Here is a 72,089-nt window from a genome sequence, read left to right on the forward strand (position 1 = left end):
AAAAAGTTATGCCACCATGGTAGAATATGACAACATGGCAGAGTTTTACTGTGTACAGAATATCATCTTTTGGTTTAAGGGTTAAGTTACGTTAAGTTAGCAGTACTGACGTGACATTTACGACATGTCATATCTTTGCGTTAAAGTTCGAATTCTCTAAGCCAAAGAAGTAAATACTGGCAAGCGTCGGAGAGCCTTAGGTATTTGGTTATACAATACTTAATTGTTTTGAAGGTTTCGATGCCCACGAGGGGTGTGCTTTACGAAGCCAGGATGCACTGGCTCGCTCCGTTTCTGCGATCGCAGCGGTTAGCCAGACTACCCCCTTCCCAAAGGAATAGAAGATGGCCGTCCGCCGATCACTCCGATACTGGCTGTTCAGAGCTGCCGGGGAGCATTAATGAATTTATTTGCGTATAATAAACACTTTTGCGTCACAGTATAGCGTTTTCGAGCCCTTTCGGCAGCACATACACATCACTCGGCCAACTCATCGCCGAGAATCCGTTTTAGCGGCATTTTTTAAAACCTTCTGTTGCCCGCCGCCGCCATTTTCGACCGCCCACTGCAACATATAAGCAACGGGAAGAGGACCAATCGCGGACTCCGACACCACCCTCCTCATCCGGTTGTCTATTTTCACTTTGTTATCTCGGGCCCGCGAAAACCCTTTCCCCTTCTGAGTGCTCCTCGCCTCATGTCAGCCAATTAGATAAGAAAAAAAAACGTGTTAATGTAGTCAATGCTTTTTGAAAGCAAACGAATTGTTTTGCGGCGGCAGCGCTAGATGGCGCCGAGAGTTCTTAGGGAATCCTAGGGAAGCGCGACAGACGAGCCCCGCTGCAGTACACGTAACTCGTTTCGACGGTGACAATACGTTGCGTCGCTACATTGATTCAAGGCTGGATGCATTACCGCTGACAGTCATCATGAAATGGGTTCTGCCAATTTTTTTAAAAGTTGCTTAAAGTTTTAACCATTAATAGCCGTCAGTTTTGTCGATACCGATTCGATAATACATACTACCCATTTATAACCAAGTTCGCCAAATTGAAATTTCGTTTAAGTTATTGGCCTTTAAATGACCGGTTCCAGCACTGTTTAACCCGGCTTAAAGTGTCATTAACATGGACATGGTGTCAATCCTCAAGGTTTTAGCCTGCGGGGCCAACTTCGACTTCCTTATCCAAATGCATGCGAAACCCGTAGCTGTTCATTAGCCGGAAGCGATTTGAATGAAATTTGTTCTATTTAACATAGCTGAATTTTACTGGCTATATATGCTGCGGGTATGGATTTCGGATGTCATAGCACTCTACGAAAATTACTGAAAAGCAGTAAGTCTAAAAAACTGTATCGCAAGGCTTCGGTTACAAATTCCTGAAGCTGCACCAGAAACGGATATCACAGTTATGTAACAGGAAGCTTTCGCTCGGGCCCAACTCGGCGTTGCTGTCTATATATTCAAATACATGTAAAGCGCAAAAACATTTTTCACAGATAACCCCTGGACCTATTTTAATGAAATTTGTTGCATCTGAGAGAGGTTGTTAAATTATCGTGACTGTTGCAAGCGGAACTTCGATTTACGGCCTGAATTTTGTTAAAAACGTTTTCAGAAATTCAAAAGTTTGAAAATATAGAAGCACGAAGTTTGCAAATAATAGCTCTGAATTAAGAAAAGATATTGCGGTTTTGTAAACGGCATAAGCTAGATCATTGAAAGCGGACAAATTTGGTATGTAATTTTATATCTTATGTGAATTTGTTACGTTAATTGTGTACAAGTTTTCAGCAAAAGCTGTATTTCCATACTAAAATTTTTTTGAGATATCATGTGTAGCATATCAAATTTTTCCGCTTCAGATGTACTATCATATGCAATTCACATAATTGTTATATCATTTTGCATTGCGGGGTTACCGAGTTGTAAAACTTTGATAGTTTTGTTTTCTGAATATTTTCGATTTTTGCCACTTTTTAATAAAACGTTGACGACGTACATCAAAAATTCGAAACCATTAGTCACTAGATTTTATGTATTTCTTTTAAATGCAATAAATCTCGCCAAATTTGGTGCAATGGTTGCTGAGGAATACGAATTCTACTTTTACATGTATTAGGCAGGAGCACCCGCACTAAAGCTTACTCTTAATGCATCTCTTAGAGCATCTGAAGCGAATTAATTTGGTATATCAGTTTACAGCTTATATAAAATTCTTACAGTACTTACGAAGGGATTGCAAAAGTCTCACTCGCAGATAATTGCTTACTGCGAAACCGCACATAATACACCACGCGTCCGTTTTATACGTTTTCAGAGGTGCGGTCTACAGAAATATATATCTACAGTGTTAATGAAGTCGGGTAAATTTTACGCCTCCTTTTTTTATTTTGCTAGTGTTGTCAAACAAATTATGGCCTTCTAAATTTAAGATAAGTCTGCGGCACACAGTCAGTCGGTAGGGAGCATATATAGTTTTACTGTAGTATTTTCTTTTAAATATAACAAACCTCGCCAAATTCAGTACAGTGAATGCCGAGCTAAACAATTTCTACGTTCCCATGTATTTAGACAGAAGACATCGAGATAATGAGTAGCGTCGGAAGTGAAAGAACGAACGCAGAAACCGAAATTCGAGTTGCCATACTTCAACACAGTCTCTAAAAAAAAAAACGTTTCTTTTTTACGTCATGAACTATGCAGCAGCATAGGGCAGTTTCCGTGGCATGCGCAGTACATGTGGGTTTCATTATCAAGAGAACACATGCGACGACAAATCCTCACGTACTAAACATTTCACACTTCATTTCAGTTGACGCCGTGGAGCGTTCGACCAATGGTAAGTACGCTTGATCGTCTTAGTGGCGATCTCTCCATAGACCTCTCAGCGTGTTATTCTTTTTTGTGAGTTGTCATATAATCGCAGCGATCCACCACGGTAGACTCGTGCCACAGCCTTCGACGCCAGGGCCCAGCTTGTTCAAGCATACATTCACAGCACTTGTACGTCAGAGCGTTTCCCCACTGGCTGGCATACGCTCACTTGTATGCCAATTGCGTCCGATTATGGCTGGCATTCAGGTCAGGTCAGGTCAGGTCAGGTCAGGTCAGGTCAGGTCAGGTCAGGTCGGTCGGTCGGTCGGTCGGTCCAGTCAGTTCAGTCAGTTCAGTCAGTCAGTTCAGTCAGTTCAGTCAGTTCAGTTCAGTTCAGTTCAGTTCAGTCAGTTCAGTCAGTCAGTTCAGTCAGTCAGTTCAGTCAGTCAGTTCAGTCAGTCAGTTCAGTCAGTCAGTTCAGTTCAGTTAGTCAGTTAGTCAGTCAGTTCAGTCAGTTCAGTCAGTTCAGTCAGTCAGTCAGTTCAGTCAGTCAGTTCAGTCAGTCAGGTCAGCAAGCCAGTCACAGTGTGAGTCAAATCAGTCAGTCAATCAGTCAAGTCAGTCGGGCCGCCAGTCAGCAGTCTGTGGAGTCAATCAGTCATTCCGTCAAGTCAGTCAAGCCAGTCGACCAGTCAGTCAAATCAGACAGTCAGTCAATTAAGTCAAGTCACTCAGCCAAGCGAGCCAGTCAGCCCAAGTCAGTAAGTCATTCGGTCAAGCCAGTAAATTCAGTCAGTCAAGTGAGCCGAATGTATAAAGCAATTCACTCAGTCAGACAGAGAGTCAAAGGGTCCCTTTCTCTGTCATCTGCAACACAGCGTATGGAATAGTTGTAGTTTCACCTGTTCGTATAAAATTTCGAAAGCCCACCTGTCACCTATGATGGTGTGACATTAGGGGTTTGAGGATTATTTTGCGTATGGCACTTACCAAGTCCGTGAGCCAGCCAGCTAGCCTATTATTAAGACCCCCCCCCCCCAACCTCCAATTGACCAGTAGACCAATCAATTATCCTGTCAGTCCAATAATGTCAAAGCGCTAAACCACACTTATGACGATATAATATTATCGGTTCAAGAGGTCTTTTCTGAAGTGCGAGTTTTTTACGTCCGTATTATATACTAGGCACAGACGGCTGACAATCGTTCTGCTTCTTCTCTCATTTACCCCTCCCTGCCCTCACAATATGGAAAAGAACCCACTGCTTGTAAGTACTCTTAAAACATTCTGTATCAAAATTTATGTTATATTTCATTTATGTTGCGCATATTCCTCAGACCTTCAGGTGACACTATTAAACTGCGTGTTTCTAAGCGGTTTAGTCGAGAAATGTGGGTTTCGGGATATCTTTGCTGCCCAATTAAGCTTCATAGGAGTGGCGAGCATCATAATTTTACGCGCTAATCGACAATATAATTATTAATTAAACATTAGATTAGACAGTATACTAGAGCTCTTATGCTTTAATTCCTCTTATAATTACGAAGTTTTGAAATTTTTAGGGGCAGCGGATTTGTCGAACAAACTGTGATAATCATTTGGCTGCTCTACAGCTCGCTATAACATATCACCTTGTGGTTGGCGCATCATAGCCGCAGTTGCTTTTGCGCCATAAAACCGTACAAGACTAACTAACTAACTAACTAACTAACTAACTAACTAACTAACTAACTAACTAACTAACTAACTAACTAACTAACTAACTAACTAACTAACTAACTAACTAACTAACTAACTAACTAACCAATTAACTAACTTACTAACTAACTAACTAACTAATTAACTAACTAACTTTAATTCCAGTGTTTACTGTAAAAGGACCCAGTGCTTGAAGCGAAACATTTGCAGTGTCCACAAGCACCCAGTAAAAAAAAATGCAGTACGCAATACATTCAACTGGAACAGCTGGCAGCTCCTTTCGATGCACGTTTTGAGTTCGTATTTCTAGAAACTTGTGTTAAGTACAAAGCTTTCTAGCAAGCGGTTGCGCTCTCTGTAATTTCATTTTTAACCGTAGTATCCGATAGAAAGGGTACCGAATCCGACCTGCACTTGTCCTAGCTGTTTGTGCAAATATCGTCAAAGACGAGCCGCGTAACACCTTTTACAGGGGTGTAGTGGTGTGATTTGTAGACTGATTTGCACCGTTTGGGGTGTAAATCAGTTTGAAGTGTGCGCGCGCCCAGGTGATGGCCTGTTCAGCTTTCAGTACCGAAGACCAGCGGCATTCGTCAAACCAGTTCGCATGGTGCCACTTCCGTTTCGCACTTGGAGATATTCTTCAATGCTTCCGATTCCTTTCGTTATGATCTGTTCAGATAATTACTCCAACGTCTCACGCATGCCAAGGGAACTTTCCCCTTTTCAAGGCAGATGTCCTTCACTGCTGTTTCAGGGGAATATAACAGATAAAGCGCACAATCGATACGTTCGAACGCCGATATTGTGCGCGCTTTCTAGCTGAAATAAAAAAAAATTGTAAGTTTTGTTCACTTTTTAGACAAGAAGCGTAGGAGTTTGAATTATTTCCATAATTAAAAATCGGTCACTGCTCGAAGCGTAACACTATTTATTACGTGTAACGGGACTGTGAAAAATTGTAGTACGGAACACTTTTTAACTGAAACATCTACGGCGTTGCGCAGACCATTCTGAGACTATGGTTTCTCCAAACTTGGATTAAGCGCAAAGTTTCTAGCAAGCGGTTGGACCTCGAGTATTGGCAGACTTCAATGCTGCTATTACAGGCGTCTCTTAAAATAAATGTTTGTCGGTTTCTTGGATATGAACTGTTATTCTGTTTCGGCAAATGTTATTTATTCTCAAATCCCCCTATATTTATTAATAAGAGTCGATGTGTAAGCTCAGTCCGTTCGTGTATGTATGCACGCTTTGAAGCTAAAGACCAACGGAACTGCAACAAAATTTTCTGTTGCATAAAAACTTTACTTTCGTTTAATACAGAGCAGCCTCTGCGCAGAACTATGCTTTCGAAATACGATTGGATTCATCGCGGCAACCTCCCAAAACTGGATGTTTCCATACCAAAACAGAAAAGAACGCCGCCATATCGTCATTACACAGCAGAACGTAGGCAACCAGCGTGGCTCTCTCTCTCTCTCTCTCTCTCTCGGCATGCCCTCCAAATTTGGGCGTAGGGTTATCAACATTTGGCGAGCAGAACTGGCATAGAAAGGGAGAGAGAAGCGACGTTTCTCTCTAAAAATATTGCATGCAGAGATACAAACGAAATGAAAATAGCGTAGCGAGACGCTGAGCCATGCTAGCTGACGCAGCAAGCGCCAACAGTGGGGTTCGCCGAGAGAGCGGATAATCGTGTTTGCGCTCGGGAGAAAGCTCGGGAGAAGAAGAAAAAAAAAAGCGAGTCTCACAGCTTCGGATAATACGACGGTGAAGTTTGAGGAACCGGGAACAAATGCGCTTGTGGCAATTTAAGTTGCCAGCTATGTACGAACGCTTTGACAGAACGTTTGCGATGCAGGTTATAATATGAGGGGAAATGGGGTTAAAGGAGGGGCCCGATTTTTATTGATCATGTAATAAGAAGCCAACAAACATTGACACCAAGGACAACATAGGGGAAATTGCTTGTACTTACTAAATGAATCAAATAAATTATAAATTAATGGAAACGAAAGTGATGAAAAAAATTGGCAGGGGCTTAGCTCGGCTACGCCAGGATATACGTAGCGCAAGCTAAGGCATAGCATGGTTAGCCTTGGTTAATCTTGATTGCAATTCCAGGTTAGTCTGGTTGTCTAGCTATGTTGCGGCGCTTAGCCAGTCGTTGGGCGCGCTGTTCGTCTGTTTCCTGGGCGATTCGTTTCCTCTTCATCTAGTACCGATGTCGATTCCAGGCCTCCTGCTTATCAGATTTGTCGCCGTCCATAGTGCCGCCTCAACTGTGGTTGCGGCGCACGCGAGCTCTCTTTTTCAATCCTCCGACATGTCATCAGGCATGCGACGCAGCTGGCGAGCGAGCGGAGGCGAGCGCAACGACGAGGAACGCGGTGTGACGCGGAAAGGCGCGGCGCTGCGCAGCGGCGGAACACCTGTGGCTCGGTGCTACTAGTGGCGCATGCGCAGTAGTGACTAGGGCACGAGAGTGAGAGAGAGAAAGATCCCCGGGGAGGCGCGCGTTGTGACGTCATGTGCCTCCTCGGAGCACCGCCACGGTGAAATCGAAAGTTCGCGGCCAGTAAAGCTTTCGCTTTGAAACAAATTGCCGCAGGTGGGGAACGATACCACGTCTTCGCATTACACGTGGGATGCTCTACCAATTGAGCTACCGCGGCGCCGTTTCTCCATCCACTTTCTTGGGTATTTATGTTTCCTACTAGAATCCTGGGAGTGTTAGCCAGCGCCACCACTCACAAACCTTGGCGGCGGACCTCGGCCGCCGATGCTCAGTCGGTTAAATCATCTAACGCGTAATGCGAACACGTGGGATCGTTCCACAACTGCGGCAAGTTGTTTTTTCATCCACTTTCATTTCCATTAATTTATACTTTCTTTAATTCATTCAGTAAGTGCAAATAATTTTCCCTATGTTGTCCTTGGTGTCAATGTTTGTTGGCTTCTTATGATAAGGTTATAATATGCTAATTTAGGGAGAGATGCCAGACCGGTAGATGGCGGTGCCGGCGCGGGGGTCGAATCGGAAGCGGGCACAGTGAGGGAAAAAAACCGTCTGTGATGATGAAAAACCGGCAGCAGGCGGCAAGCCTATTGACCCTTTTCTCGGCGATCTCGTGGGCGCCGCCATGTTTGATCACGTGGTTACGCGTCCATTGCTTGCCTCAGCTGGCTCCGTGTTTAAAAATGGATGCCCATGACGCCCGGTGCGGCTCAGCGAACCTTTGTTTCGGCTGATACATCGTAGACGGTGGCTAGTTGGACGACACGGAACTTTGGTCATAGCTTCAGAGGACATGTCGTCATCTGCCTTGATGCGTTTCCTTTCTTGAAAACGCCGCGCCCGCTACTTTCCTGTCGGGAATGCTATCATGCTGATAACGCGCCTGCCGTTCGTTACTGGAAAGTACCGGGCTCGCAGCATTAAATAAAGGAAGCGCGTTAAGGCAGATGACGATTATCGTTGTGTGGCAGAAGTGTCACTCCAAAGGGTGTAAACTTTTCTTAGAGTGCATTCTAAAAACAGTTGCACCCTTTGGGGTGTACGTTTACCGCGCAGCGATAATGGTCATCTGTCTTGCTTGCGTTTCCTTTCTTGAAAACGCTGCGCTCGTTACTTATCCGTCGAGAACGTTCTGTCATGCTGGTAACGCGCATGCCGTTCGTGACTTGAAAATACCGGGCTCGCAGCGTTTAATAAAGGAAATGCGGACAAGACAGATGACGATTATTCTTGTGCGGCAAACGTGCACCCCACATGGTGCAACATGGTGCAACTGTTTTTGCAGTGATGGGCGCGCGACTATTTATGGGTGCAGGTGAGCCCAGCTTGCGGGTGTATATCTCGGGAAGATTACTCCCTGTCCTGTTAATCGCGCGTTCAGTCGATCGAACGCAGTATTATTCTAAAGGGCAGACGGGGCAGATAAATGTTTCTCGGCTGCGATTATGGCTGCCGAGTAGTCAGTGCTGTCTCTAGCTATAGTTCGTGATGTTCCGCCAAGGCGTTTGCGGCTGCGTGACCCTTGGCGACCTTATTCTTGTTTTCCTTCAGACGTCGTTTAAAATTTACTTCCGCTCCCGTCGCGCTGCGGCGCGTTCTGCAAAGCGCGGGTCGGTTATCTCCGATTGTGCTGGATGAGGGTTTCTTTTTTTTTTTTTTGCTGTAACAGTGTTAGAACAGTCAGTGTCAAAGACGTCGCGCCGTGCTTCCATGTTTCTGAAAAAGATATGAGACCCGCCGTGGTTGCTCAGTGGCTATGGTGTTAGGCTGCTGAGCACGAGTTCGCGGGATCGTATCCCGGCCACGGCGGCCGCATTTCGATGGGGGCGAAATGCGAAAAACACCTGTGTACTTATATTTAGGTGCACGTTAAAGAACCCCAGGTGGTCGAAATTTCCGGAGTCCCCCACTACGGCGTGCCTCATAATCAGAAAGTGGTTTTGGCACGTAAAACCCCATAAAAAAAAAAAGATATGAGCTTTGTAGAGGTCGCAGGAAGAGTCCTTTAATTCTGTAGGCACAGCGTCTTCTACATGGTGCTTTTCCGACCGTCAAAACAAATCGAAATAAATCTTCCAAATTAGCGGCAATTGATGTTCTCTAGTGGTCTCCTTCCTTAATCAGGCACAACCAATGCAACCTTATGTAACCGCGCTCTGCGGTAAGAGGCCATTTTGGATTTGTTCGAAGGTGCTTTCTACGCCTTTTTTTTTTTCATCTCACTCTCCAGCGACGTCAGACATGAAGGCGTAAGTAAACGCATAGCTAGCGCAACCTCCCTTTCTGTCCTCCCCCCAGATATTTATTTATTTATTTATTTACAGATTTTTTTACAGTTGCAGTATTATCGGGAGTGTATGATAGCTGTGTCTTACCAGTACTGACGTTCGGGGCAGAAGCCTGGATGCTTACGAAAAGGGTTCTGCTTAAATTGAGGACGACGCAACGAGCTATGGAAAGAAGAATGATAGGTGTAACGTTAAGGGATAAGAAAAGAGCAGATTGGGTGAGGGAACAAACGCGAGTCATTGATATCTTAGTTGAAATCAAGAAAAAGAAATGGGGGGCATGGGCAGGACATGTAATGAGGAGGGAAGATAACCGATGGTCATTAAGGGTTACGGACTGGATTCCAAGGGAAGGGAAGTGTAGCAGGGGGCGGCAGAAAGTTAGGTGGGCGGATGAGATTAAGAAGTTTGCAGGGACGACATGGCCACAATTAGTACATGACCGGGGTAGTTCGAGAAGTATGGGAGAGGCCTTTGCCCTGCAGTGGGCGTAACCAGGCTGATTATTATTATTATTATTATTATTATTATTATTATTATTATTATTATTATTATTATTATTATTATTATTATTATTATTATTATTATTATTATTATTATTATTATTATCGGGAGGTCACCTTCTGTGCGCGCTGATTGGTCAATCCAGTGGGAGTGAACAAACAAAAAAACAAATGTCAAACATTGGGCCAGCGTTATTTCTTATATCACGTTGTTCCCTGGTGCACTAACCAGGTGAACTTATTTATTGTTCGCTTTACGGTACATTTTGCAAACGCGAAGCCGAAGCGTATCAGTATAGTTATGCAGTGTTCGCTAAGCAGAAATCGTAAGACTATAGTTATATAGGGCGACCCGCCGTGGTTGCTCAGTGGCTGTAGTGTTGGGCTACTGAGCACGAGGTCGCGGGATCGAATCCCGGTCACGGCGGCCGCGTTTCGATGGGGGCGAAATGCGAACGCCCCTATACACTTCGATTTAGGTGCACGTTGAAGAACCCAGGCGGTCGAAATTCCCGAATCCTCCACTACGGCATGCCTCATAATTAGAAAGTTGTTGTGGCACGTAAAACCCCATAATTTATTTTATTTTTTTGTTAGGGCGCCACTTTTCCAAATATTCGACCGTAATGTCTGCTGCGAAATTTTTCGTTACAGTTTACCAAAAGCGCGTGTCAAGCAGTTCGGAATGATCTTAACTGGAACATCAGTCCAACCTTTTAGCAGATTTCATGGACGCGCATGTCTCGAAAGTGCCCGCTGTAGAATGGATTTCTGCCATGCATGTCGACACAGCTTCAATACTCTGCTTCATTTTCACAGCAGGACACGTGCTATAGGGTGAAATATAATAGTTAATTAGCGAATAATGTCACGTTGTAGTGACTGCGAAGAACACGGTATCACAAACTGCATATTGCGAAGCTATCTATATATCAGGCGAAGTTGTGTCCAGGAAAGTTACACTCAAAGCACAACGATCGCGACAAACGCAGTCAGCGATCGTCGGAATCTGATCTGCGGGTCGAGCGAGTCGGCTTTTATGCATGACTCGTCGAACGTTCCAGCGTTAGTCTCGATATCTGGCGCCCGCGTGCCTTCCACAAGTACTACACACAATTCGTGTCACGCATACAGTCTGATTCGACAAAGTTCGGCGCGAACATACACAACAGATAGAATCAACGATAACACTCCGAGCAAGTTCCAAGTCATGCAGGCGCGTGTTGCGCTGAGCGATAACTTTCAGTTAGCGGGTGAAATACGGTCGCAGGGAAAAAAAAGGATAAATACCGTATTTAAAGGTAAATACCGTACCGTATTTTGTTTATTTATGAGCGGTGTAGCTTTCGGCGCTACGCCTGACCCTGTGACAGGCCTCCTGCTGCCCACTTGCTTAGCCAATCAGCGCCCGCTGGAAGTGATTGTACCCCGAATGTGATAGTTGACCTTAGCACATTGTTAATACTTTCGACTGAAAACGGTAACAAAACCAAGCTAGAGCATAAACGTAGTCATCGCGGTATTTTGCAATTGATGCCCTGCATCATCAAAAAAATCTGCCGTCATCATCATCATCATCATCATCATCATCATCATCATCATCACATATTCAGGATTCTGGTTGCTTTGTTTACCTTTCAGGGACATTGAATAGGAATTTTAACGTTAAACTGCGTGAACAAATAAATAACACTTCCACGATAGCAAAACGACCGCCCTTTAATTGTGAGGGGCGGCTTCGTAAGCCATGAGAGGAGGGGGCGATGACAAACGAGACTGGTTGCGAACTCGCTGTGAAGTTAGCTCGACAGCTCGCAATGACCTCGGGCATTTCGACGGCGTCCGCTCTTGTCTATGTAGTTATTTACCGATAAAGAAAAGAAAAATACGGCTAAAAAGCCTCGCATGCCCAGTACAAAAACCGCATTTTATACTGTTTATCTTATTTTACGTACTGCCGACCTACAAGAGCTATAGCAGGAGTGAGTACAATAGATGATTCACAGAGAACGAACATCGACGCGAACGTTAACGGAATATGACTGTAGAATAAACTGCAGAAATAAAATACTTAAAGAGCCCCTAAGCAACCCTGAACTCGAAAGTTACTTACACAGTGACTGTACAAGTCTACTTTGAACGTATAAGCCACAAGACCATTCTGAAGGGGCACAGTGATAACAAAATTACAGGCGTTTGATTTCTCGCTCGCCTTCGCTGCCCTCCCCATCTAATCGCTCTCTCCCTTTTGCCCCATACACTCACCAGCTCTGCGTAGTTTCCGTTTCAGTTTGTTATTCGTTGACGTGCAGTGAACGGGTTGCAGATGCCGTACAGACGAGGGGTGTCCCAAAGTCGGACTGCATGCGGGACCCTCATTTAATAGTAAAAATGTACAGACGTACGAGAAGATCAGCAAGCTAGGTAAAACAATGTAAGAATGTCTACGAAAAAAAGGAAATTTCAAACAATCGAAACAGTGCAGCGAAATCTATACAGCTTGCGTCCGCACGCCGGAAGAAAGTCTCCCCCATCCCTAAATCTTACATCCCTAAATCCCCAATAGCTAAATCATCCCTAAATAGCTCCCCGTGCGAAGCTGACTGAAGGGAAGCTTCACAAAAAGGAGGTTCGGCGGGATACAATGAGCGAGTGTTCCTCCAGTATCATCACACAGAGATAGGCACTTGTCATGTTGCCACTGCCGTTCCTCGACCACCGACCAATCGACAGCGTTTCACCCTGCTGACGTCATCAGTTGCAACCTTCTGACGTCGCGACGCGCGAAGGAGGCACGGGAAAGGAGGAGTACGACGTAATTCTTAAAATTTATTTTGCATTCCCGCTGCCGCATTCGTCAGAGAGGATGGTCACGACATTCTGCACGCGATGGCGCGCGCCTTTGTTTGCGATGTGCAAAAAAAAAAAAATGTCAGAAGTTGTTAGGGGTCCTTTAAGGGGAGGAGGACGCACATTACTAGGTAACAAATTTCAAAGTTATAGCGTTCTGGTATAAAATCTGTATTTAAATGTGTATTTTATTTATATAATAAACCGGCATGGTGATATTCGTTTAACATCGAAGTCTGTGACATCATACTAACGCCTGCTCGGTATTCTGAAAAAAAAAATTATCCACAAACGACGATTGCATTGCGTTCGAAAATAACCAAGTACTCGGCGTAGCGAGTTTTGGAGTGTCTTTTAACGGCGCAAGCATTCAACATAAGGCGTATATAGCGGTTGTCCGCGAGTGGCACACGTCAAAAACCCTTCCCCCATCCCACCTCGCCATCGTGGAAAGGAGGGTGAGCGCGCACGAGCATGTCACAATACCGGCGCTGAATTTGCAGCGCAAAAATTCGCGAAAGGGCAGTTTAGGCTTAAGTTTTCTCCGTTAAAAAAATAAACACATTCTCGTCGGCAAGTAATAAACAATGTGGTTTTAAAAGGTGTCCCGAGACACTGTTTGAGCATAGTGAGAAAACATTGCCGATTCTGTGTAGTAAAGGCTGCCGCGAACATGCGAGCCGAATATTGATGCATTGCATGCATGCAGCAGGGGAATTGACAATCCCGTGTCGGAAACGGCGAAAAATCGTTCGCTCTCGCTTCCGCAAAGCCGTGATGCAGCGTCATCGAAAGCATGCTGGCCCACCAACGCCATTGGCTCATTTCGTGATCACGAGAGTATTTTTAGTAATACATAGTTGCCAATTTTGATTATATATATATATATATATATATATATATATATATATATATATATATATATATATATATATATATCGGCTTATAGTAGCAGGATGCGAGAAAAAATTCCGGCATGAGATTCGTGAGACACGCTCTTTAATAGTGAGGCAATTCTACCATTAGTTATACCAGTTTGAAGAGGTAGCTTAGAGCAAATAAAACCACGGACACAAGGAAGACAGACAAGGACAAGCGCTTATACCAGTGTTTCAGGCGTCCTTAATATAGTACGTTTTGCCATTACAAATTGTCTAGATTTGTTCTTTGGTGTCCCTCTGACGCGTGGCTGATGCAATTGCTTGCCCTTCTTGCAGGCAAGAAGACATCAACAGTCGCAAGGTGCTTATTCTGATCTGTTCCTTCGTGTTCGTCATGTTGGCCCTGGCGGTGGCGTTTCTCACCTACTCCAAATGTAAGGATTTTGTTAGGCACGCTCTTCGCACGGGCGAAATGGTTCGTGATCTTAAAATGGGCTATAAATGTGCGACGACAGACGGCGATGCGAAACGAAACGTTGCTCCTTTGCCCGCCTTCGATTTCCTCCTGTATTCGCGGTACATTCTTAGGAGGCTGTTTTCTTAGATATCAAAGGGGCCTACGACAACATCCTTCATGAAGCCATCCTCGATGCCCTAGATGACTTGGGTATTGGCGGCCGGCTCTACCTGTGGATTGTGAGCTACCTCAGCGGCCGTTTCGTTTACATGACCACGCCTGACGGAGAGACTAACCGTCATCAGGTATGCCGTGGAGTTCCTCAGGGAGGAGTTCTCAGCCCAACATTATTTAATGTGGCACTGATTGGCCTGGTGAGCGAACTTCCACCTCACATCCACATCAGTGCATATGCAGATGACATCTGCATCTGGGCTTCTGGTACAACACGCCCACAACTACGTGCGAAATTACAAAGGGCTGTGTCATCTACTTCAAGATACATACGGCGCCAGGGTTTGCGCTTAGCTGCCGAAAAATGTGCTGTGGTTGCATTCACGCGCAAATCCGTCTGCCGGTACCCGATCTCCATTAACGGTGTCATAATACCTTATGTCTCCCACCACAGATTCTCGGGCATTATCATCGACCGCGGTTTGTCATGGACGAGGCATGTAAATATGTTGAAGCAAAAACTTAATCTGTTTTGCCATGTTCTTCGCTTCGCAACAGGCATGAAATGGGGCCCCACGGAAGGTTCATTACTAAGACTTTATCAGTCTCTTTTCATATGCTACATTCGATACAGCCTTCCGATCCTCTCAAACTTGAACATTTCCTGCTTACGGACATTAGAGAGCGTCCAAGCGCAGGCACTCAAAATATGCCTCGGGTTGCCACGGCGTGCATACAACAAAGGCACAATTGAGGAAGCCCATGTATGCCCATTATCGATATACCTGTCCCACGAACCACTTAATGTGTATTTACGCTTTCTGACACGACACCATTACCATCCATTGACGTCGGCTCTACATGAGCGGCCGGACAGCAGTTTCACAAGTGCACTCCGCTGCCATCTACCCCACATAACATCAGGTTGTGCCCTTCCATATCTCCCCGTCAAACCACCATGGGTGATGGTTCAACCTTCCGTATGCGTACATGTCCCCGGCATACTAAAGAAATCATTGGTCACCAAAGGCATCAACAGCAGCTGTGATGATACCAGCCCAACAGATGACTCGAGGTTTCATACTAGACCATAATTCTACATCAACTGCTGCAGAGCTTGTGGCTATTCGGGAAGCGATTCGCCACATCTGCGGGGAAAGACCTCAAGAGTGGTGCATTTTCACGGACTCAAAACCCGCGCTGCAAATTTTGGGATGCTTCCTGCGCCACACCGCATATCAGGTTCTGGCACTGCAGATCACCGAGCTACTTTCATGCGCTCAAGAAAAACACCACCGCATAGTGTTCCAATGGATCCCGGGACACTGTGGGCTCAACGGTAATGAGATGGCCGCTGCTGCAGCAAGGCGCGCCCTCAGCAATGGCCTGCGAACTGTAGTGCCATTCTCCAGACCGGCCGTCACATACCTCCTGTCGGAATTAACGAGGAGTGCGACGAGAAGATACTGGGCCCAGCCAGACGCTCGTCACGTCCGCTTTAAAAGGCTGGATCCCGATATGAAATTTCCTATTCTGCGTGGAATTCCACGCCCTCATAAATGCTTGATACACAGACTGCGATTAGGCATCGCCTTCACGCGCAAATATTTGCACATTATTGGACGGACAGACTCCCCGGACTGTTCAGTGTGGGGCGCTGTAGAGACTATAGAACATGTGCTCGTGGCGTGCCCTGGGTATGCGCGCGAAATACTGACAATGGCAGATACATTGAGACATGTACACAATGGACCACTGTCGGAGGCCCTCTTGCTGGTCGCATGGCCAGAGTTGGCAGACGACAGAGACAATGCGTGTACTTTCACGTTTCCTAGGTGACACGGGCCTGGACTCACGCCTGTGATACCAGTTGTGTAATGTGTCCTTCACCTCGTTCCTCCCATTATCATCCCCCATTGGGACTCTTTTTATTCCCCTCTTCCCCTTCCCTTACGTAGAGTAGCAGGCCAGATGCTCCATTATCCGGCCGACCTGTCTACATTTTCCAATCATTAAAATACTTCTTAGGAGGCTTTGTCCTTTGCCAACTTATTTGGCGAAGGACAAACTTATTTGGCGCCAACTTCGCCTTGTCCTTCGCCAAGTTATTTGCAGACGACTACGCCGTCTGCAAAGCATCGTACATATACCATCGGGTGAACACAACGTTGGATAAGTAAGTGATGTAAATAAAAGATACTTTGGGCGCCATAACGAACCCTTGCGGTACACCAGAAAAAAGAACTCGCGTTTCTTTTAGAAGCAGTTTCACATTGCAGCCACGCATCGTTGCCTATTTGCAAGATAACATGAAATACAGGACACCACATTTTTATAGATACCGCGCAATGCGAATTTTAAGGACTTATTCACCATAATTTACCCAAAAAACGAAAACGTTTTTTTTTATTTTTCTTTCATTTGCTCAGCACGTCGTCTGCATCGCGGAAGGGACGCCGCTAGAAGGCGCTCAATTGCGGCGTGGTTCAGAAATGGCGGCGCCCATGCGGTGGCACTGTTGCTGTGGCTAGCCCTATTGTAGTGCTGTAAAGCGCACGTACACTATGCCGGAATACTGGATATACGGCAGCATTCGTGATCATGATGTTTATTGCCATCTCCGTGGAAACGGAGGGGAGCCAAATTGTCATCTATAGCCTGCTTGATTTACTCAAGCTTTACTGCATTTATCGCCATCTAGCATTTTGCCTATCTGACCTGTATCACTATATCTTACCGTTACCTACGCTTGCAGTGAATTCAGTTCTATAAATCTCTTCCCTGCTTTCTTTCCCCCCACCAATACTCTAATCGTCTCTTATCTAGACTGCAGACCAGTCAATATTTCCACCTTCTTTGAATTCCCAACGCTTCTGGAAGGTGGACACCCTGCTCTCGCTGGGCGAATACCTTGACGCTATCTTTGCACAACCTCGGCACTAGCATGGACGGATGGATGCATGTTATGAGCGTCCCCTTAGGAACGGAGCGGTGGGTTGCGCCACCAAGCTCTCGCTATTCTAGTGCCTAATGTCCTACCTAGGTTAAACAATAAAAAAAACTCTATAAACTCAACCAAATTTTCTGATTCCCTATTGCAAACTGTGCTTTTGTACGTCTCCGTTTTTTGTCATTTGCCTACTTTTATTCCACCAATCCTCCAACCGCCTCTTACTAATCCATATTGCGGACATGTTTACTTTTCCACTGCTCTCGTTGAACCCAAGGGCTTCAAGGAGGCCAGTGGTGCCTAAATCGACCGCTGGGAAGACGTCTTCACATTCTAATAAAACATGCTCCATAGTTTCCCTAGCTTTACCGCAGCAAGCACATGCTTCTTCTTCCTTCTTATATCTCGCTTTATAGATGCATGTTCTGAGGCATCCCGATCTAGCATCTCTGCGCCGATATAACGCCATCTTATGTCGCTTTCTTCAACCGCAGCGCTTGCGAAACCCTTTCCTGGCAGGCAGTATACTACGTTCCTATTTATTGCAGCGACGTTCTCTGTAAATTTTAGTGTCGCATTTAAACGTGTTCGAGAATTCTTTGGCTTCTCGAAAGGAACTTGACTTTACCGCCCCGGCTACTCTGTCGCAGCGGTCGAGGTACCAGCACAGACCGAGGAACATACCCCCGTCTACATCGACCGAGCTAAGGGGAGTCCGTCGTTCTCTGAACCACACGTCGAGGAACCCCCACTACCGGCACCCACCACCGTAATGGACGCGACGACGAAGTCGACACCGACGACGACGACTAGTAAGTCCAGCTGCCGAGCCTTCCCGCCTCACTCAATGGCTCTTTGGTCGCGATCACGGAGGTGGCCAAACGCTCACCTGCTAGGTGCTAGTTCGCCGGTTCGATTAGCGGCCGCCTAGAGCCGCACGAGCAGCGAACTTCACTGTGCAGCGACGAACCGACGGAGCCCACGCCAACGGGTTTTTAGGGTGGCGCCCGTTCCTGCCTTGAGCGTCGGCGTCATCCCGCGGCGGCGTAACCGAGCGAACGAGCACATCGAAAGATGAAAGCGAGCGCGGAGTGCTGTGGGAAAGAAGAGCGCGCGAGGAGGGAAGTGGAGGAGGACGCTACAGTGAAGCCTGCGCATGCGCTGAGTTGCCGGCGGCCACACGATACGTTCACTTCAGGGATCGCAAGCCGTCTGTGCGCAGGCGCGAGTAAGAGCGGGTGTGAGAGAGAAAATCTGGGGGCTTTCGCTCCTTGAATATATGACTCTGCCCAGGCACCACGGAGGAGGTTTCTTAGCGCGTGTTGTATGCGTTTGTCCCCTAGACATCCCGGCATTGCGGAGTGCGGTCGAGTTTGTTTAGGCTTTCGTCGCGACAATAGATTGCGTTTTTTACAAGCACTGCGCCAGGAGGGCACATGTAACCGGCAAACGGAGGTCTCAGGAGAGCACCTGAGGTTATAATAAAGAAGGCGGCGCAGGATCTCCAGGGCACCCAAGGGGTAGCGGGGGGATCAAACCTGGAAGCAGGGCTGCCCGTGGGTTGGGGCCGCGGAGGCCGAAGCGTGCTGGCTGGAAAAGCTGCATTTCCGTTCGTCTGCTGCCACTTTCCCTCACTGCGGGCTTGTGTGGCTTAGTACTCTCTAATTACTGTATATACCGGGTGTTACTTAAAGATCGCCATATTGAAATAAAAGGACGATTCCTTCGGAGACAGGCCTTCAGTGATGGCGACGACGGAATGATGAGCGATTCGAGGTAAGTCTTCACCAATTAACAAAAGTTAATTGAATTTAAAATTTTGTTTCAGCTGGCTCATCATAATTGGGAAACTGAAGCGAACTCTCCGCACAAGCCACATAAACTTTTTGGATTTGGAAAAAATGCGATTACCCGTGGAACTGTCAGCGCGCTGGTTGGCCGCTGCTTGGTGACGTAAGCAGAACGTCGCCTCGAGGGGCGTGGCTTCGATCTCGCTGCAGCCTACCAGTTTCCGTTTCGTGCACTCTGATAGCCGAAATTCGTCGTGACGCAGTTGAGGCTATTGATGACATGAACATCTCACCATTTCACTAACCAGCGCTTATTCTCGAACAGCAGTTGCGCCCCACGTTTTACCGCGTTTCGCAGTTCAACCCCCCTATAGCATGGTTTACACTATCTTCCTGCATAGGAATTTGATGCTCACCTTCAATTCGAAAATTCAATGTTGTTAATTTTGGTTAACATGATGAGACTATTTCTGTTCAATGCATCTCTAGTATAAACATGAAGCCAATCTCAAAGCATCCCTTGGTCATTGTGTAAAAATAAAAGATATTCTATTGATTGAAATTTAAAAAAAAAGCATCACAGGAAAACATGTTTTTAAGGCGGCTGAGTGTATACTACTTTTCATTGAGATTGTGTTCGTCCCCTTCCCTATTGTCGCCTGCTTAGCGCTTCACTTAATTTGTCAAGCATTAACATGCTCAACGTTCTCAAGTTTGTTGTCTTTTAGTTTCAAAATACCAATGACTAAAAAAGTTATGCAGATCCAACAGACACGTTGAGATCTATGGGATGCGAAACTTTAGTGAAGCGATTATTTTAATGATTTGGAACTAATGGCAATGTGTACATGTTGTTTACTTTCATGCTATGCAACGTGTGATCTGATGGAATGTTTACGTTTATCCACCGAAATTGTCACATCTTTATCGTCGCGCAATTTTTATCCTAATGCTTTGTATGCATCGCTCACAAGCTTTGACGAAGACTTATAGTGAAGCGGGTAGTGCTGTAGAAATTGGGATGTGTTCAGTGAGTGTTGCGTATGTGTGTGTCTCTTTTTTCATTATATGCGACGTTTAATGTCATCCAACGTTTATGCCCCTCACAAGTAATAACTTTAATTTCATGTACTGCTTACGTTAACTTGTGCATGACGCCGGGAACTAGGCCAGCGCTGCCGCACATGGCTAACTTTGTTCTGCCTGCTATTTTCGTCCTCCCTACTGTAGCAGACGTTCTAGATATTTTGTATCCACCAAAACTTGTCAATCAGTGGCCGTCCGTTCTACATCGCTCCACTTATAGCGTCAAGGGGTCTGACTGGGAAGACATCACAGAACAAAACTAAAGCAGCTGCTGTGCGTGTAGCTGTATATTCTGTCGAGCGAGTAGTTTACTGCTCAAAACTCCAAACGCCTCTTGTTTATCTCGGCTGCTGACAGCGACATCTTGTGCTGCTTTATCGTACCACAACGCTATAGAAACGTTTTCTTTTTCTTCCTATCTTCTGCTACATAAGTGATCTCGTCGAGGAAAGATAACGAAAGTAATGTACGTTAACCATTGCGTCGGCGCTTTACACAATCAGCTAACTGGAATGTGGCTGGTAACTACAAAAATAACCGTGTGCACTTTCGGGTTAAACTGTGTGCCGACCAGGTGACGATACCAATGTTACTACTACAATTTCGCAAGAATGTAAAGATAGAAATTAGAAAGGAAAATCTGTGCGATAACGCATAGGGTAGTGTGCCTCAATCGCCAGTCGAAAGCTCGAGCTGGTTTCCTACAAGGACAAAAGCACACGAGCAAAGACTCGCAACAAGATGAGGCATGTGTATGCTGCAGCAAACACGCAGAGACCATTCAGCACATCCTAATGGAATACGAAAAGATTCACCCTAGTGGGACTTGGCCGTATATAGCGTACACCTTCCAGAAGGGCTTGGATTTAAATTGGGCGGAAGCATCAACCAGTCAGTAGTTGAGATAAGCAAGAGACGTTTAGAGCATTGGTGGAAAAGAAAATCAGGGAAGAAATTAACACGACAAGATCCGGCTCGGGCATAGGCAGCGGTACAAGGCAGATAGGGAAGTTTTGAAGAAAAGAAAGATTGAGTAGCTAGACATATACAGAAACGCTTGAATAAAAAAAAAATCATGTGCGATTCTACTCAGTGAAGTTGCATGACCATCGAAGCTGTGTAGGCACACCACAAAGAGGTGACACAGAATTTTGAACAAATTTGGTACGAACACATTTATTGTTCTTGATCGGTGCTCATCGTGACGAAAGGTGCGGGCACACATTAATTTTCGTACATTCGCCTTCGTTCGTACTATACATTCGTTATATATACATTCGTGTTTTCGTTTCGCGGTATACATGAGGCAAAGTATTTGAGCCCGAAATCACCTGGCAGTGGCAGTGGCACCAATGCCGTCAGTGCCTTCGCAGAGGGAGGGGCAGAACGGTAACGCTGGCATGTTGAGTGGCAACGGAGCCTGAAGAATACGACAACGACGAACGCTAGAGCAGTGGCACGAACCATTACTGATGATGACAGGTTTTGCTCACACAGATTTATCGACGGACACGAAAAGTGCCCGGTATACCCTAGTCATAAACAGCTTCGCTGTGAAAAGCATGCATATCATGTCTCATTAATTTGTACCCCCCCCCCCCCCGTGTCAAAGGGTATGTCAATAAATCATTATCATCTACTAGAATCCTTCGGACTCTGCTACTCCGGTTCTATAAGCTACTAAACCTCTCCCTCTCTTTTTTTTTCGACTCCACTATTCCTTAAACGGTGATTCCGAAACGATCGGCATGCAGAGACTATCTGACGGCACCTTTGCTGCTATCTCGTATGCAGAGAAGGTGCTAGAGTACGCGCCTTTCCTCTGCACCGTGTCGGACGATGCGGACTTTACGGTGTTTGTGTTCCCGCCGGACGGCATGTGCGAGGTCATCTACTTCGACGTGATCTACCTCTACTACAAGAACATGGTGGGGAAACCGATGACGAAGAACCTGATCGACTTCCTCGACCACTCCAAGAAGCACACCAACCGGACTCAGTTCGGCATCGGCATTTCCTTCTAGTACGTGTCGGGCGCCTCCCCGGCCCAACTCCCCTCACTGTGGCCTCCGAGATCTCATTCATTGCGATCTCGGGGGCCACGGTCACATTCTTGAGCAATTCGGTGCTCTCGCACGCGCGGTGCGCTCTGACCGCTGGCGGAGCCCCCGTATAGAGTTATACTGTGTATGCTACCGAGCCATGTTGACCCGTGTACTTGTATATCTCTATCGGGCCACCACGTTTCACCGCCTAACAATAAAGTGTTATCGCACAGCGCAGGACGCGCCTGTATGTATCGGAAGTTCCTCGACAGTCATTGATGGTTCTATCCGCTGTATGTTTTTACCGAACCTTGTGTTATCTGATTTCATCGCGTGACGCGAATGGTGTAGAACTTTGTGGAAGGCACGCGGGTCCGGACTATATTCGACGTCTGATTTATAAAAGCCGAGGCGCTTGACGCGCTGATCAGATTTTCGACGAACGCCGACTGTGCTCGCCGCTTTCGTTGAGTTTTAAGTGTAGCCTGTTTTTGTAGGCACAGGTTCGCCCAATAAAGTTAGTTTCGCCGTTCACAGTTTTGTTGCTGTGTCCCGTCACTGCCACGTGACAATTTACAGTAACTGTAGTTTTCGTGATTTGTTGCGAAGTATGAGGAATATAAATGCTCGTCTAATGAGAAAAGCCGGAGAGCCCGGCGTCAGGTAATGAGAAAGGCATGTTCTCATTTCGGTCGAAACGAGGCACGATCTTCCCATCAGCGGCGATCCGCATTTCGATTCGTGATCTGAACGGTTTTCTGTCTCCTTTAAGATACTTGCAGGGTCCTATACTCACAAACTATAGCGGTACAGTGGAATCAATTGAGGACGTATTTCTTAAGCGTTCTACTTTTTTTTCTCTCCGCAGCAATTACACGCTTATGTACGACCTGCAGGTAGCTGGAAGCGTGGAGCTTGACAAGTATCTTGACTATATCGAAGAACACAAAGCCAACAACTACGCCATGCTCGACTGCCAAGATAGGTTCCATAATGCTATAATTGTCGCCTTCTACATGATAGAGGTAAGCCAGGCGCTTTCACGTGTCAATGGCGTGTTCAGGGGACGTTACTTGTATTCACTGTTTACGCCTATAATGATAACGCTTCTTATTCGCACCATGTCAGCCGCGCTGTACTGCAATGTTGTTGTTGTTGTCGTCGTCGTCGTCGTCGTCGTCGTCGTCGTTGTTGTTGTTGTTGTTGTTGTTGTTGTTGTTGTTGTTGTTGTTGTTGTTGTTGTTGTTGTTGTGTGAGCGTGTGCGCGCGCTGAGTGTCCTTTCGAAGAAAGAGAAATATTAAACCACCGCCATTGTAGCCGAAGAACAAGCCCTTTTCAACTATAGGTTGTTGTCTCCGTTCTCATTGTTTTTAGTCGTTGTTGCTGATGCATCAGCCGAGTAATAACGGGGGGGGGGGGGAAGGCGAGAAGAAAATGAAGGAGGTAGTAACCTATGCTTGAGAGGAGTCAATGCGTAGCTTTCTGTTAAAGAATATAGTATACGCACGGCATGGCGTGCGCCAGCGTTAATCTTGGAATCTCTGCGAAACGAAGCTTTCGGTAAGCAATTAATCAATCGCCACCAGTTTGCCCGTTTTCATTCCCTCATTCATGTCCCCTTTCTTTCCCGTAATACATCGATCGTCCTCACTCGTATTTGACCATTTTACACTTCGTACTTCGCCTAATGGCCATACCTATTCGCACCCGCCGTTGCTCGTGGCAGTCATACCATTGCACCCTTCCCGTACAAAACTGTCAACAGGGACTTTTAGCTTGTCCGCTATTACGGCAAACGGGTGTGGTTTGGGCGGATTGCCGGAAGGGCGGGGGCGTAAACGTGAGCGGCCGGGCGGTGCAGCCGCTTGGTGGCGTAGAGTTCAACCAGACAAACACAGCGCTAAAATTGCAGTAACCTACTTTATTCTGCTTCGCTGCTGGTACAAATCGACAATAATTTTCCCGTAATACATCGATCATCCTCACTCGTATTTGACCATCTTACACTTCGTACTTCGCCTAATGGCCATACCTGTACGCACCCGCCTTTGCTCGTGGCAGTCATACCATTGCACCCTTCCCGTACAAAACTGTCAACAGGGACTTTTAGCTTGTCCGCTATTACGGCAAACGGGTGTGGTTTGGGCGGATTGCCGGAAGCGCGGGGGCGTAAACATGAGAGGCCGGGCGGTGCAGCCGCTTGGTGGCGTAGAGTTCAACCAGACAAACACAGCGCTAAAATTGCAGTAACCTACTTTATTCTGCTTCGCTGCTGGTGCAAATTGACAATAATTCAAAATTTTCAGAAAACGAAACTATCCAGTCTACAACTCTAACTCAGTAATGAAAGTGACATCACAGTTCTGTGAATCGCATCTAATAGTACATCTCAAGCTGACAAAATTGATATCCACACATGAATCTCAAATTTCAGTAATATGAAAACACAGCTTTTGCAGAACCCTAGAGCGTAACGTAACAAATTCCTGTAATATATAAAATGACATGTTGAATTTGTCCGCTTTCATTGGTCTAATGGATGCCGTTTACAGAACTGCGATATCTGTTTTTGATGCAGAGTTATGAATTCGTAAACTTCGTTCTCCTATTTTTTTCGAGCTTTCGCATTATTGAATATTCTTTTAACAAAATTCAGGACCTAAATCGAAATTCCGCTTCCAACAGTCACTAGAATTTAACTTGCTCTCTCGAATGCAACAAATTTCATTAAATTGGGGGTTATCTCAGAAAACGTTTTTGTGTTTTACATCTATTTGAATAGGCCGCGTCGGAGTTGGGCCCGAGCTAAAGCTTCCTCTTAAGAGTGGAATGCGATAGCGTTTAAAGATCCACTGTCGCATTCATGTAAACGCGGCCAGGAGCCGCGTTTACATGAATGCGACAGTGTCGCATCGCATCGCATTTCTAGGGCATCACATTCATGTAAACAGCAGTAATGCGCTAGGAAGGCGCATCGCATTAATGCGCCAGGCGAGGGTAGATTTACGGGCGCGAGTCGACTCTCGCGGAGCATGTAAACGCAGGATCGTCGCATTAGTAATTATGGGAAGGAATTAGCCACCAACATGGCGGCGGTCCCGGCTGCCCCCTTCGAATTGAATTTGGCGTTGCTTTTGTAAAATGCACTTCGTTCGTAGCAAATGATTGTGTAAACGGCTTCCGCTTAGTCTCGGGCCGCTTCGACGACATAGTATTATGGGAAACCTTGTGGTGTTTTCGAGATCGCTTCTCGTTTCGAATTATAGTCGAAGCCTAACGAAAGAAATGGATGGATGGATGGATGGATGGATGGATGTTATAAGCGTCCCCTTTGGAACGGGGCGGTGGGTTGCGCCACCAAGCTCTTGCTATTATACTGCTTAATGTCCTATCTAGGTTAAACAATGAAAAAGGAAAAAAAAACACTATGAACTACCACGCCCAAATTTTCTGATCCCCTATTGCGATCTGTGCATTTGTACGTCTCCGTCTTTTGTCGCTTCCCTACTTTTCTTCCTCCAATCCTACAATCGCCTCTTACTAATGCATATTACAGACATGTTTGCTTTACCACTACTCCGGCTGAACCCAAGGGCTTCAAGGAGGCCACTTAAGGCCACTTAGAGTTACTGTATGTGCTACCGCAGGTAGCAGAGTTGCGCGTCTGTTTTATCACGCCGCTAGCGCCTCTATTGGCAGAGCGTCATCACGTGGTAGCCAAGCAACCGTGCATTGCGGAGAAGCAGATGTTCGGGCCAATTTTTGTATTTCCCGACGCCGCCGCTGCAGCGAACTAGATTGACACAAGTTATCGCCAGTCAAATTCAAATCCAATCCGGCCGATGTTGCCGTTCGCTCTCCACGTGCGTGCTAGCTGCGTAGCAACAACGCGACGTGCGCAGCGCATCTCACGTTTGTTTCGTCGGCCTGCCTCGTGACACCTTACTGCAGTAATTGTTTTTCTTCTTTTGTAAAACTAGTGAAGGGTGTTCAGGTAAAGACACCTGAACAAACAAATTTTCAGCCAACTGCCTATTGCGTCAAGTATGTATGAGATGAAATTGCTTGACTAACAGCTACGTGCTTTTTGGGCTGTGCTAAAAGAATTCACAGCTGGAATATTAAAAGCTACTGCAAGTCTGGATTTTTTTAAATAATGGAAGCACGTAGAGTTATACAGAAGATTTAGCTGGAATTACAAGTTTTCTGCGTGTGATGCACCACACTGCTTTCACAGAAGTGTCGTAAAAAAGCCAGCTCACATTTTCATGATTGTGCACTGCTTGGGTTGTTTCTGAATATGAAAGAGGTTACTACTAAGTAAATATATTTAATCTACTACAGCTTATGTGAAGCAGGATGCAAGAGGAATGAATGTCGTCATTTAACATACGGTAAGGGCCTAACTGTGTTTTGAATTATTCCCTTTAATGTAGCTATGTCAATCCTGTGAGAAAAACTTTCGCTACACTCCCACAGAAGGCTACTTTTGGAATCCCTGCAGTGAAAAGGCACATAATGAAATCACACTTGCAGGTGTAGCAGATATCCATTGCTTGCTGGTAGATGGATATGTTCCTACACAAGATCTAATGGGGTACCAGAGTCGAAATAGCAATGGTTCGTCATTCATTCACCAGTAATATTTTAGACTGGCTACATGTTGAGAGCTATGGCACATAAGCAAGTATGAGCCTCATTATATTTAGTACAGTTCCCTTTGTAAAAGAGCGCCACTTGATAAAGCTCACTATATCAAAATATTTGCATGCGCATATACTGGTGTTTGTTTTTTTCTCTGAAATTCGCATTGTGATTTTATTGCCAAAAAAAGAGGTAGTTGCGGCTCGGTGCTTTTTGTTACTGTTTACAGGCTAAACGAGCACTGCTCTGCTCTTAGTAGCGTATTTATCTCTGTTGAAACGAAACCTGAGTGCCAAGCAGTATTCAAGCGAAGGAAAGTCATTAAAGTATCTGATTGTTTACCTCAATTACTAAAGTTTGTCCAGTTTTTAATACGCAGCTATCTTATTTCGAACCTTATACTACCTTGTGAAGTAGCTTTTTCGCACGAAAATTTTGTAGGATTTCCGGAATCTATAAAATAACATCACCATATTCCCTAAGTTTATTCGGTGCAATCTAATCGTTACCGTCGCGGTTCACGAATGCTGCATCTGATCGGCGTATATAGAATACACAATCTATTCTAGATACGCGAGTGCCCATACGTTATTAGGGCGGAGAAAGTGCACAGGTGAATGCAACTCCAAAAAAAAAAAAGAAACTAATATACGCGCTGCATCTTACGCCGCGCGCTAAAAAAGGGCAGCGCCTTTTTCTTCACAATCTAATCCAGTCAGCTGTTTCGATGCGCTCTGTTTGCGATTCGGCCGAAAAGCGGTGCACAGCGATGCAAAAGCGCCCACGGTCGATCGACGATACGCTAGGCATGTCGCCTGCAAAAATGGAGTGCGGCTTCGCCGCATAGACTTGGTTGCTTCTCAGGCAAGATGGCGGACCTACGCGCAACTCTGCTACCTACGGTAGCATATACAGTAACTCTAAGGCCACTGAGATGTCAGCGCTGCCTATCGCTTGAGTCGGGAAATAGCCGCAACGACGGCATATGGCCCCTGAGATTTGAAAATCCCGCTGGCCAACTAAACCTGTAAAACACGTGCGCTGCTTCGCGTACGCTACACTATAGCGTATAGCGTACGCTATAAGTTGCGTGCGCTAAACTAAAACTGTCTATTTCTCGGCACTCAACCGGCAACGTGCACTCGGCCCACTACCGGAAACCAGTTACACCGGAAGTCGGCTGCACTTCCCTTATACGACATCATGTGGCGCTACGTTCTCGCGAGAGTTAGGGTACCTCTAGAGTTACTGTATATGCTACCAAAAATAGCTACCTTTGGTAACATATACAGCAGCTCTAGGTGCCTTGATGCGTACACTCTCTCCACCGCCGTGCAGGGTGAAGACAACCACGTTAGCCACCCTAACCACGTCGTCCGCTACGGCGTCCGCCATTATGATGCCCGCTCCGTAGGCAGTCAACGGGCGTCGCGCAGCACCATGTACCGTTCGCTTTGATAGCGTGTGCTGCTTTAATGATATCCCGGGAACACAAAATTTTCGCATCAGCAGTGTGAAAGTATCAGTTTAATATTCTGTCATTTTTATTTTTAAAGCGGAATTTCCAACTGGACTTGCTGGCAGCAGAAAACTGCCGTCCACGCCAGCCGCGCTGACTTTGAAAGAACGTCTTGTTGGGCTAGCTGGTGAGTGATAACCTTGGTTAAAGGCACGAAACATACGCAGGCACGAGTCCCGCCGTTTTTCGCTGTGTCTGTGTGTGAGTCTCGTGCCTTTACCCAAAGCGTAAAGACTGTTTGGCTGCCAGCTGAAACCCGAATTTGTTTAACAAACCGCGTGCCTCCACGGGACAAAAGAATAATTGTCATCGCACACCCTACTTTCAAATCTTGTTTTCGAATCAGTCATCAGTTAGACCATTTACGGCTGAATGCTGCAACGCTGAGTAGAAAGCAATGATCGCAACAGTCAAATAATCACTCTGCGGTTGAAACGAGGCCGTGTGTAAGATGTTCTACCAATGTTGAAGGGTTGTTTCGGGATCACGGAAACTGCAGTGAATGTGGCAGCTTTTCATTTGTGTCTGTGTTACCTGTCTGTCTTACCTGTTTGCGTCTGTGTTACCTGTGCTGACATTTGCGAATTTTTTTTTAACGTCGCATATTTCAACCAATATCACATATCCACGGCCTTTCGTTGTGATTTCATAGCATCGCGTGTGATGGATCCGTGATAGAGGGCATCGGAAATTTCGACCACCTGAGGTTTTATTAACATGCACCGATACCGACCTAGTACACAGCACCACGTGTTTAACCTCTATAGAAACTCGGCCGCCGCGGCTGGGTGGCTCCCACGTCCTGAGGATCAGCAGTGGAGCGCGATAGCTACGGAGCCTATACATCCGGACCGCTTTTATTGCTTCATTGTAGTTCGAAGCGTAATTTATATTTGTTCTGTTGGATATATTACACACTAATACTACGAAATGAACCATTTCTGGCGCATTTTTTGTTTAGCTTGAGTATATAGCAAGCGCTTTCATTGAACGTTTTATTTTGTGGCCGTATTCTGTTTAGCAGTGCTTCCATAGTTATTCTTAATTTTGTTTTGAATTCTTTTACCTTATTGTAAATATGCAGATGAGGGTGAACAAAATATTGAATGCATACCAGATTATTTGCTGCCTTACATGTGGCTTATATAGCACTAAATCACGACTCTCACGTAGTAATTTACTATAAAGCCCTGTTTAGCATATATTTTCTGCACGAATATATTGTCAACTGGTAATTGCTATAAACCGGTCGTCGATGCTGCTACGATGCATGCTCATGGCTCGTCGAGCCCAGCATTGCAGCCTTGCACTGCTCGCAGTTTTTCGTTTTTTTTTTCAAAATTCCTTTCACAAGAAAGCCACCAATGTGGTGCAAAATGCTGCACTAAACTGAAGTCAGTGCTTCTTCCAGTCGCTCCGTGAGTGGTTCGTGCACGAAAAACACCCGGGCATTTCGGACCAGAAAACGCCGTGCACGGGTCTCTCTCGACCGACCGTAACGAAATGTGGGCAGCGCAATGGCGGCCGGCGGTCGAAAGGCGGCACTGACCCTTCACAGAATAGGGAGCATTAGAATAGGGGCCCCAATAGTTTGGGGCCCCAAAGAGCTTTGCGGGTGTTAGCGTTGGGGCACGTAGGAGTGAAGAGTTTTAGAATAGGGTTTGACGTTTGCGGATAGCGTCTTGCGCTGACAGCGCCACTACAGCGTCAAGGAAAAACTATATTAGCAATAATTAAATAAAATATACCATTTTATGATATGAATAATAATTTTTACTTGCGTGTATTCGCGTTTAAGTACAATTTAGAGGTTATTCTCTGTAAGCAGCAAACAATTAGTTGCGCTTAGTTTTGAGCAAACCAACTTTACTAGCCTTCACCAGCCAAGCTTAGCCGCGTTAGGCCTACGAGCCATAAAATCCTCAATCGAATTCAAAATCAGCGGCGTCTAATGAGTCAATCTTCATAACACACGCTAGTTGAGAGAAAGCGATAACCGCACTCACTTCTCCTAGCTTGCGAACTTCTCGCGTTACCGCGAATCGAACCCAGTTTTGTTCTAGGTTAGAGCCGTCGCTTCGATGGGTGCCGCCATGTTTGCCGACGCAAAGCTTTTGGGGCCGCTATTTGGGTTCCCGCTAAATCGGTGAAATAGCGTTCCCAACGCAAAACCCAAACGGAGTTTGCGTCTTGCGCATGCGCAGTGGCTTCGACGCTATTTCCTTGGGGCCCCAAAACGTTTGGGGCCCCTATTCTAAAACTCTCTAATGACTCCACCCTCCGAGAGGGCGCGCGCATCGAGGCACCCTAGCGAGAGTTAATGCGCTACATGTCAACGGCGTTGCATCGCCTTTCCCAAGTGTGCTTGGAAATGCGATGCGCCACTGTCGCATTTATGTAAACGGGGCTGACTGCTTCTCACGCTTCCCGGCAACTGTAGCGTATGTAACCGTAATGTTTAGCTGGGAACGCTCGCGGCGAACGCTATGCACGAAGGCGGGCTTTCTGGTAGAAACACGGCCTCTTGCATGGGCCGCGATGCGGTGGAGGCGAGCGCCATCTGGAAGTGTTTTCAAAGAAGCTGGCGCGCCGCTGTATGGACTCCGAGATATTTACGCTCCGGCGTGCGCAAATGGCGGACGCCATCTCCGGTCTATGCATTGTAGAAACACTGGAAAACGGATTTGCTTGACTTTTCGCGCTACAGAATTGTTTTCTCGTATATTCAAATTACAATTGAATATTCTTCTTTCGATTTTCTTTTGCGACACGGGCTCCTTACCACTGTCGCGTTAATATGTCACGCCATCCTCGTGGCCTCCCTGCCGGACGGTGTCAGCATATTTTATGTATTTTAGTTCTACACGCACTCAAATTTCCCTAGCGCCTCCTGGTCGGTGCTGATTCCCCATATATGGAACGGATGGCCACAGTTTAATAGTGGCACGTGCTACAATTTTGCATCAGCAGATTCGCCGCACTTGGTTTCGAAGCGTCCAGATTTTGCACGTCCGGGCAGCGATGTGATAAAACGTTGCGGCGCATGCGCATCTCGCACGCAACCCGAATGCCCGCGGGCAGAAACTTGGCGCGTCGGGCTCGGCGAACGTTGACAAAGGTGCGCGTCTGTTATTGTTCAATACATCGCGCCGTCATCCTGGCCTCCCTATACTGCACGGGGTCAGCATATTTTAGTTCTAGGCACACTTAAACTGCCGTAGTACCTCCTGCGCAGCTCTGGTTCTCCATTAGGCGCCGCTATTATCGGTAGAGGGGAGGAGTGAGATGTCCCATTCAGAGTGGCGCGAGTCGAAAGAAACTCTCATCTTGCTTGTATTCCGAAGCTTCTATGTGACAGATAAGTTTCTCGTGACAACATTGTGTGCGCTAATGGTCGAAGTTTCGTTTTTCTATTACTTCTTTATTGACGTGTTGTTGAAATATGTCTACAGCAAAGTTGTCAGCCTAAAAGAAAATGTATAGCGGAGGCTTTTTAACCGCGATATGTTTACGGACCAGATAAAACTGCATTGTGATGACATCCGCTGCAAGCCTCCGTGACATCAGCTGCCTGATTTTTTTTCTTCTTCTTCTTTATGATCTGCAGGGATTTCAGAACTACCACGAACGTAAAGGTCAGCGCGTTGGCTTCAACCTGGTCGCCTCAATATACAACAATGCCACGCTGTACGGCGGTTTCTATGGTGCTGGTCTTGAGGACAAACCCCTAGATCACATCAAGTAAGAAGCTTGCGTGCGTGCTTTCCCACATATTATCAGCTTTAAAGGGTTACTGACGCGTCATTTTTCGATCAGTCATTGTTTAATGCGATTGGCATATTCTCTGTCTATACTTCCTCCACTTCGCATTTTGTATCGCGGTTCTAGATTTTTTTTTTTACTTGGGCTGTCTTTCTAATAAAAAAACACAGGTCATGGAAAAAAAAAGTCCTCTACTGGTTACTACCGAACCTGAGTCCCCGAGCACAGCAGCTTCGTCTCTATTGAACATCTGTATTCTTGGGATTGCGATGTTTCAATAAAGTGGATTTGATTTTGATTCTGTATGCGCTAGGCCACGAACACGCTGTTTTTTTTTCTTAGCAGTTACAAGATACACGGTGCAGGAAAAAAACATAACAAAAATAGGCGAAAAAACGTTATCTTGCCTCGGAGAGCGCGGTCACGAACAAGTGCATCGGCAACGAGAGATTAATTATCCATGCTAGAGCACGTACCGGCGCTCGAAAGGTGCAATCTCGGAGGCCACACAAAAGTAGGGGAGAGGGCTTCGCGCGCGCCTCGCTAGACGGCGCAGCGTGTCCAGAGGGAAACGGTAGAGTGGAGCCCGGCCGAAGTGCACACGGCTTATTCAGGATGACCGATTGAATGCTAATGAAAGCATTGCCCACGATAAACAACCAAAGTGTTGGTTATATGCCCGTCTTCTCTGCGGTTGTTCTTTGTTTCTTTTTCGTGTGCTTCAAATGCAGGTCCATTTCCTTAATTTGAGGTAAAATCTTCTGGCAAGCGTTCGTTTCGGCTGGCTTATTCAACAATGTTTGTGCAAATACATACGTGGATGGATGTGTGAATATACGGGAAGTGGTCCCATAGTGCAAGCCTGTACGAGTGCCCCTAGATAATTTACTTGCCTTTTACAAAACAATTTTGGCTTCTGTACTTGGTGGACACGCCATGACGTCATGACGTCATGATACGCTGACTCGCTACATTCCTGTTTCTTGATGAGGCTGCGACACGCGAGCTTATCCACTAAAAACGCGCGCAGCACTATATATATATATATATATATATATATATAGATATGTGTGTGTGTGTGTGTGTGTGTGTGTGTGTCTTACAAGGCCCTTCTGACCTCATCCTCATCGCTAGTTACAGGCGGAGTTTCCGTATCCTGTTCATTACTGTTTTGAATGGTCATCTGAGTCATCTGGGTACCGTACAGGTCAGTATAGAATTCTTCCGCTGCTTTTACTATACCTTCGAGATTGCTATTGATGATTGATGATGATATTACCCTGCTTGTCTTTCAATGCATACATCTTGGCTTGTCCTATGCCAAGTTTGTTTCTCACTGATTTCAGGCTGCGTCTACCTTTTACGGCTTATTCAGTCTTTCTTACGTTGTAATTTCGAACATCAATTATTTTCGCCTAGATCAGTTTTGACAGTTCCGCTAATTCTATCTCGACTCTTGAGTTGGCCACTTTTATTCTTCGTTTTTTTTTTTATTAGGTCCTTTGTTACTTGGGAGACCTTACCTACTGATTGCCTTGGTGCCTTGCCTCCCACTTCAATTGCTGCCTCTGAAGCCAACCTTGTTACAGTTTCATTCATTACCTCTGTCATCTTCATCTCTCTGTTCTAAGGCTGCACATTTGTTTGCAAGTACCAGCCTGAATTTGTCTGCTTTTACTCTTAACTGACCCTAGGTTGACCTGTTTCTTCATGACCAATTTTGCTCTCTCTCTCTTCAAATTGAGGTGAACCCTAGCCCTCACTAGCCTATGATCACTGCACTTTGCCCTACCTATCACTTCTAAATCCTGCACTATGCTGGAGTCGGTAGAAAGTATGAAATAAATTTCATTTTTTTGTTTCACCATTAGGGCATTTCCAGGTCCATTTTCTGTTATTATGCTTCCTGAAAAAGGTGTTCATTATTCTCAGCTTATTCCTTTCTGCGAATTCTACCAGCATCTCTCCTCTGGCGTTCCTAGAATCGACGCCGTAGTTACGAATTGCTTCTTCGCCAGCCTGCCTTTTCCCAAGTTTTGCATTGAAGTCGCCCATTACTGCAGCATACTGAGTTTGCACTTTCGTCATCGCTAATTCAACATCTTCATAAAACCATTCTACTTTATCATCTTCGTGGCTGGATGTTGTGGCGTAGGCTTGTACTACCTTTAATCTACACCTCTTATTAAGTTTGATTACGACTACAGCTACCCTCTCATTAATTGTAGAATTCGTAGAATTCGTCAATCTTGTCCGCTATGTCCTTATGGTTGGGAATCCTACCCCGCATTGCTTCTTATCTGGGAGACCTCACGAAACACCTAGAAGTGGCAGGAGAAGATGGAATAACAGTCTATTTAATCAATAATGGAGGAGACATAATGCTTTGAAAACTGGCGGCTCTCTATATCAAGTGTATATCGACTTCGAGGGTCGCAGAAAACTGGAAGAATGCAAACGTTATACTAATCCACAAAAAGGGAGACGTTAAAGAATTGAAAAATTATAGGCCATTTAGCTTACTCCCAATACTATATAAAATATTCATTACGATAATCTCTAATAGAATAAGGGCAACACTGGACTTTAGCCAACCAAGGGGACGGGCAGGTTTCAGGAAGGCATACTCTACAAGCGATCACATCCATGTCATCAATGAGGTAATCGAGAAATCCGCAGAGTACAATCAGCTTCTCTTATGGCTTTCATAGATTACGAAGAGGCATTTGATTCAGTGGAAATGTTAGCAGTTATAAAGGCATTACGTAATCAAGGAGTACAGACCACTTACGTAAACATCTTGGAAAATATCGAGATTCCACAGCTACCTAAATTCTACACAAGAAAAGTAGGAAGATACCTATAAAGAAAGGGGTGAGACAAGGAGACACAATCTATCCAATGTTATTCACTACGAGCTTAGAAGTAGTATTCAAGCTATTAAACTGGGAAGGCTTAGGAGTAAGCAAAGTTTGGGTACGGGCTAGTTGGTATTCCATGGTATCAATCGTCATCAATCGTCACAAGGTTCGACGGCGAATACCCCAGCAACCTTCGGTTTGCCGATGACATTGTTCTATTCAGCAACACTGCAGACGAGTTACAACAAATGATTGAGGACGTTAGCAGAGAGCGTGTAAGAGTGGGGTTGAAGATTAATATGCAGAAGACAAAGATAATGATGAATATCCGGGCAAGGTAACAAGAGTTCAGTATCGCCAGTGAGCCTCTAGAGTCTGTGAAGGAGTACGGTTACCGACGGTGACGTGGCGTCGCGGCGATGCCCTCTCCTCTCACGCAACGTCTGGCCTGTTCTGCACCGTCGAGGCGCGCTAGTGACGTGGCCTGCTCTGTGACGTGGCGTCGCACCCAATGGGAATTTAGGTGCCGCTTCGCTGCCACAGACGCCGGCTCTCTCGCCGGCCCATTTGAAGCTTTCGCATCAACAGCGCCACAAGAATGTCTGAAGCAAGAAGCACGAAGGACAAACCGATCGATGCAAAAAGCACCGGCAGATATAGCACTTGCACCGTGCAAAATTTCAGCCTGAACGATCGAGCGCCGGTGGCCTATTTGGAATAGTCACGTGTGTACGCTTGCACTCAAGATGTTCGAAGTGACGGAGGCTGTTTCGCGGCTGCATTGAAGCAGACTCCCGGATGATGATGATGATGATCATCATCATCATCGTCCTGTCCGGATACGCTGTGGCGCTATAAAAATGGGCACCCCACCTACTGAGGAGAATCGCCGAGGTCCTATTGCGCGCCTAAAATTTTTTAACGGGCTATACTTAACGACGCACTTTCATTGACTTCAGGTTTAACCAAACACTACACCCGCCGTGGTTGCTCAGTGGCTATGGTGTTGGGCTGCTGAGCACGAAGTCGCGGGATCGAATCCCGGCCACGGCGGCCGCATTTCGATGGGGGCGAAATGCGAAAACACCCGTGTGCTTAGATTTAGGTGCACGTTAAAGAAACCCAGGTGGTCAAAATTTCCGGAGTCCTCCACTACGGCGTGCCTCATAATCAGAAAGTGGTTTTGGCACGTAAAACCCCAAATATTATTATTAACCAAACACTAGACCATTTACAGCGCTACCCATCCGTGAATTCGTGGTCACGCCGCAACTGGGTGCTCTAAATGCGGTAATTAGCTTTTCGCTTTCTCGGTGAATGTTTATCGGCCAGTGACGCAATGCATTCACACCGAAAGCGCGAAACGAAACGTTACAGTGCCGGTGACGATTTACGCACAGCCTTATTTTAGCGTGAAGGCGATGAGCGAATGCCAGTTTACCTCGAAAAGACAAAAAAAAGAAGATTCTCGTTTTTCTGCTTTCATTCTTTATTTTTCTTTTCTGGATCGCTGTTTTTGTGTTTTAAATGTCCTACACGTGGCGCCGATCTTTGCTGACACGCAGTGTACCTGCTCTCAGACATCTGCGCTACTACGTCTTCCTCACTCATTGGCCGACCAGCGACTACGTTGACGGCGACGTCTGCTTCATCAAGACGCCGCAGATCTTCTTCACGCCGACTAAGACGTATTCTCGTGTACTGTACAAAGGCTGGGGCGATCACTGCAATATGGTGAGCACCCAACCCTCTCTGACCTGAAGAAAGAAGAACGCGTTAGCGATTAGGACGGTTTCGTCGTTGTTTGTTTGCTTTGTTTTGGTTTTAGGAACTATGCGCGTGTAAAAAAATGATTTGCAAAAAAAGAAAAAGAAATAATATATGCGGGGTGCGAAACTAGCTAAGGTATATACGGGGTGATCATTTTTAAGTTTTCGGAATTTTTAAAGCCCTCCTGTGGCGGATAGCAGACTTCTTGCTCTTGAGCTAGAATTGTCCAACATTACTAGCACAAAACATCGAAACACATTAATTAAGCTAATTAATTTCTGAATTAATTACTTTACGGCTCATGTTACAATTTGCGAATTGTAACCAATAAACTCGCAAGACATATCCGCTTGAAATGAATTGCAAAGTTGAGAGCACTTTGGAGCTCATCATCATCATCAGCAGCAGCAGCAGCAGCAGCAGCAACAGCAGCTGCCTGGCTACGCCCACTGCAGGGCAAAGGCCTCTCCCATACTTCTCCAACTACACCGGTCATGTGCTAATTGTGGCTATGTTGTCCCTGCAAACCTTTAGCCTCATCCGCCCGCCTAACTTTCTGGCGCCCCCTGCTTCGCTTCCCTCCTCTTGGAATCCAGTCCGTAACCCTTAAGAGGAAGCTTTAGCTCGGGTGCTCCTATCTAAATACATGTGAAAAGCAGAATTCGTTTTTCTCTGCAACCACTGCACCAAATTTGACGAAATTTGTTGCATTTAAAAGAAAAACTTAAAATCTAGTGACTGTTGGTTTCGGATTTTTATTTAGGTCGTCAATTTTTTATTAAAAATAGGCAAAAATCGAAAATTTTCAAAAAACGAAACTATCAAGTTTACAACTCTGTAACTCAGCAAACAAAATCGATAATACAATTCCGTGAACTGCACCTAATAGTACATCTAAAGCGGACAAAATTGATACGTTACACATGAATGACAAAAAATATAGTAAAATGGAAATATAGGTTTTGCAGAACCCAATGTAAACAACGTAACAAATCCACGTAAGATGTAAAATGACGTATAGAATTTGTCCGCTTTCAATGATCTGATGGATCTCGTTTACAGAACCGCGATACCTGCTCTTGATGCAGAGTTATGAATTTGTAAACTTCGTGCTTCTATTTTTTTCAAACTTTCGAATTTTTGAAAATCTTTTTAACAAAATTCAGGACCTAAATAGAAATTCCGCGACCAACAGTCACTAGAATTTCACTTGCCCTCTCAAATGCAACAAATTTCATTAAAATCGGTCCAGGGGTTACTTCGGAAAAACGTTTTTGCATTTTTACATGTATTTGAATAGGCCGCGTCGGAGTTGGGCCCGAGCTAAAGCTTCCTCTTAATGACCATCGGTTATCTTCCCTCCTCGTTACATGCCCATGGCCATTTCTTTTTCTTAATTCCAACTAAGATGTCATTAACTCGCGTTTGTTCCCTCAGCCAATCTGCTCTCTCCTTATCCCTTAACGTTACACCCATCATTCTTCTTTCCATAGCTCGTTGCGTCGTCCTCAATTTAAGTAGAACCCTTCGCGTAGAACACTTTGGAGGTACCATTTCCCAAAGTGTGGGACGAAATACACGGTCGTTCCAGTTACTTTTCTTACTTCAATGTATAGAAGAGCGTTTTCTTTAAAACAAAAGTCGCAGTTTCACCCGAAAGGCGGAGCATCGATTGCGATAGAAAATTAGTTGACAGCTATATACGAAGTAGGGACAGTAGTTTTATCGGTCGTATAAACTTGCAAACATTCGCTTACTAAATTAACAAGCATGATGTCAGTGCGCGCACAGGCAAACGTGAACACATCACACTCGCTGACCGCGGGCACTCGCTGTCAAAGCGCTGGCGTGAGGAAGCGCGGCAGCAGCAGTGAGCGAATTGACCTTTGTGCTGCGTCTCGCACCAACGCAAACTGAGGGGCGACAGCGCAGCACGCACAAAGGTATCAGCCGTCGACGCACCCCCAACGCAGGCCACTTTCAGGATAAGGTGCGCGTGGGCCCCGCAATACGCAGTTGCTGCCAGATTACAATATATAGGTGTTACACATTAACTTATATAGGTGTCCTGTGATACAACGCCGAGCCCCCCCCCTCCCTCGTCTCGCCCCGGTGGCTTACGCGCGACGGAAGACGGCGCGCTTCCTCCCCGCTTTTCTCCCTTGCGCGCGCCAGATTGAGCCGAGATTGTCGGCTCCCCTCACACGCTTTCACTCGCACATAGTAGCATGTGGCGCGCGCGGCGGCGGTGTTATCACCCTTGGACTTTATGCGGAACATCACGGTGGCGGCAGAACTGCGCCTGGAGTGTCCATATCATTGTTATCGCAACAAAAGTAAGTGGAACGAGAGTGCATTTTCCCGGCAGGCTCGATGGCGCACATCTCCAAACTGCATGACGTCTCCAAAAATATCTCCAAACTGCATGGGCCTTTAGGCACATCATCTGCTCTTGGAAGCGGTAACCAGTAGTACTGGGATTACTTCCGTTGATTCCTCTTGAGGTGCTATAACTTCGGCGACCGAAGACAGTCTAGCAATTTTTTGTTGTTGTTGCAGCCAGTTTTCCACGATTCAAACAGTTTGCTTTCTCTTCAACGCCATTTTGCAATGCAAATATACGTCTAACTCGTCGTGATCTCGTTCCGACTATGCGGCGTCTTGCCACCTCCATTCCAACGACGACGGGTCGTCCGCGTCTCTCGTCAAAGCACGATGATATCTAAGAATTCGAGGTCTTCATTATCTGTGGACAAGGTTGACCAGAGTTTTCCAGCGAAGCGAAGACCGAAGAAAGAGAGAGGGAGGAGGTTCATAGCGGGCGCGTGGGACCACTGGAACCGTTTCCCAGTGGCCGAATAGCGTCGCTAATTGACACTACAGAGAGCTTTAGGTTAGGGTACCCAAGTCGCGCACAAGCGTTGGGGGACGCAAACCACCGGGCGTGCAAAAGGAGCCGAAGTGAGGGCGAAGGAGCGCGGAAGGCCCACATTGGAGTCTCTTCCCCCCAACGCTTGGGTGCGACTCGCGTAAAGCTCTCTACTGCATACGTGCACCGCTGCTGCGTCGTGGCCTGCCTGTGCCCCTGCTTTCTCAGAAACCGACAAGCTCCACCGACCTAAAGTTTTGCGTAGTCTTACAGTATTGCGGAGTTACAAATAGCATATGTCCGGGCCTATATTACGGGCCCGACTGAGGCCCGCTACCCGAACCTGAAGCTCCTATAGGCCCGAACCCCCGGACTGGGCCCGGCCTGCTGGCCTGGTTTTGGACCCGGGCTTTCGGGTAATTTTGAGCTCGATCGGTGCTCCATACTACGTACGTCTTTACATTGTAGAATGCACAGAGTGTATGTACAGGGACCACATTATGCATGCTCACTGTGCCCTTGTCTCTCTCTCTCTCTCCTCTTTGGCTCAGCTCGATGCTTACGATTACGAGAGGTTCCTGAGGACCTACCACCCCTTCTTGGACAAGTACCCGAGGGCCATCACTTTCACCCTGAAGCCGTACAACGAGAAGCCCCTGTTCCCGGACAACAACGAGCCCTCCATCGGCAACTACAGCTGGAACAACGAATGCGCGCTCCACCCGCATCCGGCCGGCGTGAAGTTCCAGTACCCGCCGGGCTGGAAAGCGTTTACGACTCTTGGTGAGGCGAGTGCTCTGTGCAGACGCTTTTTCGTTATTGCGCAGCTGCGATCCCAATGTATATATATATGTATAGGGCATATGAATAATTTTAGCGTAACGTCAGGATTGCCGCTTCTCGCCGTGCTAGTGCCCGAACATGGCGGCCACGACGACGTCAATGCTAACGATTTATAGTAGACAAGATGGCGGCACTATGACGTCAATGGAAATTATCTGTAGTTTGATGTGGCGATGTGGAGTATCTCGCGTTGTAGATTGCACAAAGTGTTTCTTTTTGTGTGGAACGATTAAAAAAAAAGATACGTGTCGGTATCTACATGTCCCTGCCGTGTTTTTTCTGGTAACATGACGTCATGGACCGGAGTGAAAAGGCCTTGTGCTATCTTAGGTGGTGTTGCCTATATACACGAGGAGAACGATTCACTTGCCTGTTCAAACATCGCTGCGGGTCGCCACCCGATGTTTGCGTCGGCGCGGTGACGTAAATTTGATGTTGGGAGATTGGAATAAAATCAGATTCAACTAGTCTTACGTTATAGGGCCCAAATAGTTAGGTTTCTCAGAAACTTCATGCGTAACACGATGTACAAGCACAACAAAGGAACTATACACGCGCTAGATTCATGAATGGGAATCATGCAGATTAAACGCACATGTTGGCGCCTAGCACGCATCACGAATTTTTTTTATCACGTAACATGTATTGAGCAAGAAAAATGTGTAAAAGTGTAATATATATATACTGCAGTTTTCATCAATGGGCCAGGCGTACCTAAAAGATCAGAAGCAAACAGCGCGGTTATCCTCGGTTTAACTGTCTCACAGTTTCGGTCGGTCCAAGTTTCGACCGAAACTGTTAAGCAAATAAACATTCTCATATATATATATATATATATATATATATATATATATATATGGTGTGACGGGCGCGTGCTTGCTGGCGTGCAGATATGCAGAGACCCGGTGTACACCAAGAACCTTGACTGCCAACCCAAGGATATAGAGGACGGCTGCATCACGTACAACAAGGAGCAGGAGATGATCGTGGTGTGGGACGGACCAAACTCCACGAGGACAAAGGTACATTACGCGCGCCTGAGGTGCGGGCGCGAATATTCCGACAGGGGGCGGGTCGAACGTCCCTCTGGAATCGCGGAATAGCTGTTCTCGTGAATTTTCTTTTTTTCGGAGTTGTTTTCGTTCAACCAGCACCGATGATGTAAGGTGGTGATGGTGCGCCACGGGTAAATTGGCGTGACAGCCTCGGCGCGCGGCGGCGACGTTACGGCACTTGGACTTTATGCGGAACATCACGACGACGTCGACGGCGGAGATTCGCCCGAAGTGTCCACACAGTTGCTATCGCAATAAAACAGGAGCCGTTTAGGGCAGTTCAAGGCCGAGACGCCGACGGTCACTTAATAGGAAGCTTCAGCTCGGGTGGTCCTATTGAATACATGTAAAATGAGAATTCGTTTATCTCGGTAACCACAGCACCAAATTTTACTAGGTTTTTTGCATTTGAAAGACAAACTTAAAGTCTAGTGCCTGTTGGTTTCTATTTTATTATTTAGGTCGTAAATATTTTAGTAAAAGTTGGCGAAAATCGAACATTTTCAGAAAACGAAACTTAAGTTAACAACTTTGTAAATCAGCAAGAAAAATATCACAGTTATGGGAATTGTATCTGATAGTACATCTAAAGCGGACAAAACTGATATGTTATACGTCAATCCAAATAAATTCAGTAATATGAAAATACAGCTTTTGCAGAACCATTGTACACAAAGTAACAAATTCACGTATGACATAAATTGACATATCGAATTTGTCCGTATTGAATGATCTAATGGATGCTGTTTACAGAACGGCGATATCTGTTTTTGATGCAGAGCTATTAATTTTAAACTTCGTGCGTCTGTTCTTTTCGAACGTTCAAAATTTTGACGATCCTTTTCATAAAATTAAGGCCCTAAATCGAAATTCCGCTTCTAACAGTCACTAGAATTTAACTTTCTCTCTCAAATGCAAGAAACTTCATTAAAATCCGTCCGGGGGTTATCTCAGAAAGGCGTTTTTGCGTTTTACATGGATTTGAATAGGACGCGTCGGAGTTGGGCCCGAGCTAAAGCTTCCCCTTAAACATTGCTCTCAAACGGACCACAAATATGTGACGATGACTTTTTAAAAACCCTTGGAAACAATGTAACAAATTCACCTAAGTTAAAAAATGATATATCAAATTTGTCCGCTTCAGATGCTCTAACAAGTGCGATATCTGTTCTTAGTGTAGTGCTAAGGATTTGTAAACTTAGTGCTTCTATTTCTCCTTCAAGCTTTCCCATTTTTGAGCTTTCCTTCTAAAATAGACGGGCCTTAAATCGAAATTCCGCTTCCAACAGTGACGAGGATTTAACTTTCTCTCGCAAATGCAACAAATTTCAGTAAAGTCCGCCCGCTGGTTATCTTAGAAAAGCGTATGTATTCCATTTACATGTATTCGAATATACAGGCAGCAACGCCGAGTTCGGCCCGAGCTAACGCTTTAACGTCGAGAGAGAGAGCTAGAGATTAAACTTTTCAGAAAAGAGCACATGAGCGTAGGTAGTTCTGCAGTGGGTGGTCCCCTCAGTCCAGGAGTCCAGCGGCCTTGGCTGCCCTTCTCGCTCGGTTGACGAGGTCGAGCTGGTCCGTCGAGTTTGAGCTGGACAGCGCTGCCTCCCACTGTCGTGTGATGGGGTGTGTTATGGGTGTGAGCTGTGGTGGGTTTGCGCAAGCCCATACCATGTGGTAAAGCGTTGCTCATTTATCGCAGTGTGGGCATTAATAGGAATACAGCGCAGGGTGTATGACGTGGTAGAGACTCAAGTGGGGATGCGTGTTCGTTTGGAGTTTTCCCCATATTTAACGTCGACATTCATTGTTGTGAGAGGCTCTGACGTCATTTGCATATATCTAGGTCTGTTATACGGCGTGCTAAAGCTCTGTGCGTTGTATACGCCGTCGTCGCGCGCGCAGATTTGCGTGACCCGGAACAACCTGACGTTCCTGTACGGTCTGATGGCGTACTCGATCGACTACGACGACTGGAACTACGAGTGTCCGCGGCTGAGCCCGTACGGCCCGTACAGCCGGTTGCGGCTACTCTACAAGCTGAACGATTACCTGCGCGGCTACTTCTACAGCCCGGAGGACTTTCCCGGCTGCATGAAAGTCGAGCCCGATTTTGTCTCGCTCGAGGACTTCCGCAAGATCGAAACCTGGCCGGATGGGGGCGTCTGAGCCGGCTACAGGACCGCGAGCTGGGCGGACCGAGGCATGGACCGAGGACGCGAAGGCTGGCGCGGCGATAGGCGGCGCTGCTGTGCCAATAATAAAGTGCGGTGTCTGATACGTCTGGCGTCACGAATTTTTATTCCTTTAGGAGGAAGCTTAATTTACCTCGCGGGGACCAGCTCCGATTTTCTTCCTCAGATACTTGTTACGTATACCGGGTGTTTCAGCGAACACTTTCAATTTTTTTTTAATTCCCTGTGGCAGATAGCACAAATAGTCCATGAGACTCGAAGAGGGGGACATCACTTGCACAAAAAATTTAAATGCGTTATCAACTAATTAACAAAAATTCACTAAGTTTTTAAATAGTTATGCAACTTAAAAAATGTTTTGAGTGTTCGCTGAAGCACCCTGTACATAGCTGCGATATATGTCTTAAGTGAAGAGTTGGGGATTTGTAAACGTTGCGCTCTACTTTAAACCTGTCAATTTTTGGCAATTTTCGTTAAAAGTCAAGGCCACAAAAGCGTGGAGAATTAATCCTCGCGGGTTTTGTCGGAGGTGCACATGGCGCACCCCTAGCGTCTTGTTTTTTCCCCTCGGATATTGTTAAGCGAACACAACAGTTTATTTTCGGTTATGCACGATGGGATAAATGACACGGATAATGGCGAATTGTCTCTTAGCATGACTATTGCACTCCTGTAACTCCTACCTAGATTTGTACTGACGCGCATGCTTCCACGATAGCGCTACCGTGTCAGAGTTTAAAAAAAATGGAGGACGCTGAAGCTTCGCCTCACCTTAAGCTTCGTTATCGCACCCCGTTCGCATCGCCCATTCATTCGATCGGCATGCTCTTGAGTCGCACAAAGACACGCGGTGAGCGCCGAGCAACGCAGCGTTCGGCGCGGCAACGAAATATGCGCCTGAGCAAGCGGAACGAACCAAAGAACTCGGTGTATGGGAGGGAGAAACGATCTACGCGAGCCAAAGATCGTGATCGGCAACCGGGCCGCGACGCGCCACGAAGGCGGACGCGATCATGGGGCCGACGCCTCGATAAGATCCTCTATCTCGCTTGGGAGCACCACGCAGACGGACGACTCCTCGTCAGCAGCACGCACACATCGCAGGGGACGCTTTCCAGCAGATGCGCTACGGCGCAGCGATCACGTCAGAGGCGTCCCGCATCGGACGCTGCACCTAGGAATCGCGCTGTGAGCGGAAAGAGGAGCCGCGTCGCCTAAACACGAGGGTTCGAGTGACGCACGCTGGAAGTTGGAAGGGGAGAGAGCGAGAAAACTTACTAAACGCAAGGGTATTCCAGCATCTTCACACCGGTCCCCGCACGGCTGCAATGCGTTCAAACGAGACGAAGGCGAGAAGCGGCCGAGTGGCGCGCCACCTGTCGGGGCAGCGCCGTACATTGCGAGGAGGGGGTCTTCTGTGTTCGCCGCAAGATGGCTGTGCGTGTGCGTCAAGCGCCGAAGAAATGTAGAGGAAACGTACTTCGCTACTCGTTGAACTGCGACTTCTGTAATTTACATGCTCATAATTACCAATATGCTGTACACTGCAGTATAACTTTCTACGGCACGTTTCTAAGGCAACACCACTTTCATTAGAGGAGCTTTTGTCCCGCTTTGAAGCATCGAACTCATGGCTGAGTCCCGTATACATGGACAACACTACACAATCAGGCAATGAATCGCGCAGTCGAGCTTGAATCATTGTTTTCAGAAAAGCATCCTTTTGATCACGCAAAAAAAGAAACCTGCTTACAATCTGTTTGAGGAACAAATGTGACAACCCCAGCCCACCATTCAATGGTGAAGGCTGGAACAGATGGAATGGAACAGATTGCTAAGACTTGTACGTTCCCATGTTGAAGCCCAAATAAACGTCGCAAATACTCTATGCAGCTTTTGCACAGACATCCTCGTCAAACATAACGCTTGCATCACGTAAAAGATTTTAGCGACTAAAAACAAATTACACACGGTGGCTCTTGCAAACATTGAAAATTTATGTCCTCCCCATTTGCCGGTCTGGGTTTTCACTCGCACTACTTCCTTGTCCCAATATTCTTTGCTATCACGATGTTTGAGGGGCACACCTAGGTAGGTGCCTGGTGTTACTGCCCACTGCACGTTTCTAGTGAATATCTGGCCGTTGTTACTAGTAAGTTGTATAAAGATCTTGTTGATGTATTCTTGCCTGTACCGTTGTATCGTACAGTATTCGTTTTAGGTTCAGAACGAGATGTTCTTAAGAGAGTTAAACGAATGCTGGTAAGAGCTAAATAAGTAAGAGTTAAATCTTTCTTTTTTCAACTACATACAGGCACTCTCCCAGTGAAACCGTGGTTGCAAAGCAAAGGCATTTTTGTACCTTGGTCTGTGAATTGCTTTATATGCAAAAAACCGGAGACGATCGAGCATATCTTTCTGGACAGCCATGACACAGTGTTTTTGTGGGATATTCTAAAACGCAACTTTAAAAGGAATTGCCGTTAGGTGCTTTCGGGATACACTTCCTGCCATGCGCGGAACCAGAGGGAGTGCCTGTTGATCTGTTAATGCTTCTGTGCATGCATAGCGTGTGGCGAACGCGTATGGATATTAGACATGAGCGCATTGTTCAGGACCCAGCACATGAATACTTCATTGAAAGTGTGCTATATATACGTGAATTTTTCTGTGCACAGAGTGATCCTCCTGATTGGCTAAGTGCTTTGGACAAAGTGACTAGCATACATCGTTCTTATCACAGCACACTGGTCCAGCATTGACTAGTTGTTCTTTATGGCCATGTAATATTCACATTGTACTTTCTTTTGCCAAGCCGGTAATAAAGAAAAAAAACTCATGGCTGAGTGGCAGCGTCTCCGTCTCACTCTGGAGACCCCGGTTCGATTCCCACCCAGACCATCTTGCAAGTTGTTTTTATTTACGAGTTTATTTATGAATTTATGAGCGACAGAGGCGAACGCCTTGGCTGTGTTCATGAATCTTCCCGTTGCAGATCTGCAGTGTGCCTGCGCATGGGTAAAAGTCGTTCGTACGTCGTCCGATCCTTCAGACTTTGGAGTCGGTTGCGTGCGGTAGTTGATACACATAGGATCATAATGCTTACATGGAAACGAAGAAGCTGCATCGTCGTGCTCTGCTGAAGTAAACCGGCTTCCTTTTTGCTTTGTGCGAATGTTGCGTTGCGAATACGCATTATTCATCACGCGAAATGGGGTCAGCACAAGCATTACAATAGTTCCTGACGTATGCGTCGACCCATTGCTTTCCATACTTGTAAATGGACCCGCTTGCGCCGAGATTGTAATGGGCTATGGACTTACCTTTCTTTTTTGGCCTAAAAGCCCATTGTGCATATCCATTTATTCATTGTATATATAGACTTCAGCACGTGCATTAGCATGAATAATGATGTATGCTTCTACCCACCGCTTTCTGTACACGTAATTGGACCTGGAGGTGCCGAGATTGTAACGGCCTATAGGCCGTTCTTTTCCCTCGCGAAAACCAATTTGTAAATGCGCGTTTATTCTTCTCGTAGACCGCCATGAGTACGTGGATTAGAATGTGGAGCGATTCGCTGAACCAGCGCTTTCGAGAATTAGGTGGACCTGGCTGTGCTGACATGCTAATTGGCAATAGGCTTATAGCTTTGCTTCTTTTTTTCAGGGAAAGCCTTCTGCACTGGCAGTTATTCATCATGTGAATCGGTCTCAGTAAGAGCATTATTAGCATGGGTAGTGATGTATGCGCCAGGCCAGCTCTTTTCAGAGAAGTGATTGGATCTAGCTGCGGCGGGCATCATAAGTGGTTACCTTGGATTACCTTTTTCTTTTCCCCGGGTAGACCGCTCAGCGCATATAAATTTATTTATCGCGTGAATCAGCGTCAGCAAGTGCAAGCATAATAGCATGGATGTGGCAAATCAGTTCTGCGAAGCCCACAAGGTGGAGGAAAGTTTATCGAAGGGGAAAATCACATCCACCTGTTTTGTAGCACGAGCTCGGTAGAAAGGAAACCCATACGGGTTTCTCAGAAAGAAAGCTTTGCAGATGAAGAAAAATACGTCCCGATCCGGGATTCGGATCCGGAAGCAACGCCTTCTCGCAGCGGTTGCTCTACCATCCGAGCTAACCAGGAGGCTAGCAAGTAGCAGGGCGAGGACGAATTAAGCGAAAACTTGAAGCACAAGGGACACCCAATATGGCAAATCAGTTCTGTGGAAGTCCACAAGGTGGAGGAAGGTTTATGGATTGAACCTTATTTGTTTTTTTTTTCTTTTTAAACCTAGGTAGGTCATTAGGCAGTAGTATAATAGCAAAAGCTTCGTGGCGCAACCCACCGCCCTGTTCCAAAAGGGACGCTCATAACATCCATCCATACATCCGAACCCGGCTGAACTACGACTGCTGAACTAACGTGATACACACTTTCATTGTGCTTTGGCATTGCCTCGTTGCCCCGAAATAAAGCGGCAATATCCCATGGGGATCGCATAAAAAAAAATGCTACTTGTATTTGTGCGTGAAACTGTTTCCAGAAAATACCCGCCGTGAGCGAGTAGCGGCTAGGGCGTTGCGCTGCTAAGCACGAGGTCGCAGAATCAAATTCCAGCCGTGGCGGCCACATTTAGATGGTAGCGAAATGCAAGAACAGATGTGTACCATGCATTGGGTACATGTGAAAAGAAAAAAAAATGAAAAAAGGGGGAAAAAAAACAAGGTGGTGGTAAGAATTGAAAGTGGAGTCCCCCACTATGGCGCATTAATCGTATCTCCGTTTTGGCACTTAAAACTACATAATTTCAGCAAAACAGGCGAGTGTACAGCTGGAAACCTTCTGCGTCATGACGTCACGCCATGTATGCCTCCCCCCTCCCCTGGGGAAATAAAACTGGAACAGGTGGTAGAAAGTCTTGTATTTATTTGAGACCAACTACGGCTTTTCATTATTTTTTTTTTCTCAATTTCGGTTCAGTAGGTGCTTCCCAATCTTATATAGCTGCCACTCCTCTCACCCATAAAATGCCCGAAATTTCAGTGTCCAGGTTAAGCTGATGCTTCATGAACATCTTGTTCCAATACAGCAAGTACGGTGAATTTGCCACAAACAATTCACGCCTCTGGCACAACGTGTTTGCTCCATCCATCTCGTGGAATCTTGCACTCACAAATGATTCTTGAACTTGTGTTTGGGCCAAAAATGATGAACAAGCAGGTTGTTTCCTCTCCAGACAAAGTGAGAGCACTCTGCCTTCAAAAATTAGTACAAAGTCCATTGTTTTACTGAAGAATCTCGCAGCCATCTTTTTAATACACAGTGTCACAGCCCAGCTGATCAAAGTGCCTAGCAAAAGAAGTTCACGGAGTGTCCTTGCACTTAGCCGAAGTGCCAATGTCAAAAGAGACAGCAAAGCATTGTCACGTTGACACACTCCCAACACTGCATAGGTATCCACCAGCTCCTACTCCAGCTACAGACTTGACAGAGCATTACACAAAGTGCTGGCAACACAGACTCCTGTAAGAAGTAGTGCAATATCCCGAGTCATCGCTCACTGATGAGACACTGCTTTCACCGCCTTTGTTTGCAAGATGCCAATTTCACCGATTGCATTGACCCATCCCCACAGAAGGCCCAGAGATTGCACAGTGTGATGGGGCAGCTTTAGCATGGCAGAGACATACATCATAGACACATAAATCGAACCTCAATATAATGAAGCAGGGATATAACAAATTATTGGATGTCATGAAGTAATTCAAATGCTTCTTGCTGATATCAGCATATAATGAATTTATGCTTATGACAACTACTGGATACAACAAAGGCGTTCGTGTTGTATGCAACATTGTTACAACTAGGCTTCATTGCAGTATTATAAAGCAGAGGGGAGCAGCATCATCAGTGACGACATCTTGTGACAGTGTGATCTGTCAAAATGCAGAGAACTTAAAATGCAGCGACCAAGAGTTTGGGTTTACCGGACAAATATTTATAGCCCTCCTCGAGTTAGCACGAGATACAATATATTTAACATTTTCTCCACTTATCCCGAGGTGTAAAAGAAAGGATAAGATAGCTCTAAGCAAGTTGGACGCATTGTCTGCAAGCGCTGCACATAAATTCTGTGCAAAGTTTCATGTGGAACCTCTGAATTTCAGCGACAGCCACTGGTGCTCAGAAGTTGCAGTTGCTGTGATTTATTTGCTGAAGATGGCACAGCGTCATAACGTGCCACCACTAGGTTGGTGCTCTCGAACATGTATCTGCCCGGTATTCCAATACCACAACTGGTTCACTTCAGTGATGCCAAATGACCTAAAAATTCTATGTTTTGTCTACTTGATCTTTTTTGTGAAAGCGCACATTACACACAAGTCGTAAATGTTTACAAGGCGTGTCTATCACTCTCCAAAATTATTCACACTGAAATATAATTTATTTTCGGCTTCTGAACTGAGATGTTGCCTCCCACCTTCTATTCTTTTACAAATTACATCTGCCAGGTTAGTGGTGAATGATGACTCGGGATATAACGGTATGTCAGCAATTCAGTCAGCAATGAACAAAATTCCAGAACACAAGTGCAGGGCCTTTGATAGATTCAGCACTACGAGTGTACGTGCGTATTGGGATATGGCCAAAACATGCAAAGTACCACGTGTGACCTCGTATCCTGCACCTTAAATCATACTTGCATGATAAGTTTTACAGAACGACATGCCACAGCATGAAAACCAGCAGTGGTTCTCCATGCTTCAATTACCAAATTTAAGCAGTTGTCCATTTTGCACTTGATCAACTGCAGCACAGACTCACCGTTGATACCAATGCAGCCTTCTGTAAATGACCAAGTATTACTAAAAGTGAGGCGTTATTGGCTCAACCTAGGTTCAATGTGGCGTGGGGCAGTGCCAATGCTGCCCATCATTGGGTATACATTTGCACTTTTATAGGAGTCTTGAGAGTGCTCAGTTTCGAGTCTGTTAGCATAAAGATGTCCAGGACAACAGCCAATAATCTCTTGTCAACATACAGGGATCTAGTATAAAAAGCTGTATGTTTCCATATATCACATATGGAGCATGTCCCATATGATATGAACGTACAGGGATCCTGTATCAAAACCTTCCATTTCCCCATATTACCATACGGGACATGACCCGTAAGATCTGCGAATACGGGTATGACTCACGCCATTTACGAAAACACACACACATCTCTATACGGGTTCCCCACGTGAACTATGGAAGAATAGACGGGTGTCTCAACGACGCCATCTGTCTGCACAGCGAGGCAACTATGCCCGTTTTTACTTCCTTCCTCCAGTGGCAGTGGTGCTACACAGTGTAAGGGTCATCATTTGCTATCATCTGCTAATGGCATGAAATGCTGTGCTCACATACTTCGTCTAGTATTTTGCGTCAAATGCCCTTACAACACGCAGTTACTCATGTTTTGCTGCTAGCTCTTGCCATTTCTGTATTACTGTTGGCCACGGTATTTACAGTGGAAAACTGAAGATGCAGCTATAAACCACCTACCGAGCCACCGGCTGGACTTTTGATTTGCAGTTCGGTCACCTGACATCATTCAGGAAGCTTTCCCATAGCCTGCAGGTGCCTCACTGTGCTTGTGTGTCAATTGAAAATAGCTGCAGCCTCACCTCGATTATGCAACATGCATGTAGCGATAGTCGGTACTCTGCAGTTGAAGCCTTAGGCACACATTTCTGTTCAGATGTATGAGGATCCTCAAATTATCTCATTTGCGAGTACGACTCCACAGAACAGTATTTTATTCGCCTCCTTAAAAATGTTTCTGGTCACAGAAAAAAACAAGAACATTCTAGCATTATTCTGGCTATTGCGTTCATAATGCAATCACTAACGTGTCGCTTTGAAAAATGTCTGTGCTCTGTACAGTTGCATACTTGCGTTTTTCTTTCGTTTCACCTTAGTGCCCAGTGGCAGCATTTGATAGGCAAGTTTGCCAAGTGCTGGATTCATCCAAATGCAGTCTGTGGCCCTGTGTACACAACTTAAAGAATGAAACAGCTGGTCTATTATTCCACGAGTGCATTTCAGCACATTCGTACAATTTCATTACTGAAGTAAGCATACCTAATGAACAGTTAGCGTGCACTAGTTTCATCTCTCTTATCAGCATTGCAAAAAAGGCATAAGCACAGTCTCAATAACACTGAGAAGTTCAATTAAAAAAGCAATTTGTCAGCATCAGCATAAATTGCTCGGGAGACTGCCTCTTCCTGCTTAACCCTATGTACAACCGTAAAGCCGTGTCAGAAAGCTCTGAAAACATGGCCAATAACTCCAGGAGCTATTTAATTGTGGCTCTCCAGTAATCGCAGAAGCGGAAGAAGTAACATTTTTGGCGCCCAAGATTAACAGCAGCGACCACTTTGGTTATTTGAACACAATACAATATAGATTTTATCAGAACTTCCCATTTCTATACACACTCGCGCAGATCGCGAAACAGAGTTCCATGCTTCTGTACTCAGAAATGATGCCTCCTCACCAGTTGCACCTTTTGCGCGAGATCTGAAAACACCAAACAAGAAATCGACACGTTCTAAGGCATCGTTGAAACAACCATCTATTCTTCCATCGTGCCCATATGTTCATATCATTATAGTGTTCGTATAATGTGCCCCCATATGATATATGGGAACACACAGGTTTCCCTACTGAATATGGGGCATATGAGTTTTTTAATGTAGTAAGATGATGAACCACACTTTAGGTGCCACACAATAAATAAAGCCATAACTCACTGAGCAGATAACTAGTGTACTACAGCCAACACAAAATTTCAATGCTTAACCAGAATTTTGGGTTTGGCAATCTAGTCCCTCAGCTTACAAAGAAACACTATGTCGAGCACAGCTTGCACGACAACTAATGCCACTGCACACAATATTTGCTTTAGGCAGATGACCTTGAAATCTCTAAACACGTTTTGCATACCAGAAGGAAACATAAGTTCTTTAGGATCAAACAGCGAACTAAGAAGGTGTGACTTAAAATTTTAGCAAAGGCCATCAACAACATTATTCTTAAACAAGAACAATAAAACAGAACTAAACATGAAACGCAACAGGTTTCTGCAGTATTTGAGTCCAGTTACAAAGGCAGTGAACCGAAGATGCTGCACAAGGAATACAAAACATAAACTGCTACGGTGACAAAACATTGGTGGGCTTCGCCCCACATCCTCCAGTAAGCAGTTATCATAAGCATCACAGGGCATAATACAAACAACAGATTGCCATTTTAGCATTGTTTTGAGTCAACGGGAAACGGCAAAAGAAATAAAATGCAGAAACGACACGACTTTGTTCCTGCGATAAAGGGAATGCCTAAAGTGCTCTAGAACAAGTGTACCTGTGTGCTTTTGGGATGCTAGTGCAGTCAACCGTTGAATGGAACGCATGGGTATAAAGCAGGTGTACAACTGTCTGGCTTTGGAGCAGACGTTTCGTGGTTGGTGACGCCGGCACCTTTCTGTTCCCCTGTACGGTGCATCCGGGCAGTTTCAGGCAGCCGTTGCAGCTAGAGCGCCAGTGAAGTGATAGCCACACATTTGCAGCGTTCCCTTTAACAGTGGACTGCACTGTACAACTACCTACCAATGAATTTTACTGTTTGAAAAATCCGTGTTCTTTCCAAGGAACACACACACAACGAGTTCAGTTCCACTCATACATCGCTCCCTTTTGCGGGTGGGTCGCTATGTTTTCTTTCAAATAAATATGAAGCATGCCTTCAGCGCACCCGCAAAATTGGAACAGGGAAAGCAGTGGACGCAGCAGGTGTCAGGTGTAGTCAGCTTAGAAATTGTGAAAGGCAAACTTCGCACTTGTGAGCAGTGCTGATAATATTATGCATGTTCACATCCTGAATACTGCTTGGAGAGTTTCCAAGAAGACTCAGTGACTCTGATCACATGGGCCTATTTACCAGATGAAGTGATCACAACCGCGTGATCTAAGTGGGTTGAGCTTGTACAGGCTTTTAAAAGTTGAACATTAGAAGTAGCTAGGAATTTCAAAAATCAAAACCATCGTAAAATTGTTTTTGTTACTCTGAGAAAAGCACAGGTGGAGTGCTTTCAGTGTAACACAATATGATCACTCAGGCTTAACAGCGACAGCAAAAAAAAAAAAAAAAAAAAAAAAGACAAAACGTTTGGCAATACTGCAACATTTACAGTTACATGTGCACTTTTGGCTTTTTTGAAAGGTCCGCAGTAGAGTTATTTACTTGTTTAACTTAGTTTCCGTTTCTTGCCTCGACCATGTGTGGTCCAAGTTACTTTTGTGCTATCTTTATGAAGTGGACAAGCTCCCACTCTCATTAGCCTGCACTACCATACTACTCTAACGGTAGTTTCCTTACTCTAACAACATGTAATAGAAGCCACTTTTATTTGATCCTTATGAAAAGAAAGTGATCACACTCTCAGCCTTATGTGCTGCTAAGGGGTGCAAGACAGCCTCTTTAGCGTTAACTTTGACCACATGTAGAAAGAGTTGGTTACCTTACTTCATGCGCTGATAGATGGTACGAAATACTCTCATCATGCTTGCAAAGCCTGCAATGTCAGAGCCAGCAGTATTTAGAGTGATTTGGTTTGGTAATGTGAAAGGTTGCCTAAAGAAATACAACCAGATCAGCAATGTGAAAAAACAAAACAAAAAACACATCCTTTCAAAAAGTGCATGTGAACAGAAATTGTGTTGACTAGGCAACACAATCTACAGCAACTAATCCATATCACAAGGGAAGGAAGGCTTCAGTACTGCATAATTTATATGTACTTGTACTGTACAAGCAAAACAAAACCCAGCACACTTAACCAGCACAGTAAGAGGTGAAAACTATAAAACTGAATCAAGGTAGGACACCAATCAGAATTGGAGATTGTAAGGTCTTGCAAACTTACGAAAAGATGGTGCATCAAGTAGCTGGCTACGCAACGCCAATTCAGGTGAAACAATCGCCCACACTGGTCACACAGAAAGCCACGAAACATCTGGTATTCTGTGTTGTAGTATTGGCCGGTTTAACATTGTAAGGAATTGCCAACATAAAGAAAAAAAAACATGATAATTATTATCAAGCTTCATTTAATAAGCATGCACAGGACCAGGAGAATCGTCTGTAGCCGGGACAGGATGAGAACCCACCATTGCTGATAGGATCAAACGGTTCATCCATGATTCTGTGCCGCAGAGTCGGTCAGCACAACTCCATAAACAATTGCGAACACCTGAGAAATGTTATCGTCATTATCAAGGCTTGTAAGTGTTCACGCGACCAGGACAACCAGCAGTAGCCAGAGGAGGATTAAGGCCAGCCGTCTGGGCTAAGATTGGCTCACAAAGACGCCAATTAAGGGCGACAAAAAAAAAAAAAAAGAGACATCAAAATGGAGAGCGCCAATTCTTTAAGGTGTTAAGAAAAGGCATTTCGTTCACACCTCCACTGACATAGCTTTCATACCCTAACAGCTCTGTCATCGCTGCACACAGTGATAAGAGCACATAACCAAGCAGCAATGGAGCTACACGGTCACATGAAGGCAACCAGACAATGACGACGGGAACGATGCACGTGATGTTAAGTAACTGCTATGACCACACACACAAACACGCACACATGCAATGTTGTAAACACACTCACTAGAAACACTCTCGGTGTGAAAACGGTAGCAGCGGCAAGAGGAGCTGCAGTGCTTCCCAAAGTGCACGCACTCCAAGTTGCTCTCAAACGCTGTGTGCCGAGTCGTCATGTAGAAAAACGGAGAATGCAAGCATTACAAACTGTGGGCTGTGTGCACAGGCAGATGGTCAGTGATCGCTGAAACTGCTTATTCAACGTGCCGACCCCATGGCTATGGGGGGACACGCAGAAAGTTATGGGAACTCGAGACTGCAAGGAGTGCAGACTAGACAGCAACTTTATCTCCTACACCACTACCTACACCTGCCTCTGCACTGAAGGCTGATGTAGCAAGGATTTTCCAAAACAGTACTTCATCAACTGGAAATGTCATGTACGACGTAGTGCGCAAGCTCCACATTAGCTTCCTGTCGGGATGCTGTCCTCGCTGCTGGCCACTCTGACTTATATGACATTCGACTGCTTGAAACTTTCTGCTCGCCAAAAGGCAAGCCAAAACAAGCGTGCAGTCAACATCCCGAGGAGCTTCTCTGTAGGCCTTGGGCACTGGTTCCATCACAGGCATATTCACTTCTCCACCAACCCAACTACATACTTCTGATGAAAGCCAACATAATTATTGAAGAACACTGCATTTTTGTACGCCGTACCTTACAAAATCTCACTGCAATCAAGCAAGATGGCAGCCTTCGTAAGGAATCTCTCAGATCACATTCCACTTGTTACCAAAAGCAAATGCTGCTTGAGGACATGGAAATGCAGCACGCTGCATGGAAACTAGCAGGCTTTCCTCTCTGAACACGGAAAATAATGTCAAAGTGCAAAATATCCTGACTGGGGGGCAAACGCAAATATTTTTGCATGGTGTCTACCGCAGTAGGCACTAAATATGCTGATGGCAATAACACAACACTGTTTACACAGTCCTCTGTCTCGCTTTCCGTGATGTGGAAACGAATATCAAAAGCAATATGTTCACAATATGGACTGCGCAGAGCTTGTCAAATCGCATCACCGCATTCGCTTACAGTGACAAAACAATGTTGTGGAAAAAGAAAAGTCACACAGAAAAAACAAAAGACTGAGAACAGTGCTGCACCACTGCCTAACAAAATAGCTCATCCCCCCCCGCCCTCCTAATCAGCATGAGCACTCATACCACAAACCAGCCTGCAGACCTTGGGGCACAGAACAGTTGACAAAGCACAACCTCTCACCAACCACTCTAAAAGCTTTCTGCAGTACCCCGAAAGTCGCACTCCAGTCAGCACAAGTTGTTTGTTCACTGCCACCTGTTCGTCCTCAGATGGCACCTGGGTGTGCCAAGTCGGAATGCCAGACTCCTTTTTTTTTCTCCTTTCATATTTTTTAAGTACATGGGCTGGCACCAAGTCACGAATGAGCACGAAAACCGCAGCACCGTGCACAACTTGTTAAGTCCGAAGGGGATTCAATGCCACCAGGCCGATGAGAAAGAACACGGGTGCACGAGGAGGTGAGAGGGGGAGGGCATGTCTTCGTACAAAAACAAGCGTCACAGATGACGAGCCCTTCTTCTCGCTCGGCGGCACAAATATGACGCGACAGCACTTGTGTCAGCGTCAACACCGTCCGGTGTTTTCTCGCGGCTTCGTCACGCCACCCTCCAGCACGGATGGGCAGAGGCGAGAAATGTGTTACCAAACATGGCTTCGACGGGGGGGAACAATGGAAAAGACAGAAGCGGTCGTCGCTCCTTCCCTGCCGGATTCTTCACATGCGGGCCGCCTTCTGCTGAATGAGCTGAAACGGGAGGGACAGCGGGCTCTGAACAGTGCACAGCTACAAAGCCTACTGGTCACATGTGCAGCTGGAATTACAATGCAGTCACACGAGGCAATTTCGGTGGCAATCGAGCCTGACACAGATTCAATTTCTCAATCACGATTGCCTCCCCTCCTCAACATGCACAATAGAGCCAACTGCAAGCTAGAAATTCGATCTCGATCGAACTTCGTTGTGATCAAAACTGACCTGTCCGGTAAACCGATAATAAAGGGACAAAATAGCGACATTAAATATCTGTTTTGACTGTCAGATTATTCTTTCAAAGTGGTAGTTGTGTTTCTTTGGCAGAAATAACGCGTTTTTGCATGCTAGCTGCACAAAAATATTTGTATTCTTTTTTTAGAAGTTCAAGCATCTACTACGCAGAAAATTTTGACCCAAGACAAGCTGTCATGTCAAAGCTGTCTGCATTGCCATGAAGCTACATTGAACGTACATGCAAAGATTTTGCACCTGTAAGACAGAACCATGCTTTAGCAGAGGGCAGTAGTAAATGCAGTGTTGAGTGAACATAGAACACAGACAGTCTCTGGAAGGGGGCTTTGCGCTAGCAGCTGTTCTCATTCCATGAACACATAAGCATTGTTATAGGTATGTACTTCACGTACATACACGACACAAACAACATTCCAGAGGCATCGTGTATTTTTGCAGCATTTCTGTACATTTGGGTTTACTTTGGCTGTCAAGTTGCCATGAGCAACCACCAATGTTTACACACACACACACACACACACACACACACACACACACACACACACACACACACACACACACACACACACACACACACACACACACACACACACACACACACACACACACACACACATACAGTGTGAACCTTCCTCATCAGCCAAATCGACTGCCGACGATTAGATACGGTCAAAACTTCTGACGTGAAAAGGCGCTTGCTTGGAAATTTTGACTACAAAATTGGCCATCTTTTATTTATTTTTTTACACACCCTCCCAGAAAGGCATCTGCCGAACTGACTTAGATTACGTTCACAGCCTGCCTAAAACGCACTGTACGCAGCAAGCACGTCATTGTTGCGAAGTCCTGCAAAAACGACAGTCACGAATGACACAGCCAAGTCCACACACCTTTGAAGGTTTCATGGCTTCGCCCAGTTTATGTCACAAGCCCTCAACATTAAACAAACCAGCAAAAGGTTCTTTTTCTTTTTGCTAAATTTTATTGAAGAAAATAGTGCGGACTAAATGTGTTCCCTTCACCAAAATAAATAAGCTGTTAATGAAATTTGGCTACTAGTGATTACTTCGTCTTCGATTTTCCAGACCATCCAGGGGTCAGGGAGTGAGAGGCGACAGCCCACTGAAAAGGTGGAGATACGAAATATCAACTCATGTGACCAGTAAACTGTGTGACAACTAAGTGTTTTGTGTACATATGTGACCTAACCTTACTAACGTAAAAGGACACCACAATCTAATTATTGTGGGGTCATGCACCTAATTAACATATCTGCTTTAATGCCAACATTTGATGAAAGGACATTCCAAAGTTGCATTTATGCAGACATCCAAGGCAAATGTTATGCCTAAAAAGAGTATTAAACCTCAGACCACTCAATGGTTTGTTCTGTGCTAGATGTTATTGTCGCAAAGAATAATGCAATTGAAGACATCGTGCCTTTTGTGGACAGTAAACTACCAAATAAAATGGGGCAGAAAATGCCATCTACTCAGGCATGACTACAGTAGACTTCCGTTAATTCGAATGGCGAAATTGTTCGAGTTATCTGACAGATCAAACTAAAGCAAGATGTAGAAAATACATGAGAACACCACTGATTCAATTGGCAGTGGTTACCCGATTCTAGCACACCCCCACATCAAGCACACGCCTGCTTTCTATGTGTTCAAAGGAGAAAACTAACACAGAAATAACATTCAAGCTCTTAAATGACGTATAAATCTATTGCGCAACCGATCTTTAGCAAGAAAAATGACGGTTTCGCACAGTCAGCTTCGCCGCAGTACAGCTTTGTTTTGTGGCAAAGCATATGAATGCCGCAACGTCTGTTTCCCGTAACATTCTGCGGAAAAGTGGGTAAATACCATAATCAGACATTGTGATTCCTGCTTGAAGATATTCCTAGAGCAGGCGGAAAATTGGCGTTTTCGACGGCAGAGGACATCTGCTCAACGCAGACAGACACTGCGAGTAAAGGGGCCGCTATTGGGGTCACCATAGGGGTCAGGCATGTGCCTGCCGACTGATCAGGCTTGAATTATCCGGCAAAGGCCAATTTTAGGGTTGAAATAACAAAAGTTTTGTCCCACAGAAATGCATGGGTGCCGGCCGGTAACTTCGGCCTAGATTGAATAAACTGAAAAGCCGAAATAACCAGAGTCGAATTAGTGGCAGTCTACTGTAGTTAGGCCAAACTATGTGATATAGATTACAGAACCTTCGATAGTTTGTTCTGTGCCACGAAATGACATCGTCGCTGAGCATAACTCTATTTAAGAAGGCATGCCTTTTGTAGGCAACAGACTGCCTGAAAAAAAAATGTGGCAAGAAGATGTCATCTACACTGACATGACTAAAAACTGAGTCATACCTGGTGTGTTCTATGTGTCTGCTTTAATGCCAACAGCACATGAAAGTCTTCCAATTTGCTTTTAAAAGAACACCTAAAGCAGATATCAGGCAGAGCTGACATTGTCATTGAGAATAGTGCAACTGAAAATGGAATGTCTCCTGCTGTACATTAACCGGCAAAAAAAAAACATATGTTAACATAGTGTCCGTAAGCCACAGAAACCAGCTGTAATGATTGCAGTGCACTAATGTGAAAAAAGACACTCGGTCACAAAAGCAAGAAAAAGATGAAGACGACACTGAATGTGTTTGTCCAATGTCATCTTAGTCCTTTCTTTGCGAAAGTTACAAAAAAAAGTGACACGAAAAGAGGCACTACACCTCGCCCTTCCACCACCAGCGCCGACAGAGCGGCGCGGTCAGTTCATGGCATTGCCTTGATAATGAAAGCTTAGTTCTCAACAAAAGTGGCACCATGGATGGATTCAAGCGCTATCACGTCATCACCTTATCTTACCTTAACATTTACCAATATAGTACACATTGAATTTCCCTAGGGGAAAAAACATATGGATAACATTTCTGGCTGTCAGCGTTTTCAGATTAGTCCACGCTGCACAACGCAGAACTGCAAGCAAACTACAGCATTATATTCAAACATAATTTTTAAGTGAATACTTTTGATAATGCTCATAATGATAATGATACTGAGCTTTGGGCTACAGGTCGGGTAAAGCTGACAAACAAATGGTGCATTTTCCAACTATCCAATTTTGGAACGCTGTACCATTATTTATAAAAGCTTCTCAGTTGGCGCATGCACTTCAGCAAAGAACTGAAAAGGTTTCTGGTGACTTTAGTAAACACTTTTTAAAGTTTGTAGGCATGTATGACAGTAATAATATTACAGTGTCTTTTCTGCTCTTTCCAATAATCATTGATGGCTAGTACACTCCGCTGAGGGTTGCTTTCTTGTGCCCTGTACTCTAGGCATAGATTCGCACTTGGAATTTCTAGAGTATCTTGCACCTTCTTCCAGATGCGCCTATGCCTTACAGCTTGTACTGCAATTCAGCAGAAAGCATCAGTCACAGTCACCTCTGGTAGATTAAGATTTGTCAAAACCAAGTGCAATCCAAGTGATCTCTCGAAGACTGCTCCCTCAAAAAAGAAGGCAAGTCAAGATAACACTAATACAGACATAAATCGCACATCTGACGCCCCGCTACACAAACACAGTCAAAGATCTTTTATATTTGCCCCTATGTTTCATGCTACAAAACAAACCAAATGCTTACAGACAGACATGAACCAACACGTATGAAAAAGTAAGTTGTGCTTTTATTTCTGTTCATCTGTTTGCACCTCGCATTCCATCTGTTTACATTAAGGGCCCTGATGAGACAGTATTGATTTTTAAATAAGCAGAGACAGAGAAAGTTTTCACTCTTTGATTCACCACCACATAGAATTGTTTGTGATTCTACCATATCTCAATGCCTCTGTGGTTGTACTTTTAATAAATGCAACATTTTTAGGCCCTCTACAGTTGATGCTTTCTTTAGGCTCTTTTACAGCCATATTACATGCAGAATTCAAAACTCGTCAACCATTGTTAGCATGCGCCTTGTGCTCTTTGGCCATACGTGGCTTTTGCACCATAAGAACCTTCACTCAATCCATCAATCTTTTATGTCACACCGAGTACAATCATGGCAAAATACCTGGGCCCGGTCGGTTGGCTCAAACTCGCGGTCTGTTGTGTGAGACGAAGAGCTAGGGTACTCCCTCGACACCACGCAGAGGAACTCGGCATGGTCGTCATTGCCATAGTTGTATGACGAACCGATGTTGATCAACTGCATGGGATATGGAAGTGATGATAAGCAGGCATGTACATGTCAAATCCTACAGCACACATCAAAGCTAGCAATGAATCATAGTTGAAAGAGATTGCAAACGACAAGTAATATTACTCAGAGGTGTGCTTGCTACTGGCTTTCACCCTTTCTGTGCCATGCTATTACTTTAAATTCCGACCTAAAATGTCCAAATTCTTTTAATAACAGAGTTCTTAACGAAAAACGTTGCAGACAATGTCTTGCAAGCTTATTTATTTAACAGCTCAACCATTATTGCGGGACTGAAGCTTAACAGCACTATACCACATACCGTGGGATAGATGCAAAAAGAGCACATGAAACAATGGGGAGGACACCCGTGTCCTCCCCATCAAATCTCTTAAAGGGACACTAAAGACAAATACTAAGTCGACATAGACTGTTCAAACAGCATCCAACAAACCTCGCAAGGCTTGTTTCGTGCCAAGAAAAGACTTAGTTTACGAGAAAATTGCATCTCAAGGGTCCGAGAATATACCTTTATCACAATTCAAATCTCCCGCCACCCAACCGGGGGAGTGGCGACATTGCACACGCCATCACTGTCTATTGCTGCCGTCGGTGAGTAAAACGGCGCTCGTCAGACGGTGGCATGTTTTTTTTTTAATCCAAAATGCAAATGCGTGGCTGTGGAGAAACTGAGCCAAGACAGAGTGGTGGCTTCGCCACTGCAGCTGCTTTTGGTCAAGTGGCCTGGGCCGATCGGGCATCCCACGACATCACATGGAAGTGAAATTCTCTGCTACTTGCAGTTTGTGTGAGTTTCGCCAGCCAGCAAAACCAGTGCAGCACTACGCCATAACGAAACTACTGAAACGCGAGAGCGCGTGCATTGCAGAGCTGAGCGAGAATGAAACTTTTCGACCACCCCCCCATTGTTGTCAAGGGTAAAGCCAACGAGTTCTTTTTTCGAAATATGAAGTAGAACTGGACAATTAGCATTTTCTTTTTTCTTTTAATGCAATAAAATGATCTTTTCATAACAAGTGGTTCAGTACTGGCAACAGAATTTAAATGAGAAGTGCCTCCTTCATCAAGCAAGTACTTGGAATGTCCCTGAGGAGTCTCCAGTCGTGTCCTGCATTTACCTCAATTTCTCGATCACTAACGCTCTGTTCACAATAATGTTGACGTCTTAGAGATTCTTGACCACTAATCTACGACTTCAGCTTGAGTTGATACCTGCCTTCAGTGTCCATTTAACTGGATACACTAAAATCCGGAAGCCAGGCAGAGGGCTTTGTTTACGTCGAATTCCCACCACTGCCTTGGGACGTCAAAGCCACCAGAAGCACCACTCTCGGAAGACAGGCTGAGTGCATCGAGAATCTCGGCATCTCCTTTACTCAAAGAGCAGCATGCTTAATCTTCGAAATCCCCCAATTCATCACTGAAATCAGCTTTTCTTCTTTAGCGAAGAAGGGCACCGAAGCTAGAGCTGCCAGTGGCGCCATCTTCAAGGACCCCAGTAGCCAACTTGACTTACTTCCTCCGCCAGAATAAACTCACTCCTGCTTGCACTACCCCACCAATTATGTGCTGCCATCTACCGGAAGCTCCACACAGCACTTGGATGAAACCAGCTCATCCATGGCACAGAAGGGGTTAAACCAACTGCCTCCATGTTACGACACCTTTGACGGCTGCACTAGAATATGACTACAGAGCTCTAATTACCTGGATATCGGGTAAACCTGCTTCCATACTATACTCAGTTACATCGCTTTTAATTCTGTAGCTACTTACCTTCTAAAGGACAAAAAAAAAAAACTGGTAAAGAAACAAACAGGGATTTTATCAATTGAGCAAATGCTCCGATAAATTTACGAAGCAAAGTCAAGTGCATTCTATATTGTAATAATGCTTCACTGGCATTTTTTGTAGTAACTATAATTTCAAAATGGAAGCAAGCAGGTTTTACTGTGTAGACACACACTGCACAGGTAGGCAAGAGTGAAACGTGATCAGTAACAAACAAAGTGGAGCATATCTCACCATTTTTTTTAACATCCATACATCTTAACGTGATTGTTAGCCAAATACAACAAAGACTGAAAATTCAATGGCTGTGATGAATCACAACAGTGCCAGAGACAAAGGCAAATTGTGCAAAGGAAAATATGTATGTTGTTTTTCCTTGCTCACATTTCATCCTGACCTGCCAATACACAAGGCCACAGCACACCTGAGGCCTTGTGTATTTCGCCCCCTAATGAAGGCCAGCTAATAATCGCGGGCGATGGAAAATAAATGTCAATAAGGGACAGTCAAGAAACATAAGCAATCACCAACTAACAGCAAAAAAAAACAGGCAATGAATCTTAACTATGGTTAATTAATGATAATAAAGAATAGACAATATGTACCCTGGCAATTACTAGATTACTCAATGATTGAGGTTGGCTAATGTCAACTTTCCAGAATGTGAATCGAATACTAATAGTAAGTACCGAGTACCGAATTGAATATTGAAAAGTCAAATGCAGATGTATATCTTTACAGTAAGGATGTTTAGTTCAGTATAATTGGGTACCAGTTTTGTACTGACCAGTGAAAAGGAAGACAGCCAACTATCATGGACAATTAGGATCAGTTTCCAACAAAAGATTGTTACTTGTCGTTAAATGCCCAAATAGCCTGTCAACAAATTTAGAGCTTAGTTGCAAGCAAAATTTTAAAGAATGAATGGCTGCTACTATAAGACTAGCTTTCCCAAAACGCATTCGCAAAGCATCTGTTTGAGCCTAGAAAGTTTTATTGATAAAAATGGACTACACTGCACTGTAATAGAGCCAGAGACTGAACATTATTGTTCAGCCAGAGACTATGACTTTCAGTTTTTTCTTTAACAGCCAGCATATTTCTGCGAAATGAATGAAAAGAGAGTTTAGAAAAATTTAGTGTTATTCTCCCTTAAATCTAATAAAAGAGCCAATGCATGTTGGCAATGGTCAATGTACCAGTAAAGTACACCAATGAAGAACAGCCACCAACGAGCATTGGGGATGGCAGCTGTGCTGCCTGGTCCATGACGTCACATTTGTGCCACTCACCTGCTCAAAGCGCCAGCCGTCAGACATGGTGGAGACCATCTGTGTGAGTTCGTCCTCGTGGCACTGGAGCACGCGGTAGACGTGCTTGCGCGCATCGCGCGACTTGTGGTGCTGCTGGCGCTCCTGGATGAGCCGTTTCACCATCTTTACCAGTTCGGCTATGTTGTAGAACTCGGCCTCTTCCAGCACACCTGTTGACCCAACAGACACATACATCTAGATATGCATCTATAGAACAGCTAGAAATATCCATGTAAAGACTCTTGGGAAGGCATCCACATAAATACACGACTGAGTGATTCGTATGACATGCATTACCAAGTCATGACTGGCAGCTTATTGTGCTGTCCTTCAAAAGGGAAGTGCACGGTTTGAGGTGCCAAGGTACGGGGCAGGAACATGGCAGGCCAACAGACAATGAAAGGCTAAGAACACCATGCAGTGAGGAATTGAACCCAAAAGAAATAATAGGTGCAGTGTCAAGAGGCAGGCAGGCAGTAGTGTGGACTAGATTGAACAGTGCTAGCCAGTACTTAAGTTGAGATTAAGAGGCAGATATGGAGTTGCCAGGCCATGTAATGCGTAGGGCAGATAATCAGTCGTCCATTAGAGTTAAAGAATGGGGCGCCAAAAGACAGGAAACACAGTCGAGGACAGCAGGGACATAGGTGTTATGAAATTAGATATTTGCAGGCATAGGGCGGGGTCAGTTGATGCAAGAGAGGTCATAGAAAATTACTGAGTCAACTTGTAGTGAACGTAAAATAGGCCGATTCATGGTCAAATGAATAACTGATTGGTTCAATGGCCGACAAGGTGATTCATTTATAGTCAACACACACTCATATCTACCTCAGCAGCATCAACACAGATATGATTGATTGATCAATGTGTCAAGTCTGATTGATTGATTGATAATAGACTGACTGAATAGCTAACTGGTTGGTTTGTGGTTCAATTACCGATTTACCATTCAAGGTGCCAAGGCCAAAGCTACCATCTGAGCCACTAAAGATACCACAGAGGGAAGCCGCAAATTAATTTTTTTGACACCCTGCCATTCACTAATGATGCCACATAGGGAAGCCGCAAATTCATTTTTTTGACACCCTGCCATTCTTAAAACACCTGTGCTGGCACATACACATTTCTATCATAGTCTGCACATATACCAGGTTGACTGATTGATCGACTGATTACTTGATTGACCAACTGATTGATTGGTGAGATTTTTTTGTTCAAAACCTTCAAGTTAAATCTATGACACAGTAAAGTGTAACGCTGGACACTTGCGACTATTTAGGACTCTCTGAAGTGCAACAACCATATGAACCACGCACTAGCTCTTTTTTTTAACTTTCTTTATTAAATCAGAACTATTACCTATTCAGTTTCTATGGAAATTCTACTATGTTATGCATGACAAAAAATGCTCAGCAATGAAAAAATACCTACTGCAAAATAGCGTTGGTTAGATATGTGCATGGGTCAACTATAATATTAAAAAAAAAACTATATGGCCTCTTCACACTATCTTCATGTGCCTCGCAACAAAATTTCCTCCTGATGCTTTCGCTAACTTTCTATTTGTCTCCTATACTAATAATTTTGTATACTTAACAACCCTCTAATTGCTTCCTGTATGCTTCAGATTTGTCTCTAAAGCCTGACAGCCCTCAGACTTGCTTTTGCAAAACAGTGTATGTGTTCACTTTGTTTACTGTGTTTTTGAAATGGAGCATTTCAGGCTCATAGCTACATATGTGCAGATACACCCAAAACTATGTTAGGGAACCGATAAAGCCAATCCAAAATAAGGCATAAGGAAATACCTTTAGTAGGAAGTAGTGGTTTAAGGTAAGAAATACAATGAAGTCAGCTGGAAAATATTGTCTCTTGCCTAGTACTCGACCACTAGACTTAGGCAACAGGTGGAGACAAAGACAAGATTTAGTGATTGGCAGCTCTGATGCATTACCTGATACATGTGTGTGAGGTTATCATGTGCAAATGTACATAATGCCTGCAGACAAAAAATTCAATGGCTGCATAACTTATGGGACATGCATTTCACTGCTGAAACTGTAGCTTTTCATACAACTGGACCGATGATGTGACACAGATTTGTCTCTCAGGCTTACCTTCTTCTGCGAGGTCCTTGTTAATGACCAACTTCCCGTGCCGCAGGTAGTTAAGAATGGGGCCGAAGTAGGTTGGGTCACGGTCTATTAAGTAGGCTCCCGTCTCGTCCTGCACAATGGAGAATGAAACAACAAATGAACAAAAAGCAATGAAGGAATGAAGTTTAAATGGAGGAGAAACTAAATATAAACCGAGCGCAGTGTGTTAAACATTGGTCGGCAGTATAAGCCAATATTCACTCACGCTCACTCACCAATATTTTTGCAGGCCATGCGATCACGCACGCTTGTTGCCATGTACTTATGTTCCTACTCACGTCAATTCACGATTCCCAACAGTCACTCACGAATTCGTAATCACTTCCTGTCACACCTAATGGTGCCCACTCACGCCCATACTCACATCCACTCACACTCACCGATGTCTGTGCCTTCTCACATTAACCAGCACTGACGCTTCATTTTTTTTTTTACTTATGGAGGCTCAAACTCACCAGAACTCACACTTATTCTCACACTCACTCACACCCTCCATCGCTCACTAAAGCTACACCCCACACTTACGTAACGAGTCTGGAGCAAGTATAGGTCAGTGTGCTCGTTAGTGAGTATGCCGACCCATGGTGTAAAAGCACTTGGCTTGTCCACGTTTAAATCTGTGCTCCCTGGGGTTATGAGCACCGAAGTGTTAGGCAAACTATAGAAAGCGGATGCAAGTAGCGTATCCAAATTTCGTGCTCTTTCCTGACAGTTCTCTAGAGTAATTACACCACCATGTATGTCCAACCTCTATCTCAAGCAAGTGAACCAGGCATGCGAGTTTTCAAACACCGGTGTCAAGAGCACCCAACTGCTGCTGCCTCTTCACCCACTCTGCTGAAGAAAGGGTGAGCACCGGTTTTTCAAGGCGCGATGCAGTGCAAATACATAGCTGAGCAATGAGACTAAACCTGACTTCATAGTATTATCTCCTTCAAGGCAGGACCTAAACAATTTCATATGGCTTAAAGGGGCCCTGAAATAATTTTTGAACATACAGCCAAACCTGTAGATATTGAACACGCAAGAAAACTGGAATTAGTTCGATATATAGTGTAATTCGATATAGAAACTTTAAAGAAATTGACAATGTACAAAACACACCTCATTAAAAAGTGTTCTTTACTTTCCAAATACGTGTGCTGCAGGCATATTAGGGCAAGAAATAGTTGCCGATATTCTGCTTTTTCACTTTGAAAGCACAGTTCAGCATACACTTAAGCACAGTTCAGCATACACTTTTCAATGCTGCTGAGTGACTATGACCAGCTGAGCCCGCAGTCTTCTATGAACACGCATTGGTGGCAAGGTACTTGCCTGAATAAGAAACTTATTTTATGACCTCCCAACATTGGCGGCTGTCAGTGCATAACAAAAGAAGGGTCAGTACAACGTAAAACTATTCCAATTGGTTTTTATTCTAAATCTGCCATTAGCCCTCCGTGATAAATCAAAATGGCTCGGGCTCTGCCGATTTGGGCATGGCGCCCGAGACCGCGTGGGCTGGACTCAAGTCATTCTGACCTATCACGGAGGGCTAATGGCAGATTAGGAATAAAAACCAATCGGACTAGTTTTACGTTATGTTGGGCAAGATTTCAAAGTGCCACAACTTCTAACCAGTTGGCGGTCATGGAGAGTACGTATGAATAAAAAAAAAGTTTTTTTCTTCCAGTCATAGCTTAGTTAGTGTACCCGTTAATTCATTAGTAATTGCTTAGTTAAACTATCCACAGCTGAAACTTCACTCCAGCACATATATATATATAAAACGCAACTATGGACCTTGCATTAAATTTTCCGCGCTTGCGCATTTCGAGACATCAAACTCGGCGCATTTGGCGTTACAGTGTCATAACAGTGCTCGCGTGCAGGCCCGCTAGGCGAGACGACTCCGCCACACCTATGGCGCGGCGGCACCGGCGGTAAAAGCGAGCCGCCTGCAGACACGCGCGCGACACACGGGAAGCGGATGCTGATTAAAGAGGATTGTGAAGAGGAAGAGGCGCCATTTTCTCGCCCCCCCCCCCCCACACCCATCTAGCACCTCCCCCCTCGTCCCAACTCTTCTACGTCGGAGTTGCCCTGCCACGGGCCAGAGGCGCGCTGACGCGTCGATTCTTCCGGCGCGAGCCAACCGCAGACGTAGCCGCGCGCAAGGCGTAGGAACGCCGATCTCGGATTACGGGCTAAAATGTTTCGGCACATACCAAGGAGGTGTTTTAGCCGTGCATTACGGCCCACTGTTAACGTTGACGTCATGGCGAACGCCGATCTCGGATTACGGGCTAAAATGTTTTGGCACATACCAAGGAGGTGTTTTGGCTGTGCATTACGGCCCACTGTTGACGTTACCGTCATGGCGAAGCACCACAGTGTAAAGTATTGCAATATCTTAACCACAGCGCGACTGTTACGCAGTTAGCGATGCCAACCTGCGCACGAGCGGTTGGAGGAAGCGGCCGGTACACAGCAGCAATAGAACGAAAACGCTAAGCACAGTTAAAACACTCGATTCTAGCACAGCGTTGCCGCTATACCGCTGCCGTTGACTGAGCGTTCGCGAGGTTCACCGCGCATGCGCTGGCCGAGAGGGAAGCGGTACCGAGCAGAACGGTACCACTCTAACCGCCACCGCTCACTCACGCGCGCAGTCGGCGCTAGGCCTAACGGCAAGGCCACGCTAAATTACTCGCTAATCAACAAACCTAGCGCTGTTTTAGGCATCTCGCGTTGAAGCTTTCCGCAGCATTACGCCACGGTTGCGGGAGGTGGAATCGAAATTTGCGGCGAGGTAGCGCTCGAAAGCGCCAACCCCCCTCCCCCCGCCCCAACACGAGCACTTCCAAACTAGGGCTTCGGACTCCGCGCAAAACAATTTATGACAAGCGTCTCCTGGCATTACGAAGGTCGCTTCATTTTCCTCGCAGCCCTACATATATATACATATAGCGGCTGGCCTCGACGACGCTGGTGTGACAAATAAAAATAGTCTCGGCGTCCTCTGGACGGTGCACGGTGCCATGGCACGCACAAGGCTGGAACGGCGACGGTAAAGTGGCAACCGCAACTGACACTTGAACAAGGGGAACCGAGGCGCCCCATTTCTGTTAGTCGCAACCGAGCACGTCAAAGAAAAACTGCCGGAGTGGAAGCTCCTGTAGCTTCCCACCAGGAAAGGTGAAGCCAATGCTTGCTTGCCCTTCCACCCGAAATGGAGCCTCTTCTCGGGTGATGTCCGCTTCCAAATTAAGTGATTCGGTTCCGCTATTGCATTGCTAGGCTAACTAGAAAATAAAGGCCGGTTGTTTCCAGCGAAAATGATAACTTCTGAATTTTGATGGCGTTTTTCCTAATACAATATGACAGGATACTCAGATTTCACACTAAAGCCAGTAATGCAGAGATACACGTAGATAAGGACCTGTCTGGTAAAATAAGCCACGATTAACCAAGGAGGTTGATTAACTCGTGGGAAGTGTGCGAAAAGTGCTTCCTCACAATTTTTTATCGTTTGTTTACAGTTTTATCGTGCCCCTCCTGTGTGGCTTCACCTTCGGCACATCGTTCCCACTCCAGCAGTTTTTCTTGACCCTCCTTGGTCGCAACCACATGAAGCCAACAGATGACGAAGCCGAGAAAAGAAGCCTGGGGGGGAAGTGTTTGTAGTTTTATTTGAAGTGTAGAAATGATAAACTAAACGGAAATGAATTCGAGAGAACGAAGAAACAACTTTGCCGCCGGCGGCAGCCGAACCCACAACCTCCGAATTTTACGCGTGCGCTGCACTTACCAATTGCGCTACGGCGGCGGCTGTTCCAACGTCCCCATGTATGTGTAACCCGGGGAGTGGTAGCTAGCACCTCTCGTGGCCATGGCGACGGACGTGAAACGCCCTTTTTTGACCGATGGTGTCAAGTAAGTACGCGAACCTTAGGGTCAGGCAGCTGAACAATAAAAACCCTGGTGTACGCTGACTGAAGACATCGAACCTGAAGGAGTCAGACCCTCAGTTATGCAATGAACGAGTGGCGTTAACACTCCCCGAGTTCAGTCACATATAGGTGTCAAGCATACGCTCGGGGCTGGTTTCCTGGTGTTTTGTTTTCGCGCTCGCGTGGTCTACTTAGTGTGGCGTGGCGCCCTCTACGTGGCAAACGGTTCCGTGAGATTTACTGAAGTGGTTTAAGCGGACTTTCTGGTAGCGTTGAGGCGGACGGAGCACGCAGCGCGATGTGTGCGCGCATATATTTGGGCCTACAATCAGCCTCGGAGATCAATTGCGTATTTCTGAAAATTCCATTCACTAATGTGACCTTATATCAGCATTGTCCTTTAGTTATAAGCTGCCGTTTAGGAGCAGTGAAACGTACGCGACGATCGTAACAGCTGGCGTGGGCCGGTAGAAGTTGTGCTGTTATAATTTAAGCAGCGTTCAAACTGTTGGCTGTAGATCACATTGCCTGACTACGTGGTTCGGTGGACGTGGTTTCCACCCACGATTAAAATAGTTTTGGTTAGAACAATGGCATACCTTAGGCAATGTGAATTACACTTGCCCAGCAGAGCGACCGTTTGCGAACGTCCGAAGCAGTGGTAGATGCTAGATTACAGATATCTTTGCTCTGTATAGCGCATGGTTCAAGCATGCGACATCAACATTTATAAATCTATAAACGTTGTGCAGCATGACCATGCGAAGTGTTATAGCGGCGCGTTAGCCCATTTTCTCTCTATCTCTCTCTTTTTTTCGAGAAAGAGGATGAGAACCGATTTTCTTTTTTCGGTTTTGTTGGTCCCGTTCTCTACGACGCACTCACCCGTATTACGGAAATTTCGTCCTCACAAATAGCCGTCGCGTTCTTTTTATACGATTACCCTCGGATATTACGGTTCTACAGGGCAAGAAAAGGCAATGCCGAAGCACACAGCCTATATGTGTATCATGCTGGTTTACCAACCGCAGTGATTGCCGTGTTGAGCAGCGCCATCGTCCTCATACAGGTTGTTAGCGTAGACGTATCACGGTGATTTCAAGTCTACTACACTTAAGACGCGTGAGAACGATGCCGGTCTATCACAAATATTTGATAGCGCCTGGCGCTTAGATGTTTCCGGGTCGCCTTGGGTTGGCCGTGCACGAGCATGCGCTCTTGTATTTTAGTCCCCAGGCCAAGCGATCAGATGGTGAGCAGATTTACCATTTCATGCTGGCAACACAGAGACGCCAGTTTTCTTCATTGAATCAAAACCGATACACCCGAAG

At 45.5% G+C, this 72,089-nt stretch overlaps 2 protein-coding genes across 4 annotated transcripts in view; one reads left to right on the forward strand and one right to left on the reverse strand.

Moving 5' to 3' along the window:
* Positions 1 to 3,070: 3,070 nt before the first annotated feature.
* On the forward strand, positions 3,071 to 41,346 carry LOC142591358 (uncharacterized). Its single transcript, XM_075703682.1, has 9 exons — positions 3,071 to 3,090; positions 13,896 to 13,993; positions 17,791 to 17,952; positions 21,811 to 22,039; positions 22,930 to 23,086; positions 31,833 to 31,966; positions 36,414 to 36,582; positions 40,039 to 40,270; positions 41,221 to 41,346. The coding sequence occupies exons 1-9, from the start codon at positions 3,071 to 3,073 to the stop codon at positions 41,253 to 41,255; spliced, it is 1,236 nt and encodes a 411-aa protein (XP_075559797.1). The 3' UTR covers positions 41,256 to 41,346.
* A 7,511-nt stretch (positions 41,347 to 48,857) lies between these two features.
* The window catches only part of inc (BTB/POZ domain-containing protein inc), a 36,894-nt gene continuing 13,662 nt past the window's right edge, over positions 48,858 to 72,089 (reverse strand). The window contains exons 2-6 of one of the 3 annotated variants that reach the window (XR_012830008.1): positions 66,785 to 66,893; positions 64,644 to 64,834; positions 61,414 to 61,548; positions 54,124 to 57,073; positions 48,858 to 54,083 (exon numbers count right to left, since the gene is read on the reverse strand). Coding sequence is in view for 2 of the 3 variants with exons in the window: in XM_075701685.1 (XP_075557800.1) it covers positions 58,397 to 58,456; positions 61,414 to 61,548; positions 64,644 to 64,834; positions 66,785 to 66,893 (495 nt within the window). In the remaining variant the exon portion in view is untranslated. Of the gene's footprint in view, positions 57,074 to 58,278; positions 58,457 to 61,413; positions 61,549 to 64,643; positions 64,835 to 66,784; positions 66,894 to 72,089 lie in introns of those variants that run through there. The other 2 variants (XM_075701686.1, XM_075701685.1) reach the window with 2 other exon arrangements.

Source organism: Dermacentor variabilis, chromosome 8 (genome assembly GCF_050947875.1).
Source record: "Dermacentor variabilis isolate Ectoservices chromosome 8, ASM5094787v1, whole genome shotgun sequence".
NCBI lineage: Eukaryota > Metazoa > Arthropoda > Arachnida > Ixodida > Ixodidae > Dermacentor > Dermacentor variabilis.

Coding starts and splice junctions, on each gene's coding strand:
- LOC142591358 (XM_075703682.1), top strand. CDS start 3,071: ATGGCTGGCATTCAGGTCAG. Junction 17,953..21,810: donor GACACCGACGACGACGACTA/GTAAGTCCAGCT, acceptor TCTCGTATGCAG/AGAAGGTGCTAGAGTACGCG. Junction 40,271..41,220: donor GAAAGCGTTTACGACTCTTG/GTGAGGCGAGTG, acceptor GCTGGCGTGCAG/ATATGCAGAGACCCGGTGTA.